The 61,807-nt window shown below is 46.1% G+C and overlaps 1 protein-coding gene across 4 annotated transcripts; it reads left to right on the plus strand.

Moving 5' to 3' along the window:
• The first annotated feature begins 17,124 nt into the window (after positions 1 to 17,124).
• On the plus strand, positions 17,125 to 56,209 carry ELF5 (E74 like ETS transcription factor 5). 4 transcript variants are annotated; one of them, XM_010964691.3, is made up of 7 exons: positions 17,125 to 17,530; positions 32,335 to 32,459; positions 43,345 to 43,578; positions 46,711 to 46,761; positions 53,113 to 53,181; positions 54,144 to 54,339; positions 54,809 to 56,209. In XM_010964691.3, exons 1-7 carry the CDS (start codon positions 17,475 to 17,477, stop codon positions 54,903 to 54,905), a joined length of 828 nt encoding a protein of 275 aa, XP_010962993.2. In that variant the 5' UTR covers positions 17,125 to 17,474; the 3' UTR covers positions 54,906 to 56,209. The 4 variants fall into 4 exon arrangements, with proteins under 4 accessions (XP_010962993.2, XP_045379857.2, XP_045379856.2 ...); XM_045523901.2 differs by lacking the exon at positions 17,125 to 17,530 and adding an exon at positions 25,616 to 25,768; XM_045523900.2 differs by lacking the exon at positions 17,125 to 17,530 and adding an exon at positions 27,671 to 27,921.
• Positions 56,210 to 61,807: the final 5,598 nt, after the last annotated feature.

The following is a 61,807-nucleotide window of genomic DNA, read 5'->3' on the forward strand; positions in this document are numbered from 1 at the left end:
GGCTCAGAAAGAACTGGCTTTCAGAGCTTTGCCTCATCCTTTGCAAGGCATGCCTGATCAAGTGGCTTCTTAAATAAAAGACAGCAAATACTTGGGTAGATCTGTTATGTGCTAAACAGTTTTCTAAGCACCTTACATATTTTAACTAATTTAATTTTCACAATAGCCCAGTGAGACAGGACTATAATTATCCCCATTTTACAAAAAAACTAAACTGAGTTATGGAGAGGTAAAGCTCAGGAACTGGGACTTGAGCCCAGAAGATGCTCTTAATCACTGCCTCCTAAGAATATGTATCTGGATACACATTTTACTTGCCGTAGGAAAACTCTGGCCACGTTTTTTTCAGCTGATGACTCTTCTTCAAATCAAATCTGCCACTGACACCCAGCCTGTCTCACAGAAAAGAGGGGCTGAAGATGGTCTGTGGAGAGAGTGTAGCTCTCACACTCCCCAGTCCTAGCATCAACATTCGAGAGAATGCTGAAGCCCCTCAGGGCTCCAAAGAGGAGTTTGAAAAGGAGTGTCCTAAGACAACTTTTCCATTCTGTTGTTTATTGGCAAGATGCCCTCCATATCCAAAAGTACTTATGAGATGATGGGATGGTCTCCAGACCAGCAACGCAGTTTGTGTGTGAAAACATTCAAGGGACATCTTCACAAAGAGTCGCATGCCATTTCCACATGGCCGAAGCCTATTCCACTAAAAACCCAATCACTGGGTTTCAAAGCTTTCTTTCCTTAAGTAGAGTGTGCAAAGTATAATTTAACTTTTCAGTAACTCAGATCATTCCTTTCCAATGTCAGTCATTGGACAGTGTAGGAATATTCTGTGCGACTGAAAGCTGTTTGCCCACACTCCCAGCAAGTGCATCCATGAGCACCCAATTGCGTGTTTTGGACTTCTTCATTTCCACCATCAGGGGGTCAGGTGTCATTTCTGCTTTCACATTCTTATTTCTAACAGCTTCTTCCCCACCCCTTCTAATCTGGTCCTTCTAACAGCTATGGATTTTTAAAAAATGAAACTTGTTATAATCATGCCCAAGGTAGGAACATATATCTGGAAAGAAATAGAAGCAGAGAGGCTCTCCTCTTAGTAAGATGAATGATCTTTAGTAAAACGACTTTGCTATTTTTCTGGTAAGTTCTTAGGAGATCTCTTCCCGTCCTCTTCTTTCGTTTAGTATTTACTAAGCACACCTTATGTACAAAAAGACTGGGCTGGATGCTGAGGACAAAAAGATGGCTGAAGCACAATCCACTTCACTCTGCCTTGGGGGGTGGCCGGAAGTCTTCTCAGAGGAGGTGGCATGTAAGCCAATTCCTGAAACATCTATTATTAAGACCTCAACCTATCTCACCATCAACAGAGACAAAGAAAATAGACTGGGGAAAGGGCAGGCCAACCAGATGCAAAGGCAAGGAAGGATAAGAAAGTCCAGTGAGTCTTGGAGCCCCAGATAGTTCAGTCAGTCTGAAGCACGCGTGTATTTGTAGAAAGGAAGAGGAATGGCAGCTGAATGAAAAAAGAAATCTTGGCGAGTAAATTGCTCATATATTTTAAATGCTTTAAGGAAAGATAATGCAAACTTTTCAAGGAAGATTAATAATTGACTTTATCACACCCACCTGTATTCAATGAGCCAAGTTAATCTGCTGCAGGGGAAAAAAAGAAATACTGAATAACGTTGAGCAACTCCCACTTGCCAGACACTGCTGTAGTATTTCACATGTATAATCTCACTGAATTGTCCCAACAACCCTATGAGGTGGGAATGAATATCGCACTTACAGAAGAGGAAACAGAGCAAGGAAAGGTTATGTAACTTCCAAGGACCCAGAGTAAGAAAGCATAGTCTGACTGCACAGATGAAGGCCTTGGAGTTGAAACAGGTGAGCTGATGAGGTGCAGGACTGAGAGTCTGAGGAAGGGAAGGAGATGGGAGAAGGAGAGGAGGAGCTAGAGCATGAGTGGGGAGGGGGAGTGGGGGGAGGAGTGCAGGGGTGGACACGGAGGAGGAGAGAAGGAGTCATGGTGGTAGTTCCCCGTGGGAGACCCTCTGAGATAAGTTCTAGGGCTGGAGGCCCCACTGTTCAGAAGACCCTTTGTCCCAAGCCATGGGAGAATGGATGGAGCCCAGGCTTCCCATGGGTGGAGCCCATGGGCATCAGCCATGCGGGTGAGGGAGGAGGTGACCAGCAGCCACAGCACTGGGCACGGGACAAGCCTTCCACCTCCACAACCCAGAGACGGTTAATGCAGACAGGACCAAAGGACTTTGGGCTGGGAGAGTCCTGGAGAGCAGCCAATGCAGACCCCTCATTTTATAGCTGATGAAACTGAGGGAGGCTAAGTGATGTGCCCATGGGTACTCAACACTAGCATGTGCCTTTTTTCTCTTTGCCTGCAATGACTATCTGATAGAAGACGAGGCAGGACTTAAAATCTGGGTCTCCTGATCTCCTGGAATCCAAATGTTCACCATGATCCCTTCCCTCCTCCAGGGTCAAGTGCTCAGCCAAGGTCTGGAGAACTAGAAGTCCAGGGAAGTCACCTGAAGAAAGGGCTAGGGCTTCAAGGGCAGGAGCAGAGGGAGGTAGAAGACACTGTTGACACAGTAAACCTTGGCCAGCTTCCTGAGGACAGGCATTTGTCTGTGAGTTACGTCCATGAAATACAGGATGAACCCCAATGTTCTGTCTCCGTATTTTCTTAAATAATATGCCTTGTCACTGACTGAGCAAAGGGAAGAAAGAGACTTCTGGAAGAAATGAGCGGTGAAAGGCTGGAAGCCAAAGAAGAACCTTTTGTCAAGAAATTACACAATATTCAGTCAATGAGTGAATAGCTACCAGGGTGTCCTGAAACACGTTCTTTGTGCTGCACTCTACACAGCCACTCTGCTGATAATTCAAAAGTATATTCTAGCATTGGCTTGCTAGCAGTTAAAATTTGTTTGACAAATAGACACTGTCTCCTACTGTCCCCTGCCTCCCCCATTCATATTCCAGGGAGCCCCTGGACTGCTCCACAAGACAGCAACTAAAGGTCACTGTTCCAGCAAGGGGGCCACCAGACTCTCCAGGACAAGTTCTGATTGGCCAGCACTTGTGTGAGTACTCTTTGTTAAATATTTGAATATCACCCTTACTTACAAAAAAACTCTACAGTTCAGTTTGACCAAGTTATGGGAAATTAATGCTGTACTATATACTCTTTCTATCAGATATCTTCTGAGAATCCACTAAAGGTCAAATCCTGTCCAAACACAGACTAAAACAGACCTGGGTTTGTGCAGGTTTCATGGAGCTTTTAGTCTAGTGGGGAAGGTCCGACTCTCAACTTCACACCATCATCCAACAAGATGCCCTACATGCTTCATTAATCTGGTGGTTCTCAACAGGAGATGGTACAGTCCCCCTATGGGGCTTTTAGAAATGGGGGGAGGTATTTTCTGTTGTTGTGATAACTGGAGGGTGTGACAGGATTTTAGCAGGAATACAAAGGACAATCCTGCAAAAAGAATGATTGTTCTACCCCAAAAGCACCAAGATTTGAGAGAGAAGGAATTATAAGCAATCAACATTGAATCCCTGTCAGACAAAATGGTCTGCATGTTGAACCACAGCCAGCCAGAGTTTTAAATGATGCTTATTATTGAATAATTGGGCATAATATAGAGGGGTGAAAAGAATTTAAGGGCGAAGTTCTGGCTACAGACTCCTACTCTATAGTAAGACAAGGTGTTGCACATAACCAGTGCTCCTCCACCCCGTCAACCATGGAGCTCCATATTCTGAATAAGTACCTGCAGGACCAAATGGAAAAAAGCTGTTTACTGAAAACTATACTACCACTAGCCAAAGACTGTATTTTGAATACTGAGTTTCAGGCTAGTACACAAAGAGTTAAGTCCCTTGATTGTCCCTGTTTTTTTTTAATGGGCACTGTACCTCCTAATCCTTGTGGTTTCATTCCTTACCAGCCAGAAAGCATTGTCTGAACCCACACACTTCTCTCTTAAGCTTTCCTTACAGTCCCTCTGTTGCAGAAACAGGAGTGTTAGTTTCACCCGCGGCATTCCTCTAAAGGAAAGCAAAGATCTCTTGTCCCTGACCGCAAGGCTGGGAGCTGGCAAAATCAATTCTAGTGAAGAAATCAGTAGTCTAGAATGCTAATCCATCATTCAGCCAAAACTGCAAAATATCTTCCCGGCCTCACTCCTGATTCCCACAACACGACCATGGGAGCTGTTAGCTTGTAGATCGTGACACATCGGAGACAGGTAGTGAGTATCCGTTGAGTGAATGAATAAAATGATGAAAAAAACAGACTATGGGTCACAGCAAGACCTGGACACAGTTCAAGTCACCAAAGAAGTCAATTCCACGTGGGGCTCAGAGGCTGGAATCTAACACTCTGACCTGTCTCCTATTAGATATTGAATAGATTTTTATTGATTACTGATAGTAATAACAGCTAACTTACGTGCCAAGCGCTGTACTAAATGCTGTACCTGGATCCTTTTATTTAAAATTCACAGCAATGCTGAACAGTGGGACTCATCGTTATCTCCATTGTCCAGACAAGGAGAGTGAGGTAATGAGAGGTTAAGCTACATGCCCAAGATCACAGAGCTAGAAAGGGATGAGCAGGTTACCAATCCTGGTGTCTTGTCCCGAGAGTTCAGCCACCCCGCTCTCTGGAAGGGAGGAAGGTGAGTTACTGACTTCTCACTGGCTGGAGCCCCTAGGATCCCAACATGTTGCACTGGGCAGTTTTTAGAGGCTGTCTCAGAGAAATAGGAGTTGAAGAAGCTGCGTTCTAAAACCCAGAGCATCACCACCAAATACTTAAGGAGCACTGCACCAGGCTCTGTGCTGAAAACTCAGGAACTAAAGCATGTGTTCAGAAGCTCTAAAGCTGTAGAAACTAGACAGGCCTAAGAGAGGAAGAAGGATCAGGGACAGATTCACAGACATGGTGGCATCTGACAGCCTTGCAAGGAGATCGGGATTTGGAGAGAAAGAAGAGGTACATAGGGAGGAACACATCACTGCTTCCTCTTAAAATAGAAAGAAGAGTGATCTGCCTTGAAGAAAGAACTTGATCCTCTGGCAACTCACTCCTGCTGTTCAGAGCCAGGGGCCAGGTCTAAACACACTAGAGTAATCAGCGCAGTCCAGAACCAGATCTCGGGAAGAATTTTTAAGAAGGCATTCCCAGGGTGACAGGAAAAAGTCTGGGGCTGGTGGCCATAATGAGAGGAGTTTTGCTAGTGCCAAGAACCCAAGGGGCAAGAGTAGGTGTGCACAGGTGCTCAGATCAAAAGAAGCTACTCCTCTGCCCCTTTCAATTTAGAGGATTATACAATAGAAGTGTATACATCTCTCCAGAGGTTCAGCTTTCACAGGATCCTTTAATTGTTCCAAATTGGCACTGAGTCCCATCTTATTTATTCATGTTTATTCTAGAGTTTCTCACACAACAACTCCTTGGAAGTCCCCAGGCAAACCTGGGGCTCTGTTCAAGATGAGTCACTCAGGAGCTCCAAGGAGTTGCCCTGGGCTGAGCCAGTCTTTTCCTCAGCAAGGGATGCTGAGAACAGGTGTAGGGTCTTTATTCCTGAGTCAGGACGGCCTGGGAAACTTCAGGGGTCATGGAGGGAAGAGGGGCAGAAACACCTGATGAGGGTGCCTGGATCCTCAAAGGGTTGGCATTTTGGATGTGCTCATTAATAGTAATTGATGGATAAGACTGCTCAAGGATATTCTTAGGGAAATGGGATTGGCAGTATCTTTGGCTTTTTATAGCAATGAAGAATTTTCAAAGACTAGATTTGCAGACTCTGTGCTTCATGCTTCCAAGGATATTGCCCATTGTATCACTCATGATGCAGGTAACAGAAACCCAACATGAACTAGCTTTTTTTAAAATGAGGGGAAATTATTAGTTTGTCTAACTGAAAACACTAAAGGGAGTTCAGGCATGGCTGGATCAAGGGGCTCAAATAATCATCAGGATTTGGTTTCTCTCCATGTCACCTCCACTTCCTTATGTGAGGGTTTCACTCTCAAGCAGTCGCCTACCACATAATGGACCCTCAGCAGCTCCAGGCTTACACCTTCCCAGCTTCAAGTCCAGGAGAAAGAAGTTCGTTTCAATAGCTCCAAGAAAGATCTGTGATTAAGTCTCTTCTCAGGCTGTTGGCTGATTTCCAAAAGCAAATATTTCAAAAAGTTACAAAGTGACACTTCCACTATAGTCATGGTCCTGCCTAGAAACAGACCCCAATTCTCTAGGGGAGAAATGTCAAAGTTACATTATAAGAAGAGCATGTGGGCTGGGATAGCATGTTGAGCCATCCCCAGAAAATATGGTCTGCAGGTGACTAGTAAGCACACTGGAGATTGAGAGGCCGGGCACAGCACCAATTTTAGGCTCACTACTTATTTAATATCTTGCTTTCCAAAGTTCCTAATGTATACCTCTACCAAAGAATCAATACACCATCTATACTGCATACATGGTAAGAAGACAGAATATTTTCTAAGTAATGTCCCATTTTCACTCATCTGGTCAATCAGTAAATAGTCATAGAATCTCTTCTATGGACAAGACATGGTCACAGGTGCCAGGAACAGAGTGGTAAATAGGACGGATTGGACCCTGGTTTTGTGAGGCACCCCCTTTTTCTTAAGGTGTCAAGGATCTACACAGCCTCTTCATGGCCATCCCAAAGGGTCCTGGAGGTCTCCCAATTTGGACCCTTGGAATTCTCCAATGAATTTGAGACAAGGCTCTGTCTTCCTAAAACCTCAAATTCTTTGCAGGACTAGCCTCCATCCCCACAGAGGATTTTGGTCAAAAAAGGACCCAAATATCTGTCATCACATGATGAAGACATTTGAGGGGAAGCCAATCCTGATGTGAGGTTGCAGTGGAGGTCTTTCCTGTCGTCTGTGATCCACTAAACTGTGACAGACACCACATCCCCACCACCACCACCACCACTGCCCTCATGTTCTTACCCTTGGGGCTGCTCGCCCTTGGGGAAAGGCAGGCACCTGAAGACAGCGACTAGGTTAGGACTCATCCATTCAAATGTGATCAACCCCAGCACAAAATAGCAGAAGAAAGAAATGTATTGGTTTTCACAACTTAAAGGTCCATGGGCCACCTGGAGTCAGGAATGCTGGATCCTGGAACTCAAACACTGTCTCACCTTCAGATCTCTATCTCCCTCTCTCCCTTTCTCTCCCTCTCCCTCTCTCTCCCTCCCTCCCTCTCCCTCTCTCTCCCTCCCTCCCTCTCCATCCAACCATCTCAATCACTCTCCAACTCTCGAATTTACTTCCATTTGCACATTAGCCTTCTTCCCTCATCCTGAACATGGCTTCCTCCATGGTCAGGAAAAATGGCCCTAAGAAGCGTCAGGTTCATTGTCTTAAGTTCACTGTCTTTACTGTTCCTCACCCCAGAGGAACAGAGACCCTCTCTTTCTCCGGATCCATACTTGAGCCTAGTGAGAACTCTGATTGGCCCTGTTTGGGGCTTAGGCCCCCTCCTGGACTCATCTCAAGGCCCATGGAAGCTGGAAAACTCCAACTGGCCAGCCTGGGGAAGAACAGAACCATGACTGGAGCAGGGGAGGGGTGACTTTACCAAAGGGAAACTGTTATCGAAAGAAGAGAAAAGGAATGCTGTTCTGACAAAAATAACTAGAATCCTCCACATTGCCCAATGGCTACCTACCCCTGGGCCAGAAGACAAGAACACAAGGGCTAAGTGTATGTCCTCCCTGAGCCCAAGATTTCATTGCAAATGACAGTTCCATGAATCAGCTCCTCCTATACCTCTTCCCAGTGCCTACATCCTACCCAGCTTGCAAGCCTTAATCCAAATACCACCACCTCTGTGAGGCCTCGCCTGACTCCCCCAGATCAAGAGTGGTCACCCTACCCACAATTATAAAGCACTTACTATGTATGTGCCAAGTACTGTGCTAAGCACTTTGCTTACTTTAGCTCACCTCATCTTCACACCTCCATGAGATAAGCACTATTACTGCCCCCATGTTAGTTTGCTAGGGCTGTACCACAAACTGGGTGCCTTAAATAACAGAAATTTATTGTCTCATAGTTCTGGAGGCTAGAAGTCTAAAATTAAGATGTCAGATTGGTTCCTTCTGAGGGCTGAGAGGGAGAATCTGTTGCATGACTCTCCCCTAACTTCTGGTAGCCACAGTATTCCTTGGCTTGTAGATGGCATTCTCCTCATGTCTCCACATTGCCTCCCATCTGTACGTGTCTGCCTCTGTGTCCCAATCGCCCCCTTTCACAAGGACACCGGTCATGTTGGATTAGGACTCACCCTAAAAACTTGATCACCAGCAAAGACTTTATTTTCAAATAAGGTCACATTCACAGGTACTAGGGAGCTAGGGCTTCAACATCTTTTGGGACATAATTCAACCCATAAAATACCTCCCTTTTTTCCCATGAGGAAACTGAGTCTTAGAGGATTATGTAATGCCAGAGTCGCACAACCCACAAGCAGCCTAGGTGCTGAGGTCGAGGATCTTAACTTCACTCCGTCCCTCTTCTCGTCCTCGTCCAGAAACCACATCCCTCTTCAGGACACTCAACACTGTTTACCTTGTGACCACTATTCTCGGGATTTATGTGTAATTCTGCACCACCCTTCTAGACTCTAAGCTCCTTAAAAACAGGGGTTTATCATATTTGTTTCTATTTTCCCAACCCACCTAGCAAGGATTCAATTAATATTACTCAGATGAATACAGATGACACCAAGGTCAGGGGCAAAAGCTGACTGCTGTTCTTCATAGATCATTTCATGTATGAGCCAGAGTTCTTTTTTTTTTTTAAGCCTTTTCATTGCCCCTCTGGCTTAAATCATTTATTCTTTCAACAAATATTTAATAAGCCCCTCCTATGTGTTTGGCACAGTGCTAGGAACTGAGCAAACATAAATCAGACAGAGTCCACACCTTCTTAGAGCTTAGAACCAGGTGGACAAGACAGATAAGTCGATAAATCGTTCTAATACAATGCCTTGAAGTAGAGATTGTCTTGGTGTTAGTTCTTAGAAAAGCAATGAAGGCGGGCAAGCTGGGACTTGCACAACTTCTAAGAAGTTGGAGAAGGGACCCTACAAACCAGAGACTATCTTAAAATACTGAATTTTAATATAAGAGAACACCAGCAAATAATCACCGCCCTTCCCCACCCCACTGCACCAGACAGCCAGACTGAATGGACAATGTATGAGAAAACTCTGCCCTGAAGTTAGCTTTGGTCTAAGCCAGCAAAGCCACAGAAAAACCTCACATGGGTTCCAAATCCAGGCAAACCTGGGTTTAAATCCAGGCTCTGCTACTTATTAGCTGCACACAATTAGGCAAAACCTCTTAACTTCTAGGTCTTAGTTTTCTTGTCTATAAAGTGGGATGATAATAACAAACCGGCCGGGTTGTTGTGTGGATTAAGTGAAACAAACATGCAAAGCACATCCTGTAGTAGCTGAGGCTCCATGAAAGTAATGGCAGTGGGTTCTGGACACACCAGGTCTGGGTTTGAATTCCAGCTCTGCTCTAAGGCCACCCTGGGACGCTAGTAGACCTCACTAAATCTCAGTTCCCGCCCCTGTAAAACAGGGGAAATTGTCATCTACTTCCTAGAGTTGCTGTGATGATTCACGAGACGGGCTTCTAAAGGGACTGGCTTAGCACCGTCCCTGACAGGTAAGCGTGAGTAGCCGTTCTGCTACCCCATCCACATGGCCCTTGGTCTCCCTATTACCCTCTGCTCTTTCTCCATCTTCTTGTCTGTGGCTCCTAAAAAAGCCTCCTTCTTTTTTGTATACTGCCATTTATTTCTTTTTTTTTGGAAGTATATTCAGTTTATAATGTTGTGTTAATTCCTGGTATACAGCACAGTGATTCAGTTATACATATATTTATGTTCCTTTTCATATTTTTTTCATTATAGGCTATTACAAGGTATTGAATATAGTTCCCTGTGTTATACAGTAGGACCTTGTTGTTTATCTAATTTTTTAACATACAAAACATAAAATTTCCCACTGTAACCATTTTTAGGTATACAATTCAGTGGCGTTAAGCCTACTCACGTTGTTGTGCAACCATCACCATCATCCATCTCCAGAAGTTTTCATCTTCCCAAACAGAAACTATGCACCAATTAAATAAGAATTCCTCATTCCACCTCTCCCTATCAGCCCTGACAACCACTGTTCTATTTTCTGTTTCTATGAATTTGACTATTTTAGGTACCTCACGTAAGCGGAATTCTATAGTATTTGTCCTGGCTTATTTCATTTAATGTCCTCAAGGTTCATCCTCATGTTTCATGGTTGCAGCATGCGTCCAAATTTCACTCTGTTTCTTTTTAAGTTCAAGTTCATCTCTTGTTCCCCCATCCAATTTAGGTCACCTTCCCCTCAATGTGGAGACACGATAATACACAACACAGTGACTACATTTTTTAAAAGGAACATAAAACATTTTTTTCCTGATTACAAATGTAATGCATATTCTTTCCTATGGGACATTTGGTGATGGCTTCAAATTCTGAAGTTCACCTTGTCACCCACTGCCCTTTTGAGGAGGGAGATGTTTCATGCAGAAAATGGTTTTAAGTTGTGTATCCCACTGGGTGGGGCAGAGCTGAAGCAACAGGCAGTCTCTAATCAACATTTATTCCAATCAACACCATTCCATAGCCATAAATCTATGTTCATCCCTTAGTCACTTAGTTTTCTCTGAATCCAAAGTTGAAAGACTTTCCCACTCTTCTCAATTGGGTCGTAAATCTTTCCTTAATCCTATTCATTCAAAAGAAAGGTGTTGTGGGTTTTGAAGCCGCTCCCTCATGCTAATAAGTTTGGCCTGTTCTGTTCCCCACCAACCCCAACCCCAACCCCAGAGACTCCTGCCAGGCACCGGTTCCCTGGCTTGGCTTTGGGAAGCTCACTCTAGGCAGTGGAGAGGTGCCTGATCCTGCCCAGCCCCAGTTGCTACCATCAAAAAGATCTGCAGTGATGCTTGTAACAGTGGAAAACTGGAAAAAAACAAAACATCAAACAAGATACTAGTTAAATTATAGCACATGCATAAGACAGAACAGGATGGAAGTCATTAAAATAATGCTAAAACAAAAACAAGACATGCAAAAGATTCAAGTTTAATTAGGTCCCATTTGTCTATTTTTGCTTTTGTTCCTTCTGCCTTAGGAGACAAATGAAAAAAAAAAAAACCATTGCTACAATTTATGTCAGAGTATTCTGCCTATGTTCTCTTCTAGGAGTTTATGGTTTCAGGTCTTAGGTCTTTAATCCATTTTGAGTTTATTCTTGTATATATTGTGAAAAAATGTTCTAATTTCATTGTTTTACATGTAGCTGTCCCAGTTTTCTGAGCACCACTTATTGAAAGATTTTTTTTCTCCATTGTATGTTCTTGCCCCTTTGTCATAGATTAATTGCCCATAAATGGGTAGGTTTATTTCTGGGCTCTCTATTCTGTTCCATGGATGTATGTGTCTCTTTTTGTGCCAGTACCATGCCATTTTGATTACTGTAGCTTTGCAATATAGTCTGAAGTCAAGAAGTGTGAACCCTCCAGCTTTGCTCTTTTTTCTCAAGATTGCTTTGACAATTCAGGGTCTTCTGTGGTTCCATATAAATTTTTTGTTTGTTTATTTGTTCTAGTTCTGTGAAAAATGTCATGGGTATTTTGATAGACATTGTATTAAAACTGTAGATTTCTTTGAGTGGTATGGATATTTAATAATATTAATTCTTCCAATCCATGAACTTGTACATCTTTCTATTTCTTTGAATCATCTTCAGTTTCCTTCACCAATATTTTATAGTTCTTTCATTTCCTTGGTTAAGTTTATTCCTTAAACTAAGGTCTTTCATTTCCTTGGTTAAGTTTATTCCTAGGTATTTTATGCTTTCTGATGTGACTTTAAATAGAATTGTCTTGCTTTCTCTTTCTGATAATTCATTATTAGTGTATAGAAAAGCAATAGATGTCTGTATATTAATCTTGTACACTGTTTATGGGAATGTAAATTGGTACATCCACTATGAAAAACAGTATTGAAGTTCCTAAAAAAGCTAAAAACAGAACTACCATATGATGTGGCAATTCCACTTGTGGAAATATAATACGAAGAAAATGAAAACACTAACTCAAAAAAATACATGCACCCCAATATTCATAGGAGCATTATTTGTAATAGCCAAGATACAGAAGCAGCCTAAGTGTCCATCAACAGATGAACAGATAAAGAAGATGTGGTACACACACACACACACACACACAAACAATGGAATGCTACTCAGCCAGAAAAATGAAATTCTGCCTTTGCAACAGTGTGGATGCTCCTAGAGGACATTATGCTCAGTGAAATAAGTCAGACAGAGACAGACAAACACTCTATATTATCACTTATATGTGAACAAACAAATGTATATAACAAAAGAGTAATAGACTTGCAGAAGTAGAGAGCAAACTAGTGGTTACCAGTGGGGAGAGAGGAGGAGGGAAGAACAAGATAGGAGTAAGGAATTAAGAAATACAAACTACTATGTATAAAATAAATACAAAGCAAGGATATATTGTACAGCACAGGGAAAACAGCCATTATTTTATAATAACTTTAAGTGGAGTATAATTTATAAAAATATTGAATCACTATGTTGTACACCTGAAATGAACATAATATTATAAATTAAATGTCAATTAAAAAAGAACAATAAAACAAGGAAAGATGTTCAGAATAATCCCTGTGTGTGTGTGTGTGTGTGTCCGTCCATGTCCCTTAACTATAGAATTACTTAACTATATGGAATTACCATGACTTCTCTTCTTTTTGGACTTGCCTACATTTTCTGCAAATAATTACTTTGTGTATTTTATTTCATAACAAATAACCACAACTTCACAGCTTACAACAACAGAAATCTATCCACTCACAGTTCTGGGGGCCAAAAGTCTGAAATCAGGTGTCGACAGGGCCATGCTCCTTCCAAAGGCTCCCTGGAAGGGAGGCCTCTTCCAGCTTCAGGTGGCTATCAACATTCCTTGGCTTGAGTCCACATCACCCCAATCCTGCCTCCATCTCCTTGCCTTCTCCTCTTCTGTGTGTCTATCCTCTGAGTGTCCATCCCTAAAAGCCCTCTGCCGCTTACATCTGGGACACAATCAGATAATCCAGGATAAACTTTTTCTCTCCAGATCCTTAACTTAATCACATTTTAGTCACTCTTAACCATATAATGTAACAGTCACAGCTTCCAGGGATTAGGACGTGGACATATTTTAGGGGAGCTACCTTCAGCCCATTACACCTTACAATCAACAAAAAGAAATCTTATGTTTTCCTTTTGGATACTCACTACTTTGTGCATTGCTTTAGCCCAGAGCCCAGTGCCTAACTCATGATAGGCACTAACTTAAATATTTGTTGAAGGGACGAATAAACTGCCCAGAGTAGACACTGTGTTCAGGATGGGAGATTATGGATTACTACTTTCCTTTCTATTTTTCTTTGTTACTTTTTTCTTACTATAATTTTCAGATGCCATTAAAAGTTATTTCCTTTTTTTTTGTTTTTTTTTTTACCTATATTCAAAAAGTTGTCTCTCTAAAGCTAGGAAGCTAAAAACTTCCAAAAGCTCCATATTGTAGTACAGAAGTAGGAAGTCAAGCTTTCTTGGCTTGGGGTCCATCCTAAGAAGCTAAGTGAAGAGTTCCACCCCTTGAGGCCCCTCCTACAGCAGTTTCTCTTCTGCAGCCACCCCACAGCAACACAGAGCTGGAGACCGGTATGTTAAGAAAGGTTCCCTCCCGTCATTTTGCCGTTCTCCCCCCGGGCATAGGAAACACTGATGAGATCCACATCACGAATATAGTGCCTGGTCTTCTTCCTGAGAATTCCTTCAGTTCTACGCATCACTTACCCCCATTTGAGCAATAACACTGAACATCTGCAAGTTCTAGCTCAGGAAGAACAAACAGATGTGCCTGTGCTCACACACACACGGAAAACATGCTAAGAGACTGTGTCACTCTTTACACACAGCATCAGGATCCTTCTAAACACAACTCCTCAGGCAGTCACAGCCATCAGTCCAATCTGGCATAAATGCCATTTTTCAATCCTCATCCAGCCTGTGCTGGAGAATGTATCTTTATCATCAACAAACACTTGCTGAGCTCCTACTGTGCACAAAGGCTCACAATCTAGGTGTGGGTTCAGGAAAGTTAACAAAAAAGAGATACAAGGCAATGCCAGGGAGCCTGTGCTAATGGCCAAACACGTGACAGATCAACTTGTTGGAAGAGTTTAGATGTTGGTGGAGACGCGTGAGGACTCCAAGAAGGCTGCTGGAGGAAATCAGGCTGTAGGCAACCGCTGAAGGAAACACTGGATCTAGATAAGCGGGCAAACACGGAGAGAAAAATCTCAACTTGAAGAGGAATGTGACCCAGACTTTGGAGACAGACAGGAATGCACGGGATGTTTTGGGGGAATGGAGAGCAAACCAGTTTAGCTAATACCAATGCCATTCAGGTGACATTCAGCTCAAATGTCACCTTCTTGGAGAGGCCTTCCCTGACCAGTCCAGCAAAGCGGGTTTTTCTTCATGGCCATCCAGTCTGTGAGCTCTCCAGGACAGGGATCTTGTTTGTTTTGTTCACATCCATGCTTCCAGCATCTGGAAGAGAGCCTGGCACATAGTAGGTGCTCAGAAAAAAATGTACTGGATAAATGAATGAACCAAGGGTTCCTGTAGGGGAACTCGGAAGCACTCAATATGGAGAGACAGACGGGCTCAATTGTTATTGCCTTTGAACATCAAACTAAGGACTCTGGCCCAAGGAAAAGCATTGTAAAGTGCTTCCCATCCCTTCCATCAAATGTAGCTAAGTAGCTCAGGATCAGGAATTCTAGATTCAGTGCATCTTGGGATCACTGGGCTATGCAAAGTTTAGCAAGTTTGTTTTCTGTAGTTCTTTCACCTGCACCGTGTCACTGTGGATATTCAAATGCTCCCCCAGTATTAACCCATATCCCTTTTTCCTTTTTTTCTTTAAGTGCATCATACTGAATTCAACGTTGCCTTGAAGACAGTTTGGGAAATGAAGCTGCAGAAGCTTTAGAGATGCTGGAGTGGGAGGTTTATGCATAGGCAACAGTATTCTAAGAGGACCGATCCTAAAATTAGAAGGATGGATTAGAAGAGGAGGGAGACTTAAAACTCGGAACCTAGTTTGGGGATTATAGCAGGAGTCATTCCCTCAATTACATGCCACACATATGATGCGCCAGACGTTACTCTAGACAATGGGGATAAAGCAATAAACACAACAAAGTGTACCCCACATGGACAGGGCGACCATAATGTCCTGGTTTGTCCTGGACAGTCCTAATTTTTGTCTGTTGTCCTCACACAGTTATTAAATAGTGCCATATTTACTCTCAAAATTGTCCTGGTTTAGATAGTAAATTAAATGGTCACCCAATTCATGGAATGAGAAGAGATCATGAGGCTAGCCCACAGGGCACCTTTGGGTTACTAGACACAGGGTCCCCAGCTGAGTAGACATAGCCCATAGGAGCACACTTGGTCAAGCAGCTAACCCCTTAGTGCAAATCAAATAAAGGCATCTTTATGGGAAGATGTTGGCCCTTCCAGGACACTCAGCTTAGAAGACAGAGCTCAGGCTGGATGTCTTGACACCTCTTCCTTACTGCACGCAGGGATTTGCAAGCTAGGTATGGATTCAGGAATGATTTTTTTAAAAGGACACAAGGTAATGCCTGGCCCAGCCCTCTTGTGCAGTGAGCAACTGGCACAACCACTAGTTGATGTCCTGGAAATAATAAGCAAATAAATATGTAAGTACATACAACGTTAAGTAGTGGAATGTGCTGTGAAGAAAACCAACCTGAAGGAAGGGAACTGAGTGAGGGGCAGCCATACTGCATACTCCAGCAGGCACCACTGGTGGTGTGGTCTATGGAAGGGGCGCCCCCTGGGGTTGAGCAACATGGCCACCTGACAGGAGGTGCTATTTTAGAAAAAGTGGTCAGGAAAGGCCTCTCTGTGGAGGTGGTGGATCATCTGACACTGACTAAGGAAAGAGGGGTAGATAGGAGAGAAACATCACGGTGGGGGAGGGGGTGGGGGGGTCATATGACCTGGTGGCCGGCTTTGGGTGAGGACTTTGAGGAATGAGTGTTAAAGCTGACTTCAGGCTTTCATGCCTGAGGAACTAAGAAAATGATGGCACCACTCAATTCTGCCCAATTCGCTCAGCCCGCCAGAGTGGGTGGTGCAGGGAACACGCCACCGAAACAGGCAACTTCTCTTGGGGAGTTGACCTTCACCGTCAGGATTTCCCAACCTGTCTGGTGGAACTCTAGCTTGGTGGTATGTTAATTGGTGTTCCTAGAAAAAGTTGCTCAAAACAGATTGGGAAATGCTGGGTTAAGCAAAATTAAACAGCTTTCTTTACTAGAAGACTTCTCGGGGATTTTAGTAGGTTAACATGCTCTGTGAATCCCTAGCAGGGACTACAGAGGGCAGCCTGTCCTAAATTAGCTGTCCAGACATTTTTTTCACACAGTAATTCAGGAGACTAGTGTTCCCCACTGGGGGTGGAGGGGTACTGTGCTGTAGTCAAATGCCAAATGGGCCAGAAATAGAAAGCAGAGTCAGATTAGGGCTGAGGTGGGGGAGGCAGAGATAAGGGAGCCCCAAGGAGGACAGAGGCTCCACAGCTGTTGGGGCCCACAGCTGCCATGGGGCAGACCTGCCCGTGGCCACCCCACAGGACTGGCTTCACCCAAAGTGCAGTAGCAACCTCTGAGTCAAACCTCCTCGGGGCCAAGTTTAGCCTCTGACTGACTAGCTTAAGTCTGATCTCCCTGGGCCTCTACTTACCCTTCTATAAAATGGGCATAAAAATATTGCCCTCCCTCTGCTGGGTGGCACAAGGCACTGGTAATTACTATTTGGCAGGGTGCTAAGGTGCTGACAAGCTTGACCTGACACATTTCTCCGCGGCTCCTCCAGACACTGCACCTCACCTCCCCAGAGGCTACGGGCCATCAGAAGCCCCTGCAGCTCACACAGACCTCAGCAAAGCCGGGCCAGCAGGCAGGTGTCTCTCTCTCTCTGGCAGCATCTGTCAAAACGAGAGACTTGCCTAACCTTCTGCTGCCGCCTGGACATTGTGGAGGTGGGAGACCCACCTGCCGGCTGCCATCCTGGGGCCCTGCTGCGCCTGGGAGGCTGCTCGGGGCTGGGACACCCAGAGGGGTTGTCACCAGCCTGGAGGTGGCCATGCGGTGTCCTTCTCCCTGAGGAGGGGCCCGCCCAACCGGGGCCTTCTCCAAGCCAGGTGATGACTACGTCCGAGGACCGAAGCCCAGCCCAGCCTGGTGGGACGAGCGAGCCAAGGTGGGTGCTGTGTGTCTGAGTGGGCAGGGAGAGGACGTCCAATGGGCAGAGCTAGCCCTGCTCCAATCCTTCCACCAGGGAGGAAAAGGGGGTGCCTCCTTTCGAGTGCCAAGGAAACCCGGAGGTTCCTATACATTCGCTTAGCTTGCAAAACCAGCCTCCATCGCCGCTCCCAAGGGGTAGGACAAGCTTATGAAGCATGATGGCCTTTCTGTGGTGACTTTTTCCCTTGCTAGTCTGTGAGATTTTTACCCAGTTTCATCCACATGTGGAATGTTGGGGAGCCCGCAGAGCAGCACATGGCAACCTTGAATCAAATCTGGAGTCCCTTGGAACAAGTCTGCAGGTGATTGAAGTAATGCCTGGCCTTGAGCAGAAGGATGGGAAAGGGGTAGCTATTGGATCTCCCTGTGTAATTCTGAAATGCTAGCATGCTCATCTGCAGAGTGGGATCGCAGTAACATTAAGCTCTTCCAGGTGGCCGGTGCCAGCACGCACTCCTGTGTGCTGGGCTTTCTCCTGTGACCAGCTGACAGGGCTGATGCACACCTTGCTTATTTGCACCATCATGCCTTCTGTCCAGCCCCAAAGCCACCCTTACCTAGTGGGCTCTTGCTTTCATCCTTGGCTAAATTCAGCCACTGTAAAATGTGTTAAGAGAGAGCTGAGACTCTTAGCAGACGGCTGTCCACATCTCCAGGCCCCTGGCACTAAATGCCAGTTTAAAATCAAGATCTCTTAATTCCTAGAAACTGGGGGGCTAGATTGGGGAATGACGTCAGAGGCCTGTCTAGCTTAGCTTCTAGCCCCCACCTTCTTTAAAAGTCATCACTGTCTTTAGCCCTAGCATGTTACCAAGTGACTCGTCAATGTCACAGGAACCATGCAAAAAATCTTAGGCACGTCGTTAACCTCATTCCAACGTGTAATTAGCCTAAAAGGCCTCCTCGCTGCCTCCACTCAGCGTTACATCACAAAGAATCAGACATTTGCAGGACACCATGAAGACTTTAAAGAGTTAATTATGGCTCACTGGAGTCCATCCCCAGGAGCCCACAATCCAGGAATTAAACTGTTTATTTTCAAGTGTCAGTCTTCAAGAGAGCAGGTACAGCCACTTCCCCCATGGAATCTGGGACTGACATTGGTTTGAGAGTAGAGCCACCAGAGTACGCAGTGGTGGGTTAGAGGAGGGAATCTGACTCGGCCTTCCTCCGACTTTTGGCCATGTGTTTTCAGAGATATCATCTGTACAGTGTCAGAGAGAAAAGAGAACCAAGGAGAGCTGGAATTCTACTTACCCTCGTAGTTCCATGGGGCGAATCCAGCTAAAGCCATTTGTAATCTCTGAGCTGGAGAGACCAACAGTGTGTCCACAGTTCAAAGCAAGTTCAACCCTAATCTGGATGTTACAATCTGAGCCAATCTAACCATGCAGGCTCTGAGGACATTATTATCAGTCAAGTGTAATTATAGATAAAATAGTTTTATTAATCAGCTTCCTAAGAGGGCTGTGTTTATCTGATGGCTGAGCATGGCGTGGCGGGATCTGGGCTGTGTGTGGTGGGTCTCTGGGGAGGAGAGCAGGCCAGATACAGGAGGAAGTGTGGCTGGGAGCTGTGTCTGGGTGTTATGCAGGCTCTGAGCATGAGGAGTGGGAGTACATGGGGTAGAATTCTGCCTTTTCTCCCTACTCTTTGTCATAACTTGGATTTGTCATAACTCTTTTCCCCAAAAAAATAGGCTTTTCCATATTTCTATTTAGCTGGGATCTATGGAGCTCCCAATTGCAGATTCCACCTGCAGGTGTCCTCTTTAGTCACTAACTGTCCACCAAATTTTCAAATCTTATCTCCAGATATATTCTGGCTTGTCTTAAACATCCATCACTTTAAACTAGTTTGTCAGTTGCAAAGGATCCTGGAAGGGTAGCACTCCTTCTGAACACTGGCCTGACCAGAAGTCAACTCCACTCACCTCTGGGCAGGATAAAGCTCCTCGGGGCCCAGACATTAACGGGATCCTCTGTAAAGTCTGCGATTGCGATTTAAACTTGTTTAAACATCAGGGGTCAGGTGGGTGTCAGGTAACACTGCACGGCTAGGTTCTCCCTCTGCTGAAGGCTGAGCCACTGCCTAGGGACTGTGGAAGAGGCATGGAGCCAGCCAGGCCACCTCTGCCCTTCCCCCCAGTCGGCTCGCAGCGCTAGCTACTTGAACTGGCCTCTCTCAGCACAGCCGTGTCTGCTGGCGATTATGCAACTCACCGCTTGCTTTGGCTGGAACGCTTAACCCCAGTTGATTCTTTCCTCCCTCAGGAGGCCTTGTGCAAAATCTGTCATCTGCTTTACTGCAGAGGTGCCACCTGACCTCTGCCTGAAGTGACAGCTGCAGCCAGGGGTGGCTACAACCCCCAAATCAAAAAGACCAAGAGCCCGTTTCTGTCCCATAGAGGCAGGTGGCATCCATTCCATTCTCCCCTAGATACTGCAGAAGGGTGAACTTGGCAAAGCCCATGCACGGAGCTTTGCAGACAGATGTAAACTGTGCCAGCTGGGATCTCTATGGCCATATGGCAAATCTGGCTGGCCACTCTGTAAAGTGAGCTGTTGGGATTCCTGAAGCTTCTTTGTTCCCAAAAGGGCATGTTGGACCTCAGGGGAAAAAAGTCTGGATGAGGGAATGAATATTATATAAAAGTATTGCTCCATTTAACATAATTAAGGGCTGTTGGCCAAATATGGAGGCCTTCTCCTAACTCCCAAGGTTGATATACTTTTGATAGATGCCAGATAAGAGACTGAAAATGAACAAAGGGACAGATGAATATCTACTAGGTACCAGATGCACACATCTGTATTACTTTAATTAATCTAGTAAGTAGCTAATATTATTCTAATTGTGCTGATTAGGAAACCGAGGATTGGGTAAGGTTAGTGGTGGTGATGATGTAGCAGCAGGAGGCAGTGCAGCCCTCGTTTACTGAGTGTTTAGTAAATGTCAGGCTTTGGGCTAAGTAAGTACTTATTTTACAACCTCTCCTTCAATCCACATCAAAACTCTGAAGTAACAATGTGTTTATCCAGGCTTTTAGATGAGGAAACTGGCTCAGAGAGATAAGTATCACTAGCTACCAAGTGACAGCACCGAGCTTTGAGCCCACATCAATCAGACTCAAAAGCTAGAGCTCCTTCTCGCACTTGTTTTTTTCTTAGATACCTTCTCATCTGGCTTTTGCTCATCGCAATACCACAGTTGCCTGTTTAGTTCTTGTATCACTTGCTAATGTCCCACATCTCACTGGTTCTTTGGAACCAAAGGGATAGCTGTCAACTCAGAAGGAACCTAAATCCCACCTATCTGCCTTGGCACGTTGAGAGGAATTAAAATATCACTTCATGAAGAGATGAGGGAGCGTGACAGCCAGGACTAAAGGAGACACCTGTCTTCACTTTGACTCCAACAGCTCAGCGATAACTTCCCCAAATGCAGGCCCTGGACAAACACCCTGGGGAGTGACACGTTCCTTATGGGAACCTCCGCGGGTTTGCAAATTCAAGGCACAGACAAGTCAGTGTTGATGCGAACCTCTTGGTGAGGTTGGGCAGCTTCCCAAATTTGAAGGCTCTCCCCTCAGACTTATAAGTACTAATAAGTGCCAGGAATCACTGGATTTCAGTTAGGTTGTGATGACAAACTCTAGAATGAAGCAATAAATCAGACAAGTTCATAATAGTGATAGACTGAAATTTTGTGAAAAGCACAATGCCTCAGTCCTTACACCATTCTGTGCTTACTACCAAGACTATTTCTCTGAATGAGTTTCCCAACAATACCAAAGTCAGGAAATTTCCGTGTGTAATTCAGACCTTTGCATTTTTCATGGCAAATTAAGCTGTAGGAGGCAGCAGAAGATTGCAAGGAAACAACTAAAGATAACAGTACTAGTTCAAAATGAGTGGGAGAAGAAAACACAGCAACAATCTCTGTAAAAAATAACAGCGGACCCTGGAAAGATACACAGGCGAAGAGTAAGAGGAAAATCAAAGTTTTTGACAAAGTATCATTGCTTCCCTGTGCAAATATGCCCCTGAAGAACAGACAAGATCTGAGGACTCCTCAAACTCAAAGTCCTCATCAACCAGCCAGAGAGCCGCCCCACCCAGTTCACAGGGGCTGATCCCCCAGGCACCACGATTCAAACGTCCAGGGCTGCCACGTGGTGACACAAGGGAAGACTCAAGTCAACCTTCCATGAGCTCTGGGGCTACCCACTCATTCTGTCCCCCACACACCTGCAGGTTTCCTCTTGTTGGAAACAGCCTCTCCTTCTGGTCATTCCATACATCGTAAAGCATCGTGGGCAGTGGCCTGAGTTTTGAATCAGGCAATCCTAGGGGGCACCCTGGCTCTGCTACTGGTTAGCTGTAGAACCTTGGGCAAATTACTGAAGCTCTTTGACCTCAGTTCCCCCTTCTGAAAAATGGGGATAATTAACAGCCCCAACTTCTACAGTTGTTGTGCTTGGCACATATTAAGGAACCGTTTTTACCAGGTCATTCTAATTTTTTCTGGCCCAGCTCAAATGCCACATCCCACAGGAAGCTTTCTCTGACTTGTTCCAACCCTTCCTGACCTCCCCCTCCCTGTAGGTCCTACAGCCACTAACCCAAAATTTGTCTTGGACCTCTGAATATTTCCTCCCCAAATCTCTGTTAGAGCATCTATTACCTGAAGGCTTCAGGTCTTTAAGACAACTAGGTCTCACTTTTTTTTTTAATACTCCTGAAAATACTGGGCTATTATATATATATATTTTTTAATTACTATGTTTACTACATTCACATTTTAACATTTCTGAAATCAGGATAAGCTCTATAATCTAACTGCACATTTAACGTAATGTTTTCTCCCCACGATGATTACCTAAATCAATGATGTATATTATAATCAACAACGTCTTAGAAATCAGATTTGGCTGATTGATGAGGGTAGAGCTATGCAAATACAATTATAAATTTCCCCAGGAACCCTCCTCCCTCTTCACCCTCCATCCTCACACCCACGTCCGCCCCCAGTCCCTTCACTGAAGACATGCCTTTGGATGACAACTGGCAGAAGTGAGTTCGGTGTAGAGACACGGATGTCGGTGTCGTCACACCCATTATCACACTACATCTGTGATCATTCCCACTGGCAGGCGAGGAAACTGAGGTTCAGTTCACCAGTTAAGTTCACCAGCAAGTCTGGCATCAGCTCACCTGTAGGAAGATTAAGCCTTTAATGATTGACTGATGGATTATCTACTGATAGCCTAACTTTCATTAATGAGGTTCCTGAATTAACCAAGCGAATGAGTCATGGCTGGAGGGATTCGTCCATTCAGTACCAGTTCATGGCAGCACCATCAGTACCACAACATCCTCCAACCAACACTGTGGACTGGCCACCGGGGTCAATGACATCCATTCTTCAAATTGTCACCCCTAGCAACTCTCTCAGGAAGCAAGCCCTCGTGCTTGCCAGGGGACTGATGTTTGGTAGGAAAACAACTAAAGGAAATTCTGCCTTCAAGAATTCTTCCTTTGAGAAGGCTTCCCTTAGCTGGACCTCTCAGATCTGTGCCTTTGAAAAGCCATTATGGCTTCGGAGTTATTTGGGTAAACCTAAAACATAGAAACATTGATTAAGTTGGCTTCCAGTATCTTTACAGGAAGAAAGGAGACTGAACATACAGTCCTGCAATTGTGTCTGCTGTTTCATAAACATTGTCATAATTCAACCGTAAAATGACAAAATCAGTATTCTTATCCTCATTTTCATTATGGTTCTGCCAGCCATGGACTTTGCCACTGAAGGCAATCATGACGCCATCAGTGCTGGAAATCACACAAAATTCAATTCTTCCATGAGGCTCATAGCCAAGGAGGGATTATCAGGGGAGCCACTTCACTGGTACTATCTGCTGAACTGGGGCCCCTGGCCAGCAGAAGGGACAGCATGAACAGCTACAGGATGAGCTGGATATAGGAGACTGGGGAAAGATACTCGAAGAGGAAATAAAGCAAATACACAATCTACCAACAAGATTTGCTGGAGCACTGATTTGTGCATTAAGTCCATGTTGGGTGTTTCAGGGAACAACAGATTTATAACCCTTGTCCTTGCTTTTAAGGATCCTAGCAGCAACCTGGGAGGCCTAAGAAAATTGATATCAACTTAGATTCTGGCTCCAGAAGTACCAAATGATAGCATAATGGTGAAGCTGTGGACTCTGGTCCCATCTGCCTAGGCTCAAATCCTGCTTCGTGTTTTACCAGCTGTGTGATATTGGGCAAGTTACTTGAACTCTCTATGCCTGTTTCCTCATTAGTAAAATTTAGATAATAATAATGGTATCTACCTTGGAGGAATGATGTAAAGATTAAGTGATTTAATACGTGTAGCATGCCTAGACAGTTCCTGGCACCTATTAAATGTCAGATAAATGGTAGCGATTATGATTATTCATTGCAGAAGGGCAATATTATCCTACTTAGTATGGTAATGCTCAAAGGTCAGTGATCTCAATCAACATTTATGTTTCTCTCCATAGATCACAACAGCCACATTCAATGAGAACTTACTATGCACCAGGAATCACAGTAATATTTCCAGATGAGGAAACTAAGGCCCTGAAAAATTGATGCCTCATCTCATGTCTTCCAGGTGGCAGGTGCCGGGAGTTTTCATACACACCCCCTGACAGAAAACTTTTTATTCTTAAATTTCTAAGTCAGTAGAGCATAGAAAATGTAATCTTACTCCAACAGACTCTTTTCTAAAAAATAGTTTCAGGATCATAGAGACAGGGACCCTAATCCTAAGTTCATACATTTCACCATCACCCTGCAAATCTGTCCTGCTAATGGCATCACCTATGAATTTACCTAAAAATATTTTTTAAACTCACATTTGTTTTCAGGCTGCGCTGCCTCTTCGGGTGGTGGTGAGGGTCCCTGCTTTCACTCTAACATTCAGAGCTGCAATCTGGACACAAGGTCTTGGCTGATCAGGAGAGCTGGAAGCACAGTGCAACAAGGCAGAGGGTTCTCAAAGCTGTCCCATAGGTGACTGAGGACACTCTATATTTCAGCCTAAGTTAGGCTGAGTTTCTGCTCTTACAGGGAAACAGGCAGTTCTCAGCAAGACACCTGAGAGCTGGTATCCAAGTCAGATCCTGGCCCAGTAGCTGTGGGCACCTGACTGAGCTGCTAAACCTCTTCCTTTCTTCGTCTATAAGGGGGAGGAGAAGGGAGAAAGCCACCATGTAGCTCATTACATCCAAAAAGGTTAGAAGTTGAGTAAGTTAACGAGTCCGATGGCCTGTTATGCTCTGAGTGAAAAAGCAGAAACAGGGCCTAACATTGGTTCTACAAACTAGCTGCTCCCTTCATCTAGTCGGAAGGCATGAGGGGGTAGGAAATGGTGGAGAAGGGGTTTCTGATTAAAGTGCTCTCTCGAAGAAAATGCTATGATCAGAACGAAACATAGGGCTTATTTGGTGCTTCACTTGGAGGACCTCATGCAACCCTCACAGCACCCAGTGGATAGATCCGCTTATTTGCGTTAGAACTAGTTATTAACTACCTAGTTAAGTGATTCAAGGTGACACGACTAGAAAATGATGGACCTAGAATTTGAATCCGAAGCCGTCTGGTTGCGCGGTCTGTGTTCTTAACCACTGTCCCATTCTGCCCCTTCACCTTACCACGCGAGGTTGGTGGGGGGGAAGGAGGATGCCGATGAAATATACAAAATCGCAGGACTCCGCCAGCCCAGGAGGGGGCTGCAGAGACGGGCACCGCGGCTGGATTCCAGAGTTTCCCCTCCAGCTTGCCCCAAAGAGAGTTCCCAGCAAATGCAGGATCCCGCAAAGCTCCCAGAGGCAAGAATTCTCAGCTTGTTTACTGAGTCCCCTGGGGTTGGGGGGAGGGGGCAGCCGGGCACAAAAGCAGGATAAAGGTAAACTTTCTGCGTGTGAGAACCATTCCCCCCTCCAAAGAGCCGTGTCACACTGTATGTCACCGTCATCAAAGGGGCTGTGCATAAACCTGAAAAACCAAACGGACCTGTCTGTAGGTGTTACTTATATCACAAGGCTACAGGTGCCTTTATTTCCACTGTACGCTGGTGCTGAGAGCGCCCGCCTTCTCTTGCCTTGAAAGCCTCCTCTTGGACCCTGCACCGCTGCCCTCACGTAAGCACCTTTTCTTTGCTCTTTTGGATGAACTGTAAGGGGTGTCGGGGGTTAGAGACTCCGGCTGGGGCCTGGGTCTTTAGGTCCGCCTCCAGCTCCTGACTGCCGCCGGCCTGCTGCCACTTCCATCAGTCACAGTGCCTCCTGGGAGCTGTTTGACTGGGTTGAACTGCTGGCCTGAGAAAGACATTTTTGCCTCCTCAGGCTGTATAGCCACCCACCCCCTCCTCGGCAGCCCCCCGCCCCACCCCCCGCTCCCTTCGGATCGCTTAATTAAACCAAGGGGAACTAAGAGGGAATGCGCACAGACACTCCATTCTCTAAAGCTAACCTTAGGAAGGGAAGCTGGATTTTACAGCGAAAGATATCCAGCTTCAAACAAAGCCCACCTCCTCCTGCTAAATTCCTCCTTTTCTCATTGGCCTGCTCCTGGCCCCCTCTTGAAACAAAGATAGCTGCCTTGATACAGTTTGGGGCATTTTTCAAGAGTTTGTCTGTATATAATGGCTTAAAGGAAACCCATTCTGCCTTCGCACACCAGCTCAGTATAGAATGCTTCCAGAAAAGCAATGGTTAGGGTTTTTCCACTGTATTTGTTCTCAGACTGCAGTGTGTGGGGCTCTTGTGCGTTCGCCCCCTGCTGGCAGCCGCCGGTGGCACATGCTCCCTTCAACTGACGCTGGGGACCCCTGTTTAGATGTGCTACGAATTTTACAAACTGGAAAGGTTGTCAGAGATCAGTAGGAGAAACCTCTCCGTTTTACAGATGAGGAGACTGAGGCCTAGAAAGGTAAAGTGATATCGGGGGACAGTTTCATGTTTTAGTCTAGCTTAAAGAGCCAGGGAAATGGGTTGTTTGCAGCTCGGAGTGAAAGCTTAATTTTTTGTGCCCATGTTCTCTGTGATAATGTTCTTCATGATTCAGTGTGTTCTCGGCAGGAGTTTTCACAGGGTGGTTTTTTCTTTCTCAGAAGTCACCTGAGTAGCAATCTTTTAGAAGTACTGATTACAATTGATTTCCCCCCCACCCTCTGGGACAGGAATGGACATATGTATTATGCCCACTTATCTACATATATTACCTAATTTTATTAACTCCTTGGGACATCCTGAGGATTGCATGTTAAAATCCCCATTTTAGAGAGGAGCTTAGAGAGGGTCATGGATTTTTACATACCACATCTCATATGAAGCAAAAATAAAGGATAAAAAATAAAGTTTCGACAGACTGAGAAGTGAGACGTGTGTCCTGCCCCCCTTGCCTTGGGCATGGCAGAGGTAGGATCTAAACTCCGATAGATTTAATCCAAAACTGATGAGCTTTGTCTTGGAGCCCAGAGAACACTATAGGGGGTTCCTCCCATGAGTCTTTGCTGCACCTTCAGCAAAACAACTAAAAGCGAACAAACTCACAAACTCCCTACTCAAGCCAAAGAAAGACGAGGAATCACTTGGCAAGACATCAGCAAGTCAGTTCTCACAGCTGCTCTGGTTTCTCCCAGAAGAACAAACACTCAAACACTCAGCCCACAATCTTTTAACAGCAAGTGTTGAAATCGTCCATTCGGTTTTCCTCCACGCGTCCCTTCTTAGGGAGGTCTGAAGGGTGGGAAGTTGACCCTGCCGCATCGCAGGGCTTGGGACCTGGTGGACAACTGGGATACCACGGAGGCTTTAGAGAAGGAAAAGCATTATTCTTCCCAGTGAGACTGCCCAGATGATGGGATCAGGGAAGGCCCTCCTTGGTCCCCTTTACCATGGTTTACACCCTCATGGCCTTGTTCTGCCCAGTGATGTTTTGGTGCATAAACAGCCAATGTGTAGATGCTTAATTGGGTGAATTTTTGGTCACATGCCCAGAGTGAAGTTGATGATCTCTGCCAGGGTCAGGAAGGAATTTTCCTCCTCTGGCAAACTGGCCAAGGCTGGGTGGTTTGCTCCTTCTGCTCTCTCTGGAAGGCTGAGCAGAGATGCCATGAGCACCACACCTGTGACTGCTGCCTCTGACTCGTGTGAGGGCAAGAAGCCCGCAGGCCTGTATCTCTGACTGTGCGGACCCTCCCTGTGCACCCTTGGTGAGTGAGCCAGCTCTCAGAAGGGTTAGGAAGCCACTGGAGACATCGGGGACTTGAGTGTCCATGCCATCTTCAAAGGTACCTGCAGCCAGCCTTTCTCGTGCATGGAAGAGAGCCCACTCGATTCCTCCCCCTTGTACGGAACGTGCTTGATCCTTTCCTACTTACTAGGCAGCTGAAATGTTCTCTACACTTTAGGGAAAGTGATTCCAGTTGCCGTGGGTCTATGGACGGGCAGTGAGTGAGGCTCTAGAGTTATTAAGGGGCCTGGCTAGCCCAGGCAAAGAATGTCCAGAGTCCACAGCTGAGCGGGGGCATAGGAGGAAAGGGAGAAGAGAAAACTGGGGGAATTTTTAGAGCTAAAAGCTTCATCTCCATAGTGGTTGAATTTTACTCCAATTGGGTGAGCTTACGTGCCTGCATGTGTACATGTGTATGTGTATGCATTGTGCACGTGTGTGGATGTGTCAGCCAAATCGGGTGGGTTCCTACAGAAAATCATGCAGCTAGGGCACATTTTGGAGTCGACCTCATCGGTGTGTTCATTTAGCAGATGAAGAATTGAGGCTTGGAGAGGAGCAAGAGGCAGAATCATGACTCCCAGCCCAGTGCTCTTTCCATGATGACAAACCAGCCAGCCTCTCAAAACACAAAAATGTGTGGTTAGAACAGCAGGCCTAGGACCCTCCCTGGGCATCCTCTTCTTGTCCTTCTAGGTCTAACCCAGTGCTTCTCAAACTTTTTTGTTATTATCACCCCTACTAAGGAGTCTTTTTAGATCATTGTTTCTTAATTGACCCTCTTCCACAAAATGTTACTATCCCAGATTTACCGTTTAACATTTATGTACTGTGGCCCTTCGGAGGATCACAAAGAATAATAATGTCTAAGATTTTTTTTGACCCTCAAGAGTCAGTTTTTTCCATCTGGGGTCAATGTCTCCCCTGTTGGGAATGCATGTTCTAACTTCAGGCCTCGGCCTACATATCATTGGGCCTCAACGTCCCCACTAAGAAATGGGGCCGCAAACAGCTGTTCTTTCCCACCACCCTGTCCCACCTACATTAAAGAAACCTTAATAGCTAAAATGTTCAATTATCACCAGGCCCATAGAGGGCCTAAGAAGCTGGGCAGCTGAATAAAAAGCAGCCATTATTCCTGAACTTTCACAGCTAGAGCGTGCTGGCTTAGTGGCCAAGGTCTTTTGTGGAGAGTCCAGAGTTAATAATTCCCTCCTCCTACTGCAATAGCAAGGGAGGGAAAAAAAGCTGCAGCCTTTTATAAAACACATTTTTCCACAAAGCAAAAAATTAATTACAGAAGAAAAATAGCACATTGTACACCTGAGAGAGCCCTTTAAGAAAGCCTAATGGATATAATTTGCCACAGAAGGAACTACCAAAGGGGATAAGAGACATAGGGCACTGTGTAGGGCACGAGAGAGATGACAGAGCAAGCGAGTGGGCTGGTGCGAAGAGGAAAAAAGAAATCTTTAAAAGGAGGCAAATATCGGATTGCGCAAAAACTTTCCTAATTTTTATATGATCAAATTCAATTTACTGAGTGACTTCTCAGAGCCATCTGTCAGGCGGAGATGAGGAGGTGCGCACTCCTGCTGTGGCGTTTTGTATCTGGAGGATTTCTAATTAACACGGAAGACCTGGGGACTGTTTTCAAGTTTCCTTCTATGCAGAGGCCACCTCTGCTTTCTCCAAACCCACCCATGAAAGCCGTGTCAGAGGTCTGCCTCCTCTTCCTCAGTTTCTGAAGCCTCCAGCTCCAAGAGGCAGGGGGCATTTTTACCTTTAGCCCTCACGTGGGGGAACTTATCTGAGGTCGAGTCCAGAAAGCGGAATGGGCTCTGGGCTCCAGGGGCCCTCCCCTCTCTCGTAATCCGCTACCCCCATCCCTCGTCATCCAGCCGCTTGCTTAGGATATAAAACCAACCAATCCGTGGGAAAATCAGAGTCCAAACCCAGGCAGCCTTGACCTCTGTTTGATACGGCTCCCAGGCGGAGATCCATGACCGTGATAATCCGCTGGGCACGTTAACCCTCTCTGGGCATCAGGAAGGAGGCCTCCTAGTGGGGTCTGGCAACTCTCTCCGATGATGGCCCAGAGAGGGTGCCTGTGTGTGAGAATCTGAACACAGTCATTTGTCTATGTCTGGAGAACAGTCCTTGTGCACATCTGATGGTGATGATGGTGACAGATTTGCAAAGACCCCCAAAGAATTGGTCTTTGGTTCTGGAATCAACAATGCTCGCCCTTCTCAGTACTGAGGTCCTATTTGATATGTAACTGCGCCTGGAATGTGTCTGTGAGCAGGTGAGACCATGAGAGTCTTTAGAAAGGGAAGTAGATGGGTCGAGAGTTGGAAAATTTTAGAATTCTCTACACTGTAAGGCTGCCACCCATTGGCTGTGTGACCTTGACAAAGTTCCACAAATTCCCCAGGACTTAACTTTCTCAACTGTAAAATGACGGGGAGAGGGAAAAGACTGGACCAACATGCAGTGCTCACACCACTCACAACACACAAGATAAATCCAGTTGGGGTAGGCAGACTTTTTCTTAAAGCACCAGAGAGTAAATGTTTTAGGATTTGCAGGCCTAAAGGCAAAATCAAGTACATTATGTACTTATATAACCATTTAATATTTAACCATTTAAAAATGTAAAATCATTTTTATCTGTGGGCCATTCAGAATAGGTGGTGGGCTAGATTGTGCCTGTCGGTTGTAATTTGCTAACCTCTGATCCAGGTGGTGCATGGATGACTAATTTTTACTTAAATGCTTATGTCTTTACTTTTATGTATGTTAAATGAATACTGATTTTCCACGTGCAGTGGTAATATAAAGTTTTCCTTTTAAATACATGTAGTTGTGTTAAACAGAAATAGAGGTGATTTTTTTTAATGTATTAAGTAAATTATCACGGAGGCAGGCAAACGACTAAAGTTTGGGAAACACTGGACTAGATGATGAATAAACTCCTGACCATCTTAAAATTCCATGTGCTTAATAACCCAAGACCTGGAATCTAGTCTTTGCTCTGACAGTTACCAGCTGTGTAATCATAAGCTGCCGTGCCCCCTTTGCAAAAGAGGGTAGAATCAACTCTATCTCATCAATTTACTGCAATAATCATAAAAGAAGCTGAGTGAACATATTTTTCTAATTCACTAAACAAATTGTCCTTTTTTTCCTTGAACCGTGGGAATAGGGAACAGCAAAGAGAAACTTGAAAGATGAGACTGGCGTGGGCAAGAATGCTTGCGAGTGGGGGGCCCAGGCCCGTTTTTTTCTATCCGCTTTCCAACTTCGATCAGAGACCTTCTCCCAAAGCTTCCCAATCACCAGTGTGTGCAGGGACTAGAGCACAGCGAGTAGGATCAGGACTTCTTACATAGAACAACCTGAGTTGTCACCCAAACTCCACCACCTGCCAGCTGGGTGGTGTGGGGCATGTTACCTGCAATCTCGGAGCGCCCATCCCTTATCTGCAAAACAGAACCCTACCAGAGCCCATCTCAGAGTGGTTGCACTGGGGACACCATGAATAATGAACGTCAACTGCTCAGCCCAGAGCCCTCAGTGAAGCAAGTGTGTTACAATTATCACAGGTCCTCACGCTCCTATCCAGAACCCTGGGGCGAGATGTGCTGCAGAATTCAGAATTCTTCAAGGATTAGGAGGGTTACACAAGGCATACAGAGCACAGCACAAAATACCCCTCTCAAGGAATTGCCTGCTTGCCAGGACTGCTTAAATACAGTAATATTTCTGCAGTGTATCATAGGAATATTCATCAAGTAGGACAAATAAACTATTCAGCCTGTCTATAGTTTATATATGACTATATAAACATATAGTATTGGTTTGTATACAAAATAGAAGCATAGATGTCACATATATATGACATTATATAAAACCTATGTAACATCAGTTCAGGACTCTTTTTGCTGGGAAATAAGTTTGCACCAAACACACACACACTCTTTCAGTTTCAGAGCTTTCGGATTTCAGAATGTGGATAAGTGTTTGTGGGTATATTCATGTATAACAATCTTGCCCTGTTTTCAGAAGCATATTGTTAGACACTATAAGCCAGCGTTCAGGGGTCAGGTGTGAGAGGATAGCAAAAGTAAAGGAGGAGGCACCACTGCATAATAAAAACCTTCATCCTGAAATCCCAGCTTTGCCACTTACCGGCCATGTTACCCGGGCAACTGACTTCAACCCCTCTGCCTCAGTTTTCTCATCTCTAAAATGGAGCTATACACACAAACCTCACAAGATGTGTCAAGGATTTAAATAATGTCACCAGGGAAAGCACTGAGAGGGGTCCCTGGCTCCTGGGAGGCTGCCTGGTTTATAAGTGTTTGCTATCATTATTAAAAACCAGGCATCACCCTGCTGGGGGCTCCTGCAGTGTGGCTTCCAGGAACCATCATCCGCCTCCTCACAGCCTCTCCTGCCATTACAGGGTGATGTTGGACTCAGTGACACACAGCACCTTCCTGCCCAACGCGTCCTTCTGCGACCCCCTGATGTCGTGGACTGATCTGTTCAGCAATGAAGAGTATTATCCTGCCTTTGAGCATCAGACAGGTGTGTACATCTGGAGAAGCCCATCTGAGCTCGGACAGGTGGGGCAGGAGGTGGTGCTGGCCTCAGGTGGGCGTCCAGGCAGTGCTGGGGGCCTGAAAATGCCAGCTCTCACCAGTGTTCAGGGCAGAGGAAGGGTGCCTCTACAGAGAGGAAAGCACTGGAATCCTCGCCCCATCCTCTTCCCAGCTCTGTGGCCTTGGGGGACTCCACTAACCTCTCTGAGCCTTAGTTTGCTAACAGGTAAAAGGGAGATGATAATGCCAATCTCTTGGAGTTTTTATATTTAAACAATGTTGTAGAAAGAAACCCGTATCCCAAAGCCTAGTACACTGTGACTGCTTGATCATCATGGCTTAGCTAACATTCGCTAAATACTAGCTATGCCCCAGACCCTATGCCAAGCACCCATCTCATCCTTATAGAAATCTTATGAGAAGTAATTATTATTCTCATTTTATAGATAAAAAACAGGCACAGAGAGGGTGCATGACCTGCCCAAGGTCTCAGTCAGTTGTGTTTCATGCAAGTTGACTTGAGCACTTAACTATCCTACATGGTCATCTTATAAATGATGTAATGTGGTGGTTATTGATATTAATATGATTGATATTCTCTGAGCTTCTATTTCCTTGTCCTTAAAGCAGGGATGATGAGATTCACTGTGAGGATTAAGGGAACCAAACTGTGAAATAAATAGCCTGGCAGCAAGCAAGTGCTCAGTAAACAGGAGTCCCCTCACGTCCACCAGGCCACCCTCCCACACTTCTTCCTCTCCCAGCCCAGTTTTCCCCACCTAAAGGTAGCACAGGGCCTTGTGCAAATCCCATACCAAAGGGAGGCCAGCTGAGCTTTGCCCCAGAAACCCTCTGAGGGCCTCTGTCCCCAGGTACCTGGGTGACTGCACGTCACAGCAAGCCTGGCTGACTGCTAGCACGGCAGGTGCATGGCAGGTGCACCCACGGAGGGTGATGCAAGCGCTGAGCAAGCTGCGGGTCCTGGCCGCTCAGCCTTGACCCTGCGCACCCCTGCCCGGTGGGGTCCACACTCCAGGTCAGGAGGCTGGCAGCCTCCAGGAGAGGCTGAGTCTCCAAGGACGCTGTGAAATGTCCACACGAGGAGCCCCTGCCTCCAGGCCAAAGGCCAGTGCAGCACAGACAGGCCTGAGGCACATTAAGTAATTCAGTCCCACAACCTCCCCACCCCCACACATGACACACGTGCACACACAACATGGCTCACTTTAACCTGAAGGGTCCAGATAATTGCATGTGGACCCTTGCATCCAACTACACATTACAATTCTCCTTTAGACCTTCAAGAAGCACCTTGTTTCCCAGGAAGACAATGAGAAATTTACTCAGTCTCCAACCCCTCTCAATATTTGGTTAAGAGGCTAAATTTGAAGGAGGAAAATGAAGGCTTTGGGGTCCCTGTCCACTCCCCACATGTCCCACGATGGTGGGGCCCAGCTCGTGGCCCTTCTCTCCAACCTTGCATAACCCAGACCTGCCATCCTGGGAGCGCCCCCTTCCTGCCTCTGCTGCTGGGTGGCGTCGGCGCGGATGGGAGGGGGTGGCCTCAGCCGCCTACCCCAGGCAGTGTTCAGGAGCTTCTGTAGTTGTCAGAGGTCAGACTCTGAGCCAGGTGTCCTGAATGTGAAATCCAGCTCTGCTATCTAATAACTGCACCATCTTAACCTCTCAGTGCCTCAGTTTTCTCATCCGTAGAGTGGACATAACAGTAATGCCTATCTTGTAGAGTTGTGAGGGTGAAATGAGTTAATATGTGTGAAGTGTTTGGGACACAGGCAGGCACATGACAAGCACATGTAAGTGTGTAAAAAAAAGGATGATTTCATGTTGAGATGAAGACAAAGTTCTGGAGACGGATGGTGATGATGGTTGCACAGCAATGTGAATGTACTTAATGCCACTGAACTGTACATTTAAAAAGCACAGTCCCAGCTTTCTCCTGTCTGAGGCCTCCACATTTCCATCAGTATAATGAAGGGTTGGACCAGATCACTGCTAGAATCCCTTCCAAAAGCTTTTCTGATTCCTGAATCAGGCAACATCACAGATACAGCCTTCATCCCCCACCACCTATTGGGAGACTAGAAATTCCTACCAAAGTGTGAAAATAAAATATCCTCTGAGAGTGGCTCAGCTCCCTAACACTCCCGGAGGGAGGAGGCAGGCTTCAGGCTCACCAGCTGGCCCTCTGGATTCCAGAAGGAGCTAAGTGTCTCTGAGCTCCTAAAGGTCAAACTTGGGTGTGAAAGGTTAGCCTCAACTAAGAACCCGCGCTCCCCGAGTCCCAGTGGTAGGAGGAATGCCCTGCGATGGGTTCTTTTTTTCACCCCAAGAGGTGACACGTGGGTCTCAGTATCTACAAAAACTTCTCTGAGAGGGATGCATCAAGGGACAGCCAGGTTGACCTCCAGACACTGCTCTGCAAACTTTCAGTGCTCAGTGGCCATCTCTCCTGAGGTCCTTGCCCACCTCATGGGAAATTCCAGCCTGAATTCAGGGTGGTCCCAATGGCAGCTTCCTGTTTGTGTCTGGGTTCAAGGGCTGGTGCTGGCGCTGACTGGCCCTGTGACCTTGGGCAGGTTTTTCCTAATATCCCTGAGATATACTGTGCTGGGCTGAAACAGCTTCCACCTCCTGACAATGGGAGGATTGACTGAGATTCCACATATCAAGTGTTTAGCAAAGCACCTGGCTCTTGGTAGGTGGTCACCGCAGCCAAGACACCTCCCGACTCCCAGCTGGCGGGCAGACAGCTTCCTCTGTCCTCTCTTCACTTTCCATATTGAACAAAGGCAATATTGGTCTCCATCTCAGCCCTTCCAACTCAAAAGTGCTGGCATCTTAGACACTTTGAGACCAAAGGGAGAGAAAGGGATAAAGAAACAATGGGGCTGCTAGCTAAATTATGTGCACGAGAGGGTAGGAGGCAACCTGGTTAGAGAATCAGCCATTTTTACTGCCTTTTCAATGGCTTTAGCAGCAGGCAGCTGAGTGTGCCCTCCATGTGTTAAGTGCAAAAGATCTGGCCGGCTCTTTAAAGCAGGACTTCTGTGTGGCTGCACTGCAGGCTGGCGAGTGGACAGTCAGAGATTGCAAAATGCTCTAGAATTTCATTAGCTCTCCCTGGCCCTCCCTTCAGTTCTCCTAAAATAAAGAATTACAAATCCTGGAAAACCTTATCAAAGTTGGGTGCAGGTGTAGCTCATATATTTCACACGCATGTGACATTTTATTTCTCTAATCAAGCTCCGGTAGCCAAGCATCTGACAAGTATCAGACGGAGTATCCTGACCTCACCTCCACTTTCTGGAACTCCATCCTGACCCTCCACATAGCCACATCCCCCAACCCCCGATCGCCATGGTGGCCATACCACATACCCCCTTGGCATCGGGATCTTGTTTATACTTTGCAGCAGAGGTCTCTAGGTTGAAGCAGCTCTAGGGGTTCCTGGGGGGTTCCTCAGGGACCTGGAGTGACAGCTGAGAAGGACAGGATTTAGGCCCGCCTCTCCACCCCAACCCTCACTTTGATTCTGAAGACAGTGTAGCATAGTGGTTATTCAGGCCTGGCTGCAGGAGCTGGAGCACTATGACTTCCTTCTCACTCTGCCACTTACTGTGTGACCTCAAGAAGGGATTTAACCTTTCTGTGCCTTACTTTTTTCATTTACTTTATAAAATAAGCTACATGATCTAGGACCTCATAGCCTCGTGTTGAGGATGGTATGAGAACACTCAAGAAGTGCAGCATGGTAACTGGCACATACGAAGTGTTCAACAAATACGTTAGCAATGGGAGATTTTATCTGAAGAAAGAACTTTATTTTTAAAAAGGTGCCAAACCCACTGATCTTGGGGATTAACATCCAGATCAGGGAAAGAGGCATCCAGGTCCCACGGGGGCTTTTCCTAAGCAAGATTCATGCACCGGGTAGAGAAGTTTGAGAGCAGATACAAGAGATAGCATCTAAGAATTTCTAAATCAAAACCAGATAATCAAACACAAAGTCATCGAAAAGTCTAAGGTGAGCCCCATGGCGGTTGTCACACCCTAGGACAACCCCAGGGAGAGACCTCACCATTAGCCACCTCCAGCCTATCCCGCACACAACCAAACCTTTGGGCAGCTGTGGCCCCGGGACTGCTCAGGGCTTGGCGCTCTCTGCCCTTTCTAACCAGACGCCCAAGGCCACAGCTCCCTGCTGATGCCCAGCCAGCCCTTGTCTGTCGCCTCTTCTCCATCCAGTTTCTTACACTGCTCTGGACTTTTTTTTTTTTTTTTTTCCATCTCGTGGTCTAAATCATTCCACAGGTTTGGGAGGAAAGCCAAGAAGGACTACTGGATGGGGCTAGACCAGCTCTGGAAGGAAACCTGGAAGCAATTTATCATTTCAGGTTTCCCCTCATAAAGTCCTCCGTTTCAGTGACAAAGCCACAACTGACAGTGCCCTGTGCTATCCAGTCTGCTCACCGGCCCTCGTCAGTGCTGCCCCAGGCAAAAAACTTTCCTAACTCCCAATGCTCATAAATGATGCTAATTATCGTCCAGACTGTCTAACTCAGGCCTCCTGACCCAGACTGTCTGCCTCCCCCTCACTGACTCCTGGGTTGCTTTGTTCTGCTTGTCCCTCAGCTAGACTGAGGCCCCAGTGGGGACAGCCTCATTTCCCCAAGAACAGATGCAGTTCAAAAATAATAACTAATTAAAAGTGAGATGTCAAAAGCTTACTGTTGCCCAGATAACTGGACTAAGTTCTTTACATGCATCATTTTTCTTCCGTTTCATGGTAAATTTCTTAAGAGGCAAGCACTATTATTATTCTTGATTGACAAATGAAGAAATCTGAGGTGCAGAGAGGTTAGGAAACTGTGTTAGGATTGCACAGCTAAGAGGCTGAAGAGCCAGGACTGCAAATCAGGAAGGTCCATCTTCACAGCCCAGGCTCAGTTATTACTCCCACAATACCCTGAAATTCGCACCAGAAAGTCCAGGTCAGTTGACAGACCCTAGAATGGAGGATGGGAATAGGAGCCTGACTGAATCCCTGTAGCTAGCATAAACAGTGAGCATCACAAAATTTTTCATCTATGCTCCCTGATCAGCAGAACGGAAACATCAAGTTTTCCTCCAGAGGACCTAGGAACATAATAAAAAGCTCAAAGCTCAAGTTACTTTTGTATTCTGTTGCACATCTATTTCATTGTAATTTTTTAAAAAGTCAAAATATTGGAAGAGATCGCAAAGGAATATGCCTAGAATTTTTTTTAAGAGCACTTTGCATAAGATTGAGACGACATCAGATGTCTGTAACAAAGAATGGGGATATAACAAAGTAGAGGATTCATGGACCCACTCTCTGGCATTTCTACTGAAGAAGCACAGGCATTACCATTTGGCTTCAGTTACCCCTGGCCCCCTCTGTCCACTCTGGGAATTTAACCCCAGGCTCTCCACCCCCCATGTCAGAAACATGGGCCTGGTGTGTGTCCTGGTCATCAGGCATTTTACAAAGTCACACAGACTCACTTGTGTCCCCATATTTTGAACAGCATTGGCCATGTAACTCATGCTGGCAATTCACGAACAAATTAGCTTGGTTTGTAATATAATTTCCTTATTTTTCATAAAGAAAATAAATCCAAATCTCTGGAATGAAACAAAGCTGCTGCTGAACTACACAAACACAAACACACACACACACACACACAGAGAACATATTAGAAGTATCTGAGGAAATGGAATTAAACTAGTGGTACAGGTAGCCCCAATATTAACAAGTATAAATGGGTGGTATTTAATGAGCACTTACTGTATGCCTGCCCCTGTTTTAAGAATTTTCCATATTTTGATTCACTTAATCCTCTTAACGGCAGGATGAGTTAAGTCCTATTATCCCCATTTTGCCAATTAGTCCCAAGGAGGCAGGACCACTAAGTGTGAGGCCACATATGCTTTCAACTTTTAGGGGGAATCCAAACAACAGGAGCCCCGGTTTTAAGTTCTAGAACAGTGATTTTCAAGGAGACTTCTGGAGCTAAGGAGGGGAAACCATTTAGTACCTTCCCCTTAACTCCCAGCAAAGCAGCATGGCTTTTTACGGTGATAAGTTTCAATGTATAGAAAATACATTTCAATTTTTAAAAAATTCAAAGTCTTAGCATGATCACTGTAAACAATGGTCTTGATGGAGACAAGTGTCCAGAAGCATGTGAAGTTCTCCATCACAAAGTGACTGCCAGACGAGAGCCAGCCTGTAGGAGTTTTGACTGGCCCTCAGAGTGGTTTTTAAAAATTAAATTAAGTCGGCATTTAAAAATTACGAGATTTCACATAACAATCTGAGCTTGACAACACAGGGCCCACCTTCCCACATGGCAACAGTCAACTGAGCTGCAACTGTCTACTTAGCATGAACTTGCCAATCCCACTGTCCCCATTAGGGGCCACTTCCGTCATGGACATCACCTGCTGACCCTGTGAGCATTTGAGTGCACCAGCCCAGCTCTTAAAAGCCTAAGCCCTTTCTCTGAATTTAAATGCACCCCAGGTTATAGCATCACTATATTCCCCCCCCACCAGAAAACTCTCTTTAGCCCCTCAATTCTTCTTCCCAATGCAGCTATCCCTTAAACAAGTGTCCTGACCTACTTCCCACTTCAAAGGAGCTGGCCAAGCCTGCTTTGTAACTGTGACCTGTGGACATTCGGATTAAAGTCTATCAGGCACAGAGTGTCTGTCATCCACTCCCAACTGGTAAACGTAGGCAGAAGGGCCTCATAGCTCGGCTTCTCCAAAAAGTTTACATTCTTTTTTGAATAGGAGACATATGGAGGAAACCACTTTACATTTCCAGACAATATAACCTGTTAAAGATGATATATTCTATGGGCATATCACCCTGTCTTTTATTTTCCCTGAGTTCATCTCTACTAAGTAGCAAAAAAATCTTTCAAGTCATTCACTGGAATCGCAAACATGGTCATCATCAGTCTCTCTATCCTTTTTCTGATCTTTCAAACCTAGATTTTATACACATATACACATACACATCACGCACATATGTGTATATATGTAATATATGTATAATATATACATATATATGTAATATATAATACTATTTATTTTATATGTAAATATATAGTATGTATACAAATAATATATATATATATGTCTTTAGCCAAATCTTTTTATTCTTCCAAATATGTGTCCAACTTGGTCCTCGTCAACCAAGAAGAGGGAGGCAAATATGAAGCAAATTCCCACATGCAAAGATGGAGGAGTGGGCGTGGGGCCTAACTCCCTTACTGACCAGCCTGTGGCCTGAGGAGAGTCAGTAACCTCCCAGAAGCTCAGTTCCCTCCCTGTGAAGTGGAGGTAACAGCCGCAGGTCCCCTGGCCGGCGGTCAGTACACCCACTGCGCACCCACAGGGGGCTCCTCGCTGGCCCCGCCCACAGGGGGCGCTCAAGGTCTGGGGCGGGAGGGAGGCCGTGAGGAGGGCCTTCTGAGAGGGACCCCTGGGAGGCGGGGCTGTGCAGGGAAAGTATGCCACCCTGAGAGGGGCTGAGAGCTGTCGTTTGAGAACGAGCAGGGGTTAGGAGAAGGCAGGTGGGGACCTCAGCGAGGTGACCGGAAGTGCCTGCGGAAAGACCCAGAGCAGGAAGCAGTGCTGAGGGAAGCTGCGGGGCGGGGTGGGGTGAGGAGGAGGAGGAGGAAGCAGGCCTTCCTCACCCCTGGGAGGATAGGGCCGCGGAAACACACGACGAGCAAAAAGCACCTGCGATGTTGGCACTCTGCCCTCCATGTGGCTGAGAGCAGCCAGGGGGACTCTCCGCTCGGGGGACTGTGGGCAGGACTTTACCGGCGGGAGCCCGCCATGCTGGGCTCTGGCCCTGGCCTCCCTCCACGGCCAGCCGGGAGCCGCGCACAAAGCCTGCTCTGTGAGGGAGCTTGAGAGGAAGGAGCCCAGGGGAAGGCAGCTGCGCCAGCGACACCTCCCTAGTCGGCGCCCCCCCAGCCCCACAGACAAACACACACCTCTCCGAACCCTTTAGGCCCATCAGTCTCCAGAAACAACATGGCCAACTCCCAGTGCCAAAGAAAATAACGAGGCGGGAGGCTCCGGCGACTCGGGAACCCTTTCCGTGAAAAGCACAGCGCGTCCTCCAAGGGCAGCACCCCGGTAGCCATCTCCGGGGGCGCTCAGCTCAGGAGCAAAGGCGGGAAAATCCCAAGACTCATAAACATCTCTCCTCAGAATCCCAGAAAAGTGGAAGGCCCCTGGGTTTACTGGCGCCGCCACCCTGCAGGTGAAAGTCAGGGCCAGACAGGGAAGGGCCACGGGTTTCCCCATGAAACCGTGGCGCCCCGACGTGGGCCGGCGGGAGCCCTCTCCTCACCCCGCAGGCCGAGGCCACATTAGCTGCCACCCTCCGGCCAGACAGCCACTCTTTGACCCATACACATACAGAATTCTGATTAAAAACTTAAATTTAAACAAACCTGAGACAGGCTGAGACCTGGGACCCTTTACTGGAGCGCTCGCACCTACACAAATGTCTCCTCCAATGACAAAACAGTACGGACTAAAAATAAGTGTACGCGTGCGCAGTTGCGGGAAATTGGGAACAATAAGATACAAAAAAGCCAGACCCCACTGCCACTTCTGAGGTACTGGGAGCAAAAAGCAAGGTACTGCACATGATCCCTGCACAGGGCACCACCAAGGGGATGGGCGGACCACCTAAGCCACCCCTCCTGGCCAACCCACTAATCTGCCCCGACCCTCACCCCATTTAAGAGACCAGCTTGCCCGTCCCCCCAGTTCGGGGAGCCGGAAAGGGCACCTGTTACTCATTCTCCCTCCATTGCGTTTGGCGCTCGAGGAGTCCAAAGACCTGAGTCTGTAACAAACCTAGTGTTAAAATTTGACTGCGCCTCGATCTACTCCATGATGGGAGGTGAGATTTCTGGAAGGGCTCTGAGTTTTAGGGGGAGCCTCAGCTTCCTGCTGTTACCTATCTGGGAGGATTTAAAGAACTAGAGCTAATCTAAAGAACTAGATAAGGGCACGCACGTAGCAGCCTGGCTGACACGCGACGGGTGCTAAAGGAGCAGACATCTGACAGGTCAGAGAAGCCATCAACTGCCTGGGATTAGAAGTGTCCGAGCTCCTTTGGGGACAGTAGCAGCAAATGCAGCCTTTAAAGGGAGAATCGAAACAACCTAACTGCCATTTGCTGTGGGGTTTAATTCGTGAGGCTTTCTGTCGTCCACACAGCCTGAGCCAGTCCCCTCTGCCTGACTCTGCTCTCTGCCTTTCTCCTCCTTCTCTGTATCTTCCTCTGCTTCTCCCTCCACATTTCATCTCTTCTCTGTGCTGACGCTTTGAGGACCAATATGAGGGATGGGAAGAGTGATGGCTTTCGAGTTAAGACTGAGGTTCACATCCCAGCTCTACCCCACACTGGCTGTGGGGTCTTGGGCAAGTCTTCCATGACCCTGTTTCCTCATTTTTTTTTCTTTTTTCTTTTCTCTCTTTTTGTTAAACTGAAGTACAGTCAGTTTCCTCATCTTTGACCTCCTGGGGAACCAGAACCAAACCTCTTGTTCACTGTGAATCCTTAGCATACAATTTGTTGCTTCACACATAGTAGGTGTTCAATAATAATAGCATTAAAAATCTGTTTTAAGAACTTTTACATGTATTAACTCATTTAATCCACAGAACAACCCCATGATGTAGGTGCTATCGTTACCCCCATTTTACTGATGAAGAAACTGAGGCTTTTTGATTGAATGAATGGGGTACCATGGCAATGGCAGGAATTATTTCTGTCAAAATTCTTGACCAAGTACCTGATACCTCACCCCTTCCGTATCATGTCTGCCACACTTTCAGTTTCTCCTGGCATTGAGACAGGCTGTTGAGCACCCAATCTCAGCCCTGGGCCATCCACTGCCCAGCCTCCCAGACAGGATGGTGCCCACCTCTGTCAGGGAGTGGAGGGGGCTCCTCTGAAAGAGTAAAGGGGATCTGGCCTCAGGATAGAAAATCCTCAAAACATCACCAAAAACACAAAAACAACAGTGCAACTAACTCTTCCACCTCCCTCTCCTCTGGAGGAAACTGCTATGGTGATCCAATGTCAGCCAGACACTTGAGCAACGTCTCTGCAGCCCGAGGCCCTCAGCACAAGGTGGCCAGAAGCAGCGCACAGACCAGAGCCAGTGTTGGGCAGCTGGCCATAAGAGCAGAGATCAAATCAGCTTCAGATGGTGCCTGGCAACAGTAGGCATTTAATAACTGTTGAATTTATTAATAATTTTCTATGCACTGCATAGTCTATATACATTAACCCCAAAGTCCAGAACAGCCCTGTGAGTGAAGCATATTATCCCTATTTTACAGATGAGGAAGCTGAGGCTTAAATGTCTACGGACCTTGCCCAAGTAGAAAGCAGAAGGACCAGGATTTGAACCCAGGCCTCTCAGGCTCCAAAATCTATGCTCTTAAAACCATGTTGTCTGAAACCAAATATCTAAGGGCACTTTTTCTTTCCTTCTCCTCTAGTTCCCTTCTTTCAAGGCACTCCCAAGCCAAGCCATGACTGGGTCTCTTGCCCTGTCATTCCCTCTTTTGCCAGTATGTCCACTGGTCAGATCCAGTCCCCTCTGGTTTTTGCTGCAGGATGGAAGGTGACCAGGGCCCTAGCAGAACACCCCAGGGCTAGAAGCCCTTTCAACCCATTAGACAGAGGATGAGGATGTTAACATAACCAGAACCTTCCTCGGGGGACTTCTAAAGCTCTCCTGGGGGCTGTCATCTCACTTGCCTCTCCCCTGATGCAGCCTGCGACTCCTACTGGACATCCGTCCACCCTGAGTACTGGACAAAGCGCCACGTCTGGGAGTGGCTCCAGTTCTGCTGCGACCAGTACAAGCTGGACGCCAGCTGCATCTCCTTCTGCCACTTCAACATCAGCGGCCTGCAGCTGTGCAGTATGACACAGGAGGAGTTCATCGAGGCGGCCGGCATCTGTGGGGAGTACCTGTACTTCATCCTCCAGAACATTCGCTCTCAAGGTCAGTGTCAGAGGGCAGGGCCTCAAGGGGAGGGGCCCAGGATTGGAACCCAGCGACCTTGCGAAGTCCTTCCCCACCATGTGACTCACATGGCGAAATTTTATTAACTGCAACTCTCTGTGAACCCATATCCCCTGCTAACCAAACCTCTCCATACCAGAAGCTTTAGAATCAGAGACTGGAGGTAAAATGGAGAGAGTTACAAGGAAGCAAGTTGAGTATATTTTTAAAAAGAAAAGAAAACTAAAACATGTTCAAGGACCACCCAGGAGCAAGACTGCTACAACAAAATATTATGATTATAACAATGGTAACCATAAAGGGTGGACAAAAAGAGACTTCTGCTTGACCTTTCGTTAAGCAGAAGAAAATTAACCTGATAGACCCTGTCCCTTCCCTGTTTCCAGAGCTGTCCAACTAATTGCCATTTCCTTTTTTTTCATCCAAGTATAGTCGATTTACAATGTTGTGTTAGTCTCTGGTGTACCAAACAGAAACAGACTCCCAGACACAAAAAACAAACTTATGGTTGCTCTTTCCTTTCATCACATTCCTAATGGTCAAGAATCAAATGGCCACGAGGTGGCGCCAGTAGCATTCAACACACCCTGCAAGAGTGGAATGTTGATGGACAGGTTCTTAAAATTCAGATAAAGGACCTGAGGTCCCGAGTGGTTAAGTGACTTCTCCAAGGTCACATGGCAAACAGGGCTGATTCACTGAAATTTGGTACACAGCAGGGCCTGTGAGATCAGAAAGACCTTCGTTCCAACCCTGGCTCTAACACTCTTGAGCCATAGGACCTCTGGCAAGTGGCTTAACCTCTCTGAACCTCCATTGTCTCCACTCTGTGATGGAGTGATGACACACTTCCATGGGCTCCTTGACAGGATTCAGTGAAACGTTACCTGACACAGCCGATAAGGACACAAGTGCAGTGAATGGCAACTATTTTTGTCATCATGAATACAACCAAGAGGCAGAAATTTTTTTAATAAATAAATAATGGGACACATCTCAGCTCAATTTTAAGAAAGACCTTTCTAAAAGTTAGCATTTTTTAAAATGGCTGCTTCAGAAGATACCTCTGGAAGGAAGTTCCCCGTTGCTGGAGATAATCAAGCCATCTTATGGCCCCCTGCTTGATGGGGATGCTGTGGCAGGGATTCCTATTTGGGCAGAAACCCACAGAGGACCTTCAGCTCTAGGAGTCTTTGTCCTCCCCTTGATCTCCCCATCAAGGCAGGAAAGCTAAGGATGGGGACCCCTGGGCACTGCTTAGCTTCTGCCCTGGGAGCCATGGCTCACTGGGGGTGAGAAAAGGACAAACAGACCTGCTGTTCATTGTTGTCCAGTCTCTGCTTCATTATCACCAATGACAGTGACCTGCAAGGAGTTGAGAGCAGCAGCCTGCACTGAGAGTGGACTTTCCCTGAAAGGAGGCAAGTCTGAGCAAATCACAGTGGCTCAGGGAGGAGACTGGGGGCTCCATGCGGAACCCTCCTAAGGGAAGAGCCCTGCACAAGAATCCCAGGGCCATGAAAACGGAGCATTCCGTCCTGGGAGAGGACGCAGCTTGGCACCACCAGCCACGGCCAAGCATCAAGTCAGTCACGTTTGTCTCCAGGCCCCAGCATCTCCTGTGCTGGGATCTCCCACCTCGGGCACCTCCCTCCCTGGCAGTGGTTACATCAAAAATACCTGTCCCTGGTCTCATTGCCTCAGGGTCTGTGCAGAACAAATAAGCTAAAAACCCAACGTGTTTTTTTTAACAGGCCATAAGTTGCCTCTGCTCATTCTAAGGAATCCCTGGCGTCACAAGGGTGGAGTGTCAGGCACTCTTTGGGCCAGGGCATTAGCATATTGAGCAGAAAGACTGTCTACCCCATCAACCTCCTTCGTCCTCAGATTCTCCATCATGTTCCTCAAGCGGCTATGTGTATTGTGTTTTGAATACATGTGTTGTGACCAGTTTCCAGGGTCCCCATTTGCCCACCTGTTATCTGGTCTTTCATTTTCAAAAATGTCCCTGTTTGGATAAGAAATTATATGTTAAACTGGTTATTACCTAGCTGAGGCCTTATATTATCCCATAGGTTGGGGCTCTGGCAGAAAAGGACACATAACAAGGGCGAGGAGTGAAAGGGGGACTCTAGGGCCCAGTGTGCTCCTGGCTCAGAAAACATTTCAGTAGGATTTAAGGGTGCAGAAATATGGGGACCCTGGTCACTGGAAGGCAAGGTCAGCCAGAGGGGTGAGGGCAGAGGTGACTCCCCCAGCGCAGGAGAGGAACGGTCCCTGGTTAGCCCCTGCCCTGTTCCCGGGGAAGAGTGAACTGAGGGGCGTGGCTGAGCAGAACCAATCAGAAAATGGCCCTAGGAACCAACAGTCACAAATATGCCCTGGCCCCGTCTTCTCAGTGAATAGAAACTGGCCCTCACATTGGACACCAAATTAGAAGAGATGTCCTTTGCCCTGTGCTGCTACATGAAAACATCAACTGGAACTCCTGACCTCCCCACAAACCCACCCTACTCTTCAGAGGAGACAACCAAGGCCCCCCATCCCAAGACAGGCTCCCAAATCCTCTTTAAATCCTCATATCAGGGTACTGCACTTCTTGTGGACCCCTGTGTCCATTTTCCTCTTTGACCAGCACATAACAGGCGTTCGAATCCGGATTAGAGGCCATGTTCCAGAACATAGACTCTGAGAGCCAAAGGGGAGGACTGTGGTGGTTTTGTCACATGCTGCCAGTGAGGAACACGAGCCCAGAGACTCGGTGACTGGGCAAGTCTGCAGAGGGGGCAGGGGCTCAGCCCAGCTCAGAGCCCAGGCCTCCTGATCCCAAGCCAGGATTCCCAGTGCCCACTCAGAAAACCCTAGAAGCTGCTGGGATGCCTGGCCCAGGCTGTCTCCAGGTCGCCCCTGAGGAAACAAGGAGACTGTACTTCTCAAGGGTGGCTTCAGGGTGGCCCTATAAAGGCCAGATGGTCTCCAAAGGTTCCCTCTGAAGTGAAACTGCCCTGCAGAGGGACAGTGGCTCCCCTTCTCCCAACACCTCCCCTGCTGGCCTGGCCAGGGAAACCAGGATTATACGGCATGATTTGTGGATTCCTTTCTCTTTTCCAGGTTACTCCTTTTTCAATGACGCTGAAGAGACCAAGGCCGCCATCAGAGACTGTAAGTAACCAAGTTCAAGCTGCCCGAGGCTGTGTCAAGGCTGTTGTTGGGCACGTGAGCTTGATGGTTGTCTAGGACCACTCTGAAAGGGTGATGACCTGAAACAATGACAGGCTAAGAGAAGACAGCGGGAGATACGTGGTGGACAGAGTACAGGGCTGGGGTCTCTGCTTCCTTATCCTTCCCCAGGCTCAGCTTCCTTGTCTCTAAAACCCGTCGCTGGGTTGTGGTGAGCTCAGGTCATAGTACATACGAAGTGCCTGGCTTATGCCAGCAGCACAGGTGCTCCAAAAACTGGTACCTGTTAGAAATAATAATCATAATTAGCAACCATTAGAGCCTTATGGTTGATAATGCCTATGAAGATGAGCTCACTAAGCAGATCACCTTAATAATTACAAGGTGATGGAGGATCTCAGATGGCCTTGTTGATTCTGAAAATTAACCCTCATGATTTCACTTCTGCAGATGGAGAAAGTTTAGGAAAGGGAGCTTTGGAGATTTCATTTTTTAAAGATGATGATGATGATCGTGATGATTGCTTAGTTTCTGAGCCCCACAAAAGGCCCTGGTCCAGGGTGGGAGGAGCTGTGGGTCCTGGACAGACCCCTTTCCTCCACAGACTGCAGCTCATACATCCGCAAAGATACGGCAGGACACGGTGGTTCTCCAGCTGAGGGGCAGACACAGAGGAAGGGTTTTTTATGATTTTTATTTTTCTCTCCTTAAAGTCCCAAATAATCAACCAAGGATTTAGGCTATTGCTTTAATGATGAGTTTTTTATTCAGAGTTAACGCAGGAATAGCTGAGTCTATGAACCACATGCAGTGGGCTTAAGGAGGCACACCCTGCCTCACAGATCCCAGTGGCCCTGTTGAGAGCAGCTCTGTATTTCTCAAGGTTCCCTGCATTTGGGCCCAACGATCATGTAGTGTCTCCTCCTTGCAGAGAGCAAAGTGCCCACCTGGCTTCCTGGCTCTCATGGATTTTCATCCATCTGTAACAGGCTGGGGGTTGGGCAGTGAACCCCAGCTTTCACCCTCCAGCCCAATCCCGGCAGAGCCCCTGGAAGAAAGGAGCCCACCGAGGCCCAGGGCCACTATTGAGTCTGTGTCTGAAGGCCTGGGCCCAGGAAAGGCGCTTGCCGCACTCTGGGAGCTTCGGCCGACCAGCCCGCTCTCAGGGCTCAGGGGCTCGACCCACCTATGTCTTTTTGCCAGCCTGCCATCCTCACAGCCGAGGAAGATGATGAGCTAGAAAGAGCTAGTGTGTCCCACACCAGGAGAAGGTTCTACCTGAATCCATAACCAGTCCCAGTTAGAGTCAGTGCTGCTGTAATAATAGCAACAATGATAATAGCAGCTAGTATTTGCTGAGTGCTTACAGCGAACTAGGCCCTAAGCTAGACACCTTCTAGACATCGTTTCAAGGAATCTCTCCAGTAACTCTGTAAGACAAGTACTAGAACCATAGCCTTTTCCGCAGGGTAGGCGCCAAAGCTTAGAGGCTAAAGCTGACAAAGTTAGCAGGTGACAGATGACCTGGATGTGCCTAAATCTGAAGCCCATAACCCTTTTTCCCCTCATCTACTTCTTTCTTTTCCTTTCCATTCATTCATTCCTTTGACCAGCTTTTATTCAATGCCTACTATGTGCCGGGCTGAGAGCTAGGTACTGTGGCTCCAGTGATGAGCATAACCAAGGTCTTGCCCTCATGGAGCAAGGGAGGCAGAGAGACATTAAACAAATTACCCCAGTAATGAATATGTAATTGCTGATTATGATGATATTACAGAGGAAAATGGCAGGACGCCTTGTGTGTGATGGAAGAAAGATCGCATTTAAATTAGGGACCAGGGAAGCCCTAGAGGAAGAGATATTTCAGTTAGGCCAAAAGGATGAGCAGAAGCTAGCCAGGAAAAGAGGAAAGAAACAATTAAGGAGAATGAATGGTTTGTGCAAAGGCCCTGTGCCAGGAACAGCTTCAAGCAATGTTCCCATCCATCTTCAGTAAAGATTAATAGCTCTTGTTACCATTTGTGAAGCACTTACTATGTGCCCAGCGCAGTGCCGGGCTGAGTATTCTACGTACATTAACTCATTTAATCCTCATCAAAACTTCACTAGGTAGTAATGTTATCCCTATTCACCTCTGAGGAAACTGGAGGCGCTGAAACTTGTAAATTACAAGTAAATGTAGCACAGAGATTCCCACTCGTTTTCTCCAAGTCCATGCTCTTATACACTGTGCTTTTCACCACATGCCCACAGGGGCACGCAGTCTTGCACACGCACACGCACACGCACATGCACACACATTGACAAACCCTTCTGTTCACTCTGCTGTCCGCTCAGTTGAAACCCAAGATTCAAGACTCCTCTGGGTCTGAGCCCAGCTCCATGAGGACTCAGAGAACAGGATGATTTTCAACTTCATACCTGCTGAAGAGGCTCAGGCCCAACAAGTTAGGAAACCGTCAGAACTGGCCCAAGTGACACACCCAGCCCCGCTCCACTTGGTCTCCCCTTTCCACCCATCGTCTCCATCTCTGCGGCAGAAACACCCGTGAACGAGCCGCCTCCTGCTCCTGGCCCGGGGCGCAGGCCCTCTGGCTGGACCAGTAGTGTTATGGAGACGTGCACATGGTGAGCTTGTGTTAGAAACTCCAGCCTCCGTCCCACCTTCTGGAGGACAGCTGACCACGTTCCCAATCAACGACTGAGAATGTATCCTTCGGCCACAATTTAACGGTCTCTAGTTTCAAGGCAACCAAACTCCTGCAAATCCCATCAACAGCAGAGAGCTTGGGCCATGTCCAAACTGCAGGGACACATTCCAGGTGAAGACAGCTGTAAGACACGGAGAGCTGCCCCCCAGAACAGCATGGGCCTCTGCAGAGAAGTTTAGGGTGTTCGCAGTGCTGCTGCTGCTACCTCTGGCTGATCTTGGGCAGGTTTGGATTCGGGAACCTGCCTCAAGGTGGGCACACACTGATGATGCCTTCAGCCCCTCTGCCCCCACTGTCACCCCTGCTGCCACTCTCACTGCCACCATCTGCCAAGCAAGGCCTCCAATCTAGCCGAGCCACCACTACCTTCAAAGCCACCACTGAGCACTGGGAACAGATGAAACAGGATTATTTATCTCAGGCAAGACCCACGAGGAGAAACGCCCACCTTGCCCATAACCCTGCCTCATGCTGACCTATCCTGTGTTCATCCTGTCAAGCCAAGTATCTTCCATCCAAAGCACAGGAGGGGAAATCATAAAAATTAAAAGGGTGACTTTTTTCCTCCCACTTCTCGCCATTTTGGCATTTCAGGGAAAGCTCGTTGTCTAGTCACTGGTTAATAATTCACCTTTATCTTTACCACGCCGTTTGTTTTCTCTCTTCTTACAAGATTAAATTAAAACAATAGAGAAGCCTGCTCTGCAGGTGACACTGCGTAGTGTGGCATCAGATCAGACGGGAGGGCCGGACTCTTTCTCAGTCTTGATCAACCGGCCGTCAGCCCTGCTCACCTGCTGTCACCCCACTCCACCTGGCGGCAGCCCCAGTGTCAGCTGATCTCACCTGGGTATTCATTCATGCTTTGGCCTGTGCACATGAGCCTGTTTTTCCACATCGACACGGTTCCCAACTGTAACATAGGACAGGGCCGAGAAGAGGCCTGAGGGACGCCACAAGCTGAAGTCACACATTCCTGTCGTTGTTCGTTCCTGTGAACGATGCACTGTCATTCTCAGAGCTGAGGGCTCTGGCGTTGAAATGTTTGCCCCGGATCTCGGCTCCGCCACTGGGCAGACACATGACCTGGATCGTGCTCCCAAAACATAGGCAGGGCTCTCTCCTTCCTGCTCAGGTGTCTCCTTGTCCGAGAGCTTTCTCTGTTGGCTTTTATTACGATTGCAGCTTCACTCGTCCCCTTGCCCCTCACCTCTGTCTGCTCACCTGCTGTAATCTTCTCCACAGATTCATCACCACCTGAAGTAGCCCATGCATGTCCATCAGATTTTCCTACCCACTTGGGTGTGAGCCCCTTGAGAGAAGAGACAGATTTATCCCGTGCTGTACCCCCAGGGCCTGCTACAGAGGGCACACTGCGGCTCAAAACTCGTGAGCCAGTGAGTCAGTGGCCTACAGTGAGATACCTAGCCGCTTCCACACCCCTGTTTTCTTATATGTAAAATGGAGACGGTAAGAAACATACATCATAAGAAGGGGTGAGACCAAGTGAGCTCTTGGCAGTAGCAAACGCTCCACAAACTTGAATAATCATTAAGTGTCTATTGAACACCTGCTATGAAAGACATGATGAAGTGGTAGTTGTGAACATCCACTTTGGAACAGAACTAATCTGGGTTAAAGTCCCGGCTCTACCACTCTGGATAAAATTCCTAAACTATCTGGACTTCAGTTTCCTCCTCAATAAATGGGAATAGTGATAATGCTGCACAGGGTCATGGCAGGGTTAAATGAGATACTGAATATGAAGTCCTTAACACACACTTGGCATGTAGGAAGTGCTCCATTAATATCAGCTGTTAGTACAGGCAAACAAGAGATGAGATCAACCTTTACGGTGCAGTGGGACCAGTGCTGGGATACTGAGGAACACACGGGTGCTGTGGGACAGAGAAGGGGGGTCTAACCCAGAGGGAAGTTCAGAGAAGACTTCCTGAAGAGGTCTTGTGAGAATAGAGTCAGCTGGGTAGAAGTAGGGTACAGGAACCTGTGCAAAGGCCCTGAGGCAGGAGAAAGTCAAGCCCCATTGGAACTATCTGACCCAAGAAGAGGGAAGAAGCTGGGCAGTATCAAGAGATAAGCCTGGAGAATGGGCTGGAGGTCCATTTGTGACAGGCCAGCCTAACATGGCAGCCTTTGCCCTGGAGACCAAGGGGAACCACTGCAGGATGTTACACCAGGGAGTGACACAACCCACTGGCACTGAGACAGGTCGCCCTGGGCAGCAGCGTGGTGCACGGGGTACCATTCCTTCCCTGGACAACATACTTGCTCTGTCTTTCAGTGGTTACAGCATAGTGTACCTGCCAGGCGGTGCAGCAGGAATGGCAAATACAGTGCAGTCCAGTGTGACGGCTGCTCCCCAACGCCTCCTGAGCACCTACTATATGCCAAGCACTGTGCTAGGTGCTGAGGGGGTGGGGTACACGTGGAAACACAGATCCCTGCCCTCTAGTGGGGAAAATCAGCCAGTGAACAAAATAAATACATTCCACAGTATGTCCCATGGGGATAGATCTGACGGCAAAAAATAAAAGTAGGTCATGGAGTGTCGCATAGGGTAAGTATATGCAATTCCATCTCAGTGAGGGAAGGCCTCCCTGAGAAGGTGACTTTGAGCAAAGATGCAGATGAGGGCCTGAGCCCATGGACTCAGCACAAAGGGAGCAAATGCCCCTGAGGCCGATGTGCTTTCGAGTTTCAGAAAGAGCCAGGAGGTCCGTGTGGCTGGAGCGGAGTGAGCAAGGGGGCATGGCGGGGTGGGGGGCAGCGGGGCGAGGGTGCCATCCGGTGTCACCTGTTATTTCTTAATCATATACCACCAGGTGTCTCAGACTGTTGCTTACAGTGTGAGTTCTACTTTAACTCAGTATTGAGTTAATGCCTTGCTATTCATAAGCTCTACCCTCTTCGCTTTTACTCGTGTCCCTGCCAGTCTGTTCTCCACACGCTAGCCAGAAGGCTCTTCTTAAAATGTGGATCTTGTCCAACTCCAGAGTTTTGGCTTTCCTCTGTGAATAACATCCCACATCCCTACCACGTGCCCACGTGGCCTGCCGGCAGCCCACTACCTGGCAGCATCATCCCCTACCAGCCTCCCCGGGCACACCGTGTGCCGCCGCAGCCACGCTCACTCCATGCTTGGCTTTGCACGCGCCGCTCCTTCCCGCTGGAGCGCTCTTCCACCTCCTCACGTCAGTGTGTCTCCCCTCCAGGAGACCCTCCCTGGCCACCCCAGCTACAGCAGGTCTTCCTCTGCCTTCATCCTCTATCCAGTGCCTTTCTTCCTTCATCACGCTTACAGCAATGGCGATTTGTGTTTCACTTGTGTTTTCGTGGCCCAGTAGTCCTCAACCTGCACGTGAGCCGGGACCAAGTCGGTCTTGTTCGCTTTCTATCTCCAGCTCAGAGCCCGGAACCAGGCACACAGCAGGTCCCCAGTGTTGGATACAAACACCCCTTAAACCCCCTGATTACCCCCGAAGCACGCGGCATGCTGTCCTCCACCACAAAGGTGCAGTGAGCAGCTGCTCACTTAGGTACCAGTTAAGGTCAGAGCGTGGCCCTACATCTCTCCCTACAAGGATAAATCGTTCTGTTGCAGATGCTGATTCCAGCTGCTTGAAAACAAGTGGCATCAAAAGTCAAGACTGTCACAACCATAGTCGAACAAGTAAGTGTAGAGATGCGATTTCTCATTGCTGATTTCTTAAAACCACTTTTGAGACAAAGTAATCTACTTTAATAAGCTTTGAAACTCAGTGTTTGAGTGGGATGAGTTATTTCCCAAAGAACATAGAGAAATTGACGATGACTTTTATAAGGTTATCAAAATCCAGTTTCTTTTTGCTTGGAAATAGTATTATGAGGGTTAAAGAAATTGTCTAAGCCTGCTGAGTTTTTGAATAAGGGTTTATCTCTCCTGGTCTGCCGTGGGTCCATCTCACTGACATACTTAAAGAAACCCCATGAGCTGGCAATTCTTTTAGCTTTCCCAGCACTGAAACCCATATACCCAGTGCAGAGGCAAGCCTGCTGGGCTTGGTCCTAACCACCTAATATGTATTAAATCATAATCCTCTAACCTGTGCTATGAGGTAAGTACTCTTATGAACCCATTTTAGAGATAACTAGAGAGATTGGTTACAGAACTAGAAAAGGTGGACTCAGGACCCAAAGCCAGGCAGTCAGAATCCAGAGCCAGTCTTCACTATGATCTAATAGAACAAGAGAAATACCGGCTTTTCATGAAAAACATAATTGTAGGGTTGGCTATAGCCAGACAGTTGTGGCTGAGGGATCTCCATACAAGCATACAGCCTGTCACAGAGAAGAATGAAAAGATCGTTTGACCGTCATTCCATTAATTCTGTAAGACTTAGTTGTTCCACTGAGCAGGGAAGGTCTGGGAGCCACGCGGTGTTGCTGGTCGATGTAAATGTGGTGTCTCTGCGGGTTTTTTTCTAGAAGACTTTTCACAGCTCCGTGAGTTTCCAAGTGGAGCGCTCGGTCCTAACTGGGAAATGACTCCAGGAAGCAGCAGTTCTCAGGGGTTAATGAGAAGCTGCACAACTCGTCTCTTAAAAAAGAAATTTTTTTTTTAATTCTTTAACTGACTTTTTTCCTTCTCAAAAGGCCTCCAAAGTTCTCATCTATGGGAATTTGTGCGAGACCTGCTTCTATCTCCTGAGGAAAACTGCGGCATTCTGGAATGGGAAGACAGGGAACAAGGTATTTTTCGGGTGGTTAAATCAGAAGCCCTGGCAAAGATGTGGGGACAAAGGAAGAAAAATGACAGGATGACATACGAGAAGTTGAGCAGAGCTCTGAGGTAAGTGAACGGCAGGAAACGCCGGGAACCTTCAGGCAGAGTTCTGTAAAACAGCCAGCTGGAGAAAATTCAACTGTTTTCGCAGCTTTTCACTTGATAATCAAAAGGTTAGGAGCCAACACTTTGGTTCCTAGTTACAGGTGGGATTAGGGTTTGTAAATTGACATGCTGTCCTTTTCATGCTCAGCAGTGTTCCCTGGGGATCATTCAGAAGCCAGGCCACCACACGCGCGCACGCACACACACACGCACACACACACACACACACACGTTTTGAACTGAATGTGGTGAGGTTCAGTCTTCAAGACGTCTGGGAAAGGTTTAAGTGTAAGTTGATAAGAGGGTGTGAAAATACCAGGGTAACCAGAGCCCGCCTCGTCACCGGAGAGGAATGAGGAGCGTGTTTGTGTTCTGTTGTTTTCCTGGGGTGTGAACCTCCCCCACATCTCTCTTCTGCTGCCTTTCACAGGTACTACTATAAAACGGGAATTTTGGAACGGGTCGACCGAAGATTAGTGTACAAATTTGGAAAAAATGCCCACGGGTGGCAAGACGACAAGCTATGATCTGCTCCATCAGCAAGCTCATTTTATGGATTTCTGTCTTCTAAAACAATCAGATTGCAACAGACACTTGAAAGTCTTTGTCTTTTTTTTAAACCTGTAAACGTGTTGATAAAATTTCTCCACATCTCAGCTTACACTTGGATTCAGAGTTGTTGTGGTCTACTTGCGGATGATGGCAACAACCCTTAAGAAATTCTTTTTTTTGGTTTTCACCCAAGGGGAGGGGGGATGACCTTTGATGGTACCTAGATCAGACATTACTTCCCGAATCAAGAGTTGCAGAACCACAGGAGCCAGTGCCATTGGCGCTGCTCAGAGACAAAGGATCCGATTCTGCCCTGAGAGACTCCTCCAGTGCTCCCATTCCAAAGGCTCCAAAGTTTTCACATACTTACTGTGGCAGCTCACAAAGAAAGAAAAAAAAGTAATTAGTTTGTAGTCAGTATAGTAGGAGGGGGTGCAATGTGGGAAAGACAAACATACTGTAGATTTTAAATCGTTAAAGTCAAATTCCATAGAAAAGTTTCTTAATTAGTAAAAGAGCTACACCATCAAGGTGGTACATAATTGGATTTAGCATAAGTTAATAGGAAGTTTCTTAACCAAAACATCTTTTTGGCCTCTCAGCAAAACGCCCATGGCCATCCTTCTGGAGTAACACACTTAAAATCAGGCACGTTCTTAATTCTCGCTGAGTTTATTCCCCCTCTACTCCTACGGGTGGGGGGCATCAGACATGCAAAGAGTTAGTCAAAGATGCTTGCCTCAATGTCCAAATCACGGCTGTTTGTATGATTCAAGTTATCAACACAATAAGCTCGTAATTCATCGATTCTGTCTGTGGCCAAGACGTCAACCCTTTATAGAACCGGGAGTGTCCTGACAGCTCTGTAATGTCCAATTAGATTATGCGTCCCTTTCATTTTGTCATCCTACCTGATGTGTACGCAAGCTCCAAAACACGTATTTCCTTAACAAAAAATAGTGGCGCTGAATTTACACCAGTGAATGTTCACGGGCTCAAGTCTGCACTGACGTTTTCTCATCATCACTGGTAGGTGAGCTGCTGGCGCCCTCCAGCTGGGTGGACGGCCCCGGACTTCTGCTTCCCAGAGCAGGAAGCTTCATGTGACAAGGCGCCAAACCACAATGCAGGCTGAGGGCCTCCGTGCTTACAGGTTCCCTTCAAAAGTAACTTGTTGTTAAAAAATGTGAATGACTGTAAAATAATCTATTTTTGGATTCCTGTGTTTTCCAGGTGGATACACTTTGTAAACAATGTGAATAAAATATTTAACACGTTACACTGTCTCTGTATTATTCCAGTCACCGATTCAGCAAAGCATTGACAATTATAGCACCTCTGAAGACCCTTCCGTGTCCTAGCATTTAGGAGATGCAGATTCCTACAGAGCCCCCCAGAGGTGTAAGAAACATCTGGAGTGATGTTGCCCACCACCTTTCCATCGCGAGACAGGGGTCCCCTCACAAGATGGAGCGCATGGTCCAGTGGGGTCTACAGATATGTTTTTGTTTGGTGTACATACACACAATTTTTTTTACTTGTGTTTTCAGCTTTGGTTTTGTTTCTTACTATGGGTTAGTTGCCTCATTTTAAAATCAGGAGATTTACAGACAAATCCAGATTCCAAATTTCTTTTTAAAAATCAGATCTGCACCACGAGGTTCCCTGTGCCTGTGGCGGTCTTTTCCTGGACCCAAGTGGAAGAGCATTTTGTCACCACTTCACGCTGCCTCAGGTGTTGAACTTTGTTCTTACACTCTTGTGGTCCGTTTGGGAGGTTTTGGTTTTTGTGTTTCATACATCCAGAATGTGTTTACATCTTGAATTTGGGGACCCTGTCCTAGAGGGAAGTGGATCAAAGCTCACAGTCCAGTTGAAAGAAGAGACTGTCCAGGAAATTGGACATTAGCTAACGGGAGGGAAGCTGGGAGGGAGCTTTCAGGCAACGAGCTTGCCAGTGAAGAAGCAGAACCCAGAATCTCCAGGGGATGGCAGGGACTGAGGTCCAGCAGGGCAGGCAGTGGTGGATGGTACCAGGGAGTAAGTCACTACCTAAGAGATGCTGCCCCGCCCCAGAGTGGAGCATCCAGCAATTCACAGAACAAAAAAAAAAAAAAAAAATTAATCCCTCTGCTACTCAAGAAGTTTTCATTTTATAAAACCTTTAAACTAGCATCCTTTTTGTACGAGTTTCCCAGGGCTGCCCAAGACATATCACCAAATCTGGTGACTTAAAACAATGGAAATTCATCCTCTCGCAGTTCTGGAGGCTAAGCCCAAAATTAAGGTATTGGCCAGGCCATGCTCCCTCCACAGGCTCTGGAGAAGGATCCTTTTTTGCCTCCTCCAGCTTCTGGTGGCTCCAGGTGTTTCCTCAACTTGTGGCTGTAAAATTGCAACCTCCGCCTCCATCTTTATATGAACTGCCTGCCTTCTTCCCTTTGGTCTCTTAGAAGCACACTTACCTTTGGGTGTAGAGCCCATATGGGTAATCCAGGATGATCTCATCTGGAGACACCTGCAAAACCCTTTTTTCCGAGTAAGGTCACCTTCACATGTTCCTGAGGATGCAACATGGAAACATGCTTTTGAGGACAGTCATTCAACCCACTATACTCTTTAAAATGTGAGTTTTACTGACACATGTAGCTTCATAATGCAATTCACTAAAGAAAGGAAAATACAAGGACTGTTTAAAATACCACACCTTAAGCAAACAATAGCAAAGCAAAACAACAGACAATACTAAATTCCCTTATCAAACAGTCAAACTAGGAATGAGTATTTCCTTTGTGAAAAAGGATCACAATGGAGTTTTCCATAGCAAACCCTCAGTGTGTTAATATGATTGATAAAAATTCTCAAAAACTCAAAAGTATACAGAACTTTTTGAGTTCACCTCTACTAACCTTTCACATCTTTAAAAGCCTTCCAATGGTTTTTAAGTGGAATTTGGCCCTTTGCCTTTTGGTGATATCATGAACTGAAGCAAAGAAATGGCCAAACAGCTTGCAAACTGTTTTTCCCTCAGAAAAGCCAGTGCTAAGAAGTTCTTAAAACTCGTTTCTGTAGCAGAGATTACAAATTAGAGCGATGCCTCTTTATCTAGGAAAGGAAAAAATTAACGTGTTTTAAACCCAAAATTCAGACATTGAATTTGAAGCAACAAGGTGATCCTTCAGTGTTTCTATAAGCCCAGATCAAGTCCCCCTTTGAGGTGAGCAAAACATAATAATAGACTTTAAAATTCCAGGAGTCGACTTTTAGAGAGTGGTGTGCCAGAAGATAAGTGAAAACGCCTTTTAAGAAGGTGAGAATGTAATAGGAAAAGGAATCTAGGTGTAGATGTATAACCGAATCACCGTGCTGTACACCAGAAGCTAATACAACATTGTGAATTGACTGTATTTCAATCAATCAATCAATCAGGGTGAGAATGTACGAAGTGGAAAGACCTGTCCACTCAAAAACACGCACACAAATGTGCACAGTGGCATGATTCATAACAGCCACAAAGCAGAAGCAACCCAAATGTCCATCAACTGATGAGTGGAAATAAAACACAGCTTATCCGTACAATGGAATATTATTTGGCAATAAAAGGAAATGAAGTATCAATATATGCTACGGCAGGTAAGAATCTTGATAACACTACACCAAGGGAAAGAAGCCAGTCGTGAAAGACCACATATCGTATAATTCCATTTAAATAAAATGTGCGGAGTAGGTAAATCTAACGACAGATTAGGTTAAGTTGGGGAAATGGTGAGTGCCAGCTAGTGGGTAGGAGATATTTTAAGGAGTGACAGACATGTTCTAAAATTGATTGCGGTGATGGCACAACTTGATGCCTATACTAAAAACTACTGAAGCGTACACTTTAAATGGGTGGATTTTATGGTATGTGAACTATATCTCAAAAAAGACTGGTTTCTTTTAAAAAGAAGGTTCCAATGATGAAGGTTCAAACACTGCTGAGAGGCCACGTAAGGTGAGGTTGAGGATGGACCACTGGGCTTTGTGCGTGGGTGCTAAAATACACATAACATAAAATTGAGCATTCTAACGATCTTAAAGCATATAGTTCAGTGGCAAATACAATTCATGCTGTTGTGCAACCATCCTTCTCCAAAACCTTTTTATCTTCCCAAACTGAACCTCTGTAACCACTAAATAATAATTCCCATTTGCCCCTCCCCCCCCAGCCCCTGGCAACCACCGTTCTACTTTGTCTTTGTGTATTTGACTATTCTAGGTAACTCTTAAAAGTGGAATCACAGCATATTTGTCCTTCTGTGTCTGACTTATTTCACTTAGCATAATGTCATCCATGTTTTAGCATGTGTCAGAACTTACTTCCTTTTTAAGGCTGAATAATATTCCATTGTCTGGATATACATTCTGTTTATCCATTCATCTATCAATAGACACTCAGGTTGCTCTCAACTTTTGGCCCTTGTGAATAATAACACATTGTACACATATCTCTTCAAGTCCCTTCTTCCACTTCTTTTGGGTACATACCCAAAATTGGGATTGTTGGATGGGACAATTGGATTTTAGTGGCATGGAAGTCATTGGTGATCGTGGCAAAAGCAGTCTGCTTGTAGGTTCAAGAAAGGACAGAAGATAGTGAAGATTACAAGTAAAGGCAATTCTTTCAAGGTTTTTTCAATAAAGGGAAGCAGAATAAAGGAAGCAATAGCAAGAGAGGCTTATGAGATCAAGAGGGGATTTGAGAAGACGTGTAAGAGTAGGTTTGCATGCTAAAAGGAAGGATGCAGAATTGCAGAGCGGGCAGGAGGGCATGGACCAGTGCGTGTGTGGGGGGCTCATCTTCAACATGAACAGAACTCATCTGTCAACAGGAAGGGACAAAGAGAACATGGATGCTGATGCTGGCAAGTCAGAGGACTTTGATGAAGTAATAGATAAAGAAGTCATTCTCTCCTTGGTGAAATAGAGCAGAGTGCGAGGGAGAAACCAGTGGGAGAGTTTACTGAGGAAGTAAAGGGAGATTTCCCAGCAGTGCTAAAGGCCCACTTGAGGTTTGTGGTCAGATTTTTAAAAGCCCAGTCAGCACGGCTGTGGGGCTGTGTTTTGCTCCAGCCACAGTCATTTCCAGGGTAAGAAATGAGTAAGTGAGAGGCGCAGTTTACCAAGGCTGGGTTCTAGAGTAATTATCACTTTGAACTATGAAATCTAAACAGAGTACAAAGGGAAGTGAGGACATGAAGGGGATGGTGACCAGAAAGGAAAAACAAGTTTCGTTTTCTTGCATTCTTACACTTTTGCCATTATGGGCTAGCCATCACCATGGGTCCCTGTATCTTAATGTCACTTAAAAGGAATATCATTAGGTAGTATGTCCCAGGAAGTAAAACCTAACTGCAGAAGTTAACCTCATCCGTATTTACCTTTGAAATTACAAAAGTAATTTTCCAGAGTAAAACTGGGGTTACTTCCATGTGTCAGATTTTTACATATAGAAACATGCTGGATATATGTAATGTTAACTACCAACTTATTTTTAGACTACAGAATAGAACAAAGCAGAAAATTAGCTCAAAAACTCTGTCTTCGGAGGTGGGAGTACAGCCCAGTGGTAGAGCATACGCTTGGCATACACGAGATCCTGGGTTCAATCCCCAGTGCCTCTTGTTAAGGGAGAGAAAAAATAAAGAATTTTTTAAAAACCTCTGTCTTTGTGTTTATAGCCAGTATTCAAATTAATAACCTCTTCCCGCATCAAAGTATATTCATTTTTAAGTTTATCTTATATATTTAATATAGTAAAGAGATATAACTATAGTAAAGTTACTGTATTGAATGTATTCACCATTGGTTACAAATGGATAAATTTATTTTCTATGTCTACAAATATAATAGTTTTCAAGCACACTAAAATGCAGAAGGAATTTAAGCAGGAGTTTGTCAGGAGAACAAAGGAGTTTGAGCTAAAAGACTGAGAATTTGTATCTACTAATGGTCTAATGGTTTCCTGAAGCTCAAGAGAGCTCAGATTCCTGAGAGTAAGGACAAACTGGTTTTGAAGATCTGAGATGAAGGGAATAAGGCTTTCCAAGGAAGGCAGGTTTTCATTTCGTATTCAGAACTCATCTTTAAGGTGTTCCACTTGATTTTCAAGCATGACAGGCAAATACAGGTTAAAAAAAGAAAGGAAAAAAAAAAACACTTGAGGTTCTGAACCCTCTTTTAAAAACTCATAATCAAAAGACTACTAGAACTCATCATGAATTCAATTAAATTGCAGGCTACAAATTAATATTCAGAAATCTGTTGCATTTCTACACACTAACAACAAACTACAGAGAGAGGAATTAAGAAAACTATCCCATATACAATCATACCTAAAGGAATAAAATATCCAAGAATAAATCTCACTAAGGAGGTAAAAGACCGTACTCAGGAAACTGTAAGACACTGATGAAAGAAACTGAAGAGGACACAGACAGATGAAAAGATAAACCATGCTGGCGGATTAGAATTAATACTGCTAATATGACCATACTACTCAAGGCATCCATAGATTCAGAGCAATTCCTATCAAAATACCAAGATCATTTTCCACAAAACTAGAACAAATAATTCTAAAGCGTGTATGGAAACACAAAAGACTTCAAATAGCCAAAATGATCTTGAGAAAGAACAAAGCTGGAAGTTCTCATTTCACACGCCCTCATTTCAAACTATACTACAAAGCTACAGTAATCAAAACAATATGGTACTGGCACAAAAAACAGACACACAGATCAATAGAACAGAAGCCCAGAAATGAACCCATGCTTACATAGGCAATTAATCTACAACAAAGGAGGCAAGACCATACAATGCGGAAGTGATGGCCTCTTCAATA

The sequence above is a fragment of the Camelus bactrianus genome, chromosome 10 (genome assembly GCF_048773025.1).
Source record: "Camelus bactrianus isolate YW-2024 breed Bactrian camel chromosome 10, ASM4877302v1, whole genome shotgun sequence".
Taxonomy (NCBI): Eukaryota; Metazoa; Chordata; class Mammalia; order Artiodactyla; family Camelidae; genus Camelus; species Camelus bactrianus.

Excerpts from the sequence above, each read along its gene's own strand:
- ELF5 (XM_010964691.3), top strand. The coding sequence starts at position 17,475 with ATGACTACGTCCGAGGACCGAAGCCCAGCCCAGCCTGGTGGGACGAGC. Across the intron at positions 17,531-32,334 it reads GGTGGGACGAGCGAGCCAAG|GGTGATGTTGGACTCAGTGA; the intron begins GTGGGTGCTGTG and ends CTGCCATTACAG. Across the intron at positions 32,460-43,344 it reads TGCCTTTGAGCATCAGACAG|CCTGCGACTCCTACTGGACA; the intron begins GTGTGTACATCT and ends CCCCTGATGCAG.